The sequence below is a fragment of the Agelaius tricolor genome, unplaced genomic scaffold (genome assembly GCF_023055355.1).
Source record: "Agelaius tricolor isolate 1412-34295 unplaced genomic scaffold, bAgeTri1.0.p SCAF_6, whole genome shotgun sequence".
In the NCBI taxonomy this organism is placed as follows: Eukaryota; Metazoa; Chordata; class Aves; order Passeriformes; family Icteridae; genus Agelaius; species Agelaius tricolor.
In genome coordinates this window covers 10,807,747-10,879,835 of record NW_027269266.1, presented here as the reverse complement: position 1 = coordinate 10,879,835, position 72,089 = coordinate 10,807,747, and the positions used below count along the sequence as shown (strand labels likewise).

Below are 72,089 nucleotides of genomic sequence, written 5' to 3'. Positions count from 1 at the left end.
TAATAATGTCTCTCCAGCAGGAAGTCTGTCTGTCAACTGAAAGGTGAGACAGCAACATAATGACAATGCCCCGTGGATCAACTCTGAGAGTGAAAAAAAACACCCCACAACACAAGCCACCCCCAAAAACCCCTCAATGAAAATATAAGATGACAGAATTCACAACAGCATTTTTTTAGTCTTTAAGCTCAAGTGTCTGGAAACACATTTCTTCTCTCGGGTTATTCACATGCAGATTCCTCCTTGTGGTGGAATGCCCCAGGGTAAGGAGAGCAGAATTTGGCCCTTTCTGTTTGCTCACTGAGGCCAAGTGCTGCTTTCTCAGTGAAATACCTGCCTTGGAGCTGTACAGCTGTGATATGCAAGAGTAGCTTTGGCATTTCCTTTTTTTCTTTTTTTTTGGTTTAGGAGGTGAGTCCTGTGAAAGCTGAAGATTTTGTGTGGAAAAGAAGCACGCAGGGGTAGGTGACATGCACGAACTTTGGCTGGAGTGGGGATGCTTTTGTGACAGCAAAGATAGAAATAAGACTTATCAGAATTAATATCAAGTTAAAACATCCACAAAAGCTTTTCAGTCTGGTGCTCTGTTATTTGTATTTCAGTTCTGGATGAGTGCAATGCTCCTGGGACACATGAAAATTCCCTGGAACCAACAGTTGCAAGTGTTCATTGTCTCTGAGAGAAAATAATGTGTTATTTAAATATGGATTTAACAGCTGACAGAAGTTTGAAAACTTTGGTCTCTGTTTCTAGAACTTTCAGCATATAATTTTTCAAAATCAGTGTATTATTTTTTTTTAAGATATGAAGTCTTCTCACACTGGCATTGAGAAATCCCAAATTGCCGTTTGTGTGTTAAAACATCTGCAGGAAACGAAGGTGTTGGGTTGTGCTGCAGTGATGGTTCAGCTCTCATTTCCATTTGGTAATTGCTGTGAAGGGTTTACCTGCTGCAGTGTAGTTTATGTTGTCTGGAAACGCCTCTGTCTCTGTCTGTGGCTGCTAAGCAACAGCCCAGATATTTACTGTCAAACAAATAAAACAAAAGCCTCATCTGCCACTTGGAGGCCCGACCTCATTGTTCCCGAGCCACTCAGCTGGGTCATCATATTCAGTCAGCTCTAAACTTAGTTTTTGACCACACAGTAATTTAACTGTAGGAATCCTTTCAGTCTTCATTAAGTACTTCATTAAGTAGAGAGATTGTAACTACATGGAAGTATTCTAATGCCTCATATATTATTTATTTTAAATTGTTATGTTTTTTCTCCATCAAAGGGTGAAAGGAAAACTTCGTGAGACAGCTTAATTTTCCAAAGTAGAATTACCTTTTTGGTGACCCTGGAACAACAAGGGATTTCTTTAATAAGCTCCTGCCATGATTAGAGCTGAGCCCTTCCCTTCTATTACCTTTTTTGCTTGACCCAAAACAATAACTAAAATGTATTTCTTGGAATTGGTCTGGAGAAAAAAAAAGGAATATAACAGAAAACCCAATTCCCAGAAGGAGCAGTCAGGCAGAAATGTTACTGACAAAGGGAAATTACCATTGAGGCAAGTAGGTAATCAATAGTAATCAAGTTGGTGGCTCTAAAATACAGAAGTTTCCTTCAAGACTTGTATTATGTTTATCTGCAGTGGGTCAGAGGCCAAGTCAGACTAATTGCAATTGAGGTAAGCTTTTCAGAAAGATATGGGGGACATGGAAAATTCAGTTTTTAACAGCTGGAACTTGTCCCCTTCTCCAAGGCTGTGGCTGCTAGCTGCACTCTGTCCCTATGACCACCAGTAAGTGGTGGCTCCTTGCTGCTCCAGCAGATCTGGCTCCTGGTCCTTCTGGGAACTGCAGGTGGCATCTGTCAGGTATCTGTACAGTCCTACATAGGCAGAGGCCTCAAAAGCACAGAGAAGTGGTTTTGGGAATAACTTCAACAGTGATGCTAAAGTCTGTTGCCAAAAGTAGGTGCCTAAATATGTCTTTATCCCATGTACAATGCAGCTGATTGTAGGGTTATGCAAATATTTTAATGTAAGCTTGATAAATGAGTTTTGGTCTTTTCACCAAGTGTGTGCTGGAAATGGGTGCCCCTGGAATGGTGAAAGAAATATTCCAGGAAGCCATGGCACCAAAATACCGGAGTGTTCTAGAATTGCCTTTTGCTGTCGTAGGTTTCAGTATTTGTGGAGGAAATAATAAATGAGGCCTGAAAAATAAAATCCACTAGACTGACTTCATGGATTTTGAAGCAGTTAGTTCCCATACAAAGTCCTGCTGTGTATGGGTTTGGAATATTAATTTTACAGGCTAATCCATCTGGCCATCTGCTCATCTGAAATTCAAACAAGGCTGTGTATTGCAAGTTAGTATCCTATAACAACCAATAGGTATAAATGATCAGCAGAATATGTCATTCTGTCTTGCTCCTCCATCAGTGAATGACTGCGACATGTCATTTAATACTTCAGCCACTGATTATTCCTGATGGGGAGGAAAGGTGAGAAAGTAAATTATTGAGCTGGTAGTGATATTTGGCATGCATCTTGTGGATCCACTTTTTTGTCACTCTCTCCCATGGTCCAATTATTATGGGTTGTGCCAAAGGCTAGAGGAAAGACTGTGTTTAGATCTTTAGATTGGAAGTAGCGTGACAAATAATTTCCTCTGAGAATTACTTTCCTGTGGAAAGAATTGGTCTTGACTGGATAGTCAAGACCAATATTTCAAGCTCTTGACTAGCCTCTGGAAACCATGAATATATGCAGGTTTTTTTGAAACCTAGTAAAAATTTGATTTAATGTGGTTCCAACCACCAAACTGAGGATTTCTGTGCAGAACTGAGAAATACGCATTGAGCTTTTTAATTTGTACCTGACTTTATTAAACATTCACTTAGTAGCTCATACTCTCAGACTCAATATCTTTAAATCACCAATATTTGGCTAATAATTTTCTAATTCTAACTCAGATATAACAAAGTCAGTATTTTTCATTGTCTTTAAAAAAAACTTTAAATGTAAATTTTAATTATTTTGTTTGAGAAAGGATGCCTTTGCAAACCATGTGGTTTGAGTAGCTGCTAAAATCTGTCATATCAGTGGAATGCTTGAAACATTTAAGATTTTTTTGATATTATGATTATATTCTTCTAATTTCTGTAGCTTTTGGATGTGATTATGGCTTTAATTAGGTAATAAATATGAAACTCTAAGCAATCGTTAGTTATTCATTCTTTATGTTCTTATGGTCCAGTACTACAACAAGAAAAAAAAAGGAAATACAGTGTGAGGTAGGATAGAGTTCTGAGACTTTTGATAATGGTTTTGGGGCCGACCACCTTTGGTGCCTTTGGAACACTTCACCAGTGAGATACTTAAGAGTAAGAACTTTATTTTTAAATAGAGAAATCTTGTCTTTCCACCATTTTGTTCCATGAAGTAGCCTAATATCTGGGTTTCCACTTCCCATTCTGCAAAATGCATACAGTCGCAGAGTTCATTGAATTCTTAGAAAAAAACCTGAATCAAACCCCAGATTTTCTGAGAACCTAAATGTAATTTGCTCTTGGAGTGATTCCATTAATTTTCCTAGTCTGTGTGAGAAGTGGTAGCAGGAACTGAATCATAATGTTTGGAAAGAACTTTAAAGTATTTAGAAAACTATAAAATATTATTAAGTGTGTAATTAATTGCTGAAATTCATAGTCTTCCTAATGGGTTTACATTGTTGTTGTAGTAAAAGGAGAAATTAGATTGCTCCAGGAAATATATTTTTTTTGTAAATTTTGAAACCACAGCAATTTGGATAACATATTTTAGCCTACATTATGGTTATGAGTTGCTGCATTACAAGGATTCCACGTAAAACCACTTCATACCATCAAGGGTAACATCTTTATGTAGGTGAATAATAACCATAAGAAATCAAAGGTGCTCAAAAAAAATAAAAAAAGGAGGAAGATGAGTGTACATGAGGGAGATGATATTTTTGTTTTCTCTGCTGTTAGTTAATACTGAGAGAAAAGAAAAAGACTAATTTCTTTAATCTATTTGATAATGAGGAGGAGTAAGAGAAAGAAATCCTTTTGCTGAGAGCTCTGAATTAGTTTTGTTTGGCACCATTCAGGTGCTGTAGACCAGGATAACAAAGGAAGCTTTCAGTTTGCCTTGTTGAGGTTCACTGAAAGGAAAGAGTGTGACTTTAGGAAGAGTTTAGGTAGAACCTAGAGAGGCAATTAAGTAATTTAAATATTTCTGTTTGCTTTTCACTGGAAGACAACACAGAGTTTGGAAAATACACAGTCAAAAATATTGTGCATTTCCCAAGAAAGCCTGTTATTGCTATTTCCTGCCTTGCCATTACCTAAAAGGAAGAAGCAAATTGTGATACATTTAAAACCAATACCAAAAATCCAAGTGCAAATAGAGTTTTAATTCTGGTGAATAACGAATTAGAAATGGAAGAAATATTAATAATGCAGATTTTTAAGAAATCCCTCATAATATTTAACCTTTTCTGAAACTGTTTGCACAAATATGTGACTAGAAAACATCTCATTGTAGATACTAGTAAGAAACTTGCTAATCTGATAAACTGATTGTACTGAATACACACTGTTTTCTTCCAAAATATACCTGGTTTGTCTTCTCCTTCTATGATTGTTTTTTATTGAGACTTTTCATTTTAATGTGACTGGAATAATTTAAAAATTGTGTATTGAATACTTTCTGGGAGTCTGAAAGTCGTGGTTTGAGACAAGTCAACAATTAGTATGTCATTTACAAAATGTTGCTGGTGTGTGCATCCTCGTGTCTGTGTCCCAAGGAAAAATGTAAGAACTCTGTTTGGTGCTGACTTACTTTCCATTTTTCTGTTGCTGCTCTGTCTAATGCCTATTCTGACAACTCAAAATGTTGAACAAGCAAAGTAAATAAGCACTATGGAAACTATAAATCATAAAATATTCATATGCTTAGAAAAAACTACATATTTAAGTCTCTTTTGGTCTCTTCAGGATGACTTTTGTCTCACTGTTTCAGTTTCAATAAAAGAGACAGCATGCACTAAACAGATAAAATATCCATTTATGTTTGGGGACACTGAGCCAAGTTTTGCTATCAGCTGTACTCCTGTAAGTGCTGTAACTTCATTGGAGTTACTGTGGTATTATCTTGACAGAAGTAGACAGCAATTAATGAGGAATATAGTTGCTGCATATTCTAGGAAATCTTGAATAGTGATATCTAACCACAGGCCAGATTTCTCCCTTCATCTCCAATAGGAAACTAAAGTCAGTCTTGGTTCTAGATGAATTCAGTGGATGTTCATGGATTGCTCTGTGATGCAGGGCAGAGCTATACCAGGACACTTTGATCAAGCTTTAATTTAGTGGTTAGGGCAGTTTCTTTGAAAATAAGGGATGAACATCTTTTATCTCAGGAGAACATATCAACCAAGTTTCCCAGGATCTGATGATATACTTGAGTTGCTCTACTGTCATTTAAAGCAGGGGCACTGACAGTTTTTCCATCAATGCTGAAAATGTGCAGCATTTCTTCTCACAGGAGAGGAACAGATAATCTACCTCACTGCCTATGTGGTGGAAAGTCCCACCATTCAAGAGCTGTGGCTGTTTTTCTGGGATTTCAAAGAAATGAGAGGTGTGAAATATTTCTACATGACTGAACTTGTATTAGTTATTCAACTGTCCCTCACCAAAAAGGCTGAAAGAAACCCTAGAAATTTTACAATCAGAAGAGTGATCTCCATTTATTGGGTTACAGGTTCAGAACTATTAGAATGCAGTTACACACCCATTAGACACATGGCACAGAACATCAATGGGTTTGGCTGCCAAAACTTGTGTTTTTATCAAAGTGATTTACCCAGTAATTCTGTACCTGCTGGCTGTGTGCATGCAGGTATTATAGGCAGTAAGGAGACAAAAGATTGAAAAATGCAGTTATTTTTTCAGGGGTCGTAGAACAGACAGTCCCAATAATTAGGGAAAAAAAAAAAAAAGAAAGGAAAAAGGCACTGTAGAAAGTGAGATTTCTTGGACATAGACCTTGCTGTATTCCAAGTGGAGAATGCAGGGAATTTGTACCTGCAGTGTAGTCAATTATTGGGACAGGAGGATTTACATCAGAGGAGCTTGTGCTGCTGAAATGTCATTGCATGTTCTACAGAAGAGTTTACAATTTAAAATGTAAACAGTCCTAGAAATTCATGTTTTCAGATAACCTAAATTAGCTGGTAAAGTGTCAAAGCTGCTCATCAGAAAAAGCCCAAAGTAAAGCAGGAGACACGTGGAGAATAAGGAGGCAGAGGTCAGCAATGTGGCAGCTCCTGGGCAGACAGGAAAGCTGGTTTTGTAGTGATGAGTTGGTTTGAATGTGACAAGAGAAATCCTTCTCCCCTGCTCACTGCATGTTAGGAAAGAAAGAGAGTATTTTAAAATCTGAAAAGGATACTTGTAGCAAGGCAGAAATATCCCTCAGAAAAAAAAAGAAAGAAAAAAAAAAAGATGATTTCTTGAAATATAACAAAAGTAATTAGATTTTTCTTTCAGTTCAAAGTTGTTATTTCTCAGGTAATCTTCATCATTTTTATTGGATGGTGGAATGTATTTTTCAAGTGCTATGCGGTTTACAAAGTTTAAGAAACCTAGTTAGAGAACAAAACTTTTATTGTCTGACTGGTAGAACCAGTCATGTGGCTGGAAAAGTGAATTCCAAATGTTAAGTCCACAAATGAATGAAGAACAACTCATGTGCATCCACTTATATTTGGTTTTTTTATAAGCAATGAAGGCTAAATTACTATGAGGGATTCACAAAAATTATGTCTTGCAAACAGCCTAAATGTGAAAATTGAGCCAGTTCCTTGTGAATGGAATTTAACTAGATTTGAGTATGAGAAACAGATGTTCTCTGTTTACATATATATATTTTGAAATGCATTAGTTTTTACAAAAAAAAATTTGTTATTGTTCACATGCAGTCAGGAAATCCTGAGTAAAGACTGATGACTGTCTCCTCTATCTTGCATCTGATCTAGAGGCCTTCCCTGTGCAAAACAAGTGTAAAACGCTGCCAGACTGATACAAACATAAATGATAATCTTAGACAGAGAGGAATGCCCAAAAGAGTGGTGGTTGTATTAGCAATGGTAAGCCTTGGGTCAAACCAATCTTTATTTTTAAAACTTTGACTTGCAACCCAAGTTGCTTAATTACTTATGAGCCCTCTATTAAAACTCCAGTAGTTGTAATGAGACAACTAAATACCAGCACTATCTTCACTAAATCTAACATAAAATTTTCCCATCATGTGTCTCACAGATCTAAAAGAAAATGATAATGTCAGTACATGGGATTTCATTCGACTGTCATCTTCCATGCTAGCAAGTTACCAAAAGTGAATAAGAATGAAATAATTTGTAGATGAGAACTCAGCAGGAAAGGACAATGCTGTGCAGTGAGAATGAATCTGGATAATCAGCTTTAACTCTAGAATTCCTCGTTGCTATCAATGTGTGTCAGTAGGCTGTCATTACTCATGCCACTATTAAAAAAGAATCAATTTTACTGCTGGAAACAAGAATCACTCCAGGCAGAAACTTCACAAACTTTTAAAGATATTTCTTGTTTCATCTGAAATGTTTGGGCAGAGGATTGTTCATTTTAGTATTAAAATAGAAAAAATACCGATGCATTAATTTCTGCTGATTTGGTACAAGAGCAGTATCTGCTGCAGTGCTGTTTGCAAAGTCATCAACCATCTGTTGATGTTTTTTTCCTTAGGAAGCAGAAATCATTATGCTTTTTATTTGAGAATATGATAAATACAAGTCTGTGGATTCTTACGTTACCATAAACATTGTTTCTTCTTCAAGGTCTGCAGCAAGTGTTTGAAGGAAGTCTGTGATGTACAGCAGAAATTTCTTGGCTGGCAGTTGGGCTCTGGCAGTGGTCACACAGCCACGTTTAAAATGAGCAACACATTAGAGGTTGTCAGGTTGGCCTCACCATGCTTGAGAGATCACTCCACTGATGTGGGTTCTAGGTGTGCATGTGGAGAGAGTAAATTTCACTTAGAGTGAGTAAGATTCTGGAATTATTTTTCTCCAACAGTTTGTGTACTCACCAGAGTGTGCCCCCTTCTTTAGCTAATATTTGCAGTAACTTTATATGTTAAAACAAGGCTATGCAGTAGCTGTTGGTAGCTTAATCATGTGGCTACAAAATTAACCTTTGACCTCTCTTAGCCTCATCAGGAAATTGATTTCAGGAGCTATTCCTTAACCCAGGATATGTGGTTAAAGTTAAACATCACTAATAGGAAGTCTAGTAACAGGAAACGTGTGAATGCTAATCCATATAAACATAAACAAACCTTTGGCTTACACACAGTTTTATTGGAATTTTCCTCTTGACTCCCTTTCCTCCAATAAGCCAGAAAAAATCACAAGCAGCTTGTTAAACTCTTTGAAAAAACTTGAGGGTTTTTTTTGTTGGTTATAGGTTTGGATTTCTGCTAATGGAGACTTTCAGACTTAGGTAGAATTTTGTTAATAATCATTTCTGGACAGTTACATACAATTCATCTTCACTGCAGTTCTGATCAATGAGGCCACTAGAGTGCTGATCAAATTTTTAGGCAAAGTACTAAGTGGGGAAATTTCTTTTTGTGTAACAGAATTGGGTGATTTAGAGAAAAGGGGCTGACAAAGAAATCTCTTTCCATAAGGTTATTTTGAAATAATTTTATTAAAAAATTATCAGAAAGTCACTGAAATGAATATAATTTCAGGACTGAAAAGTAACTTTGAGAATTTGAAACATTTTTATTGTTTTCATTGAATTCCAGCTACATTTCATTAGGAAAACAGGCTGGTGGGACCTGCAGCTAAACAGAAGCCAGTTAATCACCACAGATATAAGTACAGGCCTTACCTTGGAAACCTGTGACTTATACTTTTCTCTTCATACTAAATCAACAAAACCTTCATGTTCATATTGAGCTCCACTGAGTTCAGTGGGATAGTGTGCATGTCCATTGACACAGATCAGCTTTCAGGATTAGGGCCAAAGTGACTTTTCTGGGAGGAGTTTCCTTGAAGTCAGAGGAGGATCTTGTGGGAACAGAAAAAAAAGTCTAGTCTGACAAAATTCTTTCTCAAAACAGGAAAGAACAAGATAGCTGTAAAACAGTAGCTTACAATCTCTCTAGTTCCTCTTTTGTCCTGTCCAAGTTGAGTAAATCTGTGATATTCATAAAATAAACCCAGGCAAAACATTTACTATGCATATTAAAGCAGGGGATATGTATGGCATTAGAATAGTGTCATAATGATATGTGTTCCCTTTTTTACAAAATTGGTTAACTCACAAGGCACACAATTCATGGCTTTACTTTGCAGATGATTTTTTCCTTAGGGAACATTTTCAAAAGAGTTCTTAAGATGTACTATTATGTTAACTTCAATAAAAATGTTATTGTGCGTAAAATGAATATCTGATGACTATCTAAAATGTGTTTAATGATTAACAGCTGTGAAGTAAACTGTAAACATATCAGTCCAGCCTTGTTAAATAAATTTGGGATTAATTCAATTTGCCTTAATGCAGTGTCTCCTCCAGAGATCATAAAAGCTTCTCTTTGGGGTTTGATGGTTCTTTGAGTATTTGGTTGATTTTCCATTTTTGGAGCCCTGTTTGCAGACTAATGTATTGTATTCACTCCACTGTAGTCCAAAGGCTCTTTACTTATGACATCCAGGCAAACTTGTAAAATTTATTTTGATCACAGCCTCATTAAACACATGTTTTGCAAAGTGAGAGTGATGAGTGAGGAATATGCAGCCTGCAAGAGCACTCCCACTTAAATGTAATAATGTTAAAAACTGAAGAAAAAGTTGCTATGTAGAGGCGTGATAATATTTATACAAGCAACTCTTATAGTCTGGTTCTCTCATTAGTCTGGTGCTGTTGGAATAATTCCTGAATTCAATAAATTTAAATACAACTCAAGATTTGATCATAAGTTAATGGAATTTAATGAAAAGCTATGAAGAAGAGGTGGAGTAAGCCTCAGAGTAGTATTAACCAACTTTCTCTTTTGTTTATTTGCTAGCAAAAATCAAAGATTTCCCTTTTTTAAATATGTTAGTATTTGGCAAGGGGTTTATCAGTTCCCTGTAATACTAGTTTTACAGTGAATTTCAATCAGGCAATAAATTTACTATTTTAAAATATTTGAACCTTGTGACACTAGTCTTTTTCTATAGGAAATAAAACTCCATGTTTTTCTTATAAAGCTACCTTTTTCTTCCTCCCCCCCGTTCAAATATTGCTTTATGTTTTCTGTTAAAAAACTGCTGGTACTCATGAGAAAGAATCTGTCTTTATGATGCTTGTTTTGATAGAACAGATATCGCTGTCAACGTGTCAGTGTGAGGTACAGTCCTTTTTTACTTCATGACCTTAGCAATGAAATTCTAATGAGGAATGTAATTTGCCTAATTAAAAGGTTATCTGTAAGATACAGCTGTCCTTGTGGAAGGAGCACAGAGCTGGGCAGGTGCACCTGGGAATCCCTTACTTCCCCCAAGAAGGAAAAGTCTGGTGACTCACCTGAGGAGGCTTTGTAGTTGTAGATGCTGGAATATATGATGAGGAATCAGACCCAAGTTTTACACTTCAGGCACAAGATTATCTTCTGATACTTTAAAGGGTGATGCTGCCATCCTCAGGGATCTGGACAGGCTGGAGAAATGGGCTGACAAGGACCTTACAGAGGTGGACAAGGAGAAGTGACAGGCCTGGCACCTTCAGAGGAACAAACCCATGTACAACATAGGTGGGGGCCTAACTTGCTGGAGAAAAGCTTTGCAGAAAACAGCCTGGTGTCCTGGTGGATGCCAAGCTGTCACGAGCCACAAACGTGCCCTTGCTGCAAATGCTCAATGTATCCTGGGCCATATGGGGAGAAATGTTTCCAGCTAGTCAAGGCAGGAGATCCTTCCCATTCTGAAGTACTGATGAGGCCACTCCAGAGTGCTGTGTCCAGTTCTGGGCCCCTAAGCACAAGAGAGACATGGACATACCAGAGAGAGTCCTCTGAAGGGCCATGAAGATGATTAAGTGACTTGAGCATCTCTCCTGTGAGGAAAGGCTGATGGAGCTGGAAGGGTTTAGCCTAGGGAATAGAAAATTCAGGGAGGCACTTCTCCACATAAGTTAATATATAAAGGGAAAGTGCAAAGAGGATGGTGCCCAACAAGACAAGAACAATGGGCTCCATCTAAAGCAGGACTTTCCTTCTGAACATGAGGAAACACTTTTTCACTTTGCAGGTTGCTGTGCTGGCACAGGGTGCTCAGAGTCTCCCTCCCCAAAGATGTTAAAAAACTGTCTACTCATGGGCCTGGGCCACTCTTTGTAGGTGCCCCTGTTCGAGCAGTGGGGTTAGACTGGATGACCTCAAGAGGTTCCTTCCAACCTCAACCATTCTGTGGCTCTGAATGAGTCCTGTATTTGTTTTTGAGACTTTCATGGGCAGTTCATCCAGTGACAGATCAAATGAAGGCTATATGTTGTTGGAGCAGCCGCTTATTGAACATGTGAAATAAAATAGTTGGCCAAGTCTTGAGTGGAAATGGAAACCTTAAGTAGAAGAATATGCAATGTATGGCTGTGGGGCTGCTAGTTTTAGTATTTCTGTTATTACTTAGATTTATGTAATGGAATGAGTTCACTACACACCTAATGGACAGGTATCCTAAAACTGTAAATTTACATCTCATTTAGTTCCAAATTATACTCCTTCTGGTGTTCTTAGACTTAGATCTGGTACTAGAAGATTCTCTGTTCTGTTAACTTGTCCTCCAACATTAAAGAATATTGTAAGAAACACAATGTATAGGATGTTAATCTCTAGAGACAGTAGTCAAGAAAATCCTTTTACAGAAAAAAAAATCAATAATCTAGTTTAATTGTTAGATACTTCAAAGTTTTTTATCCATCATAATTCATAAAACTGAAGCCATGACAAAGACAAAACAATATTTTTTGATGTTACTATAGTGCATGCCTAAGTAAGCAATGGGCTCTAAATGAACTTTTTCACGTCAGGAGTATCCTATAGCCAGAGTCTGTGGCTCAGTCCTCTTTCTATCCTGTATGGACTCCTGCTTCTTCAGCTGTGGGGCTATTTCACACTTGCAGTGGAATAATTTAGAATTAAAGGCAGTTAACCTTCATTAATTTCAAGCTGTTGTTATGATCATATGGGCTACACAACACATATTTGAAGTAGTTTGATAAATGTGTGTATGAAGGATGCGATGAGCTATTGCAGGTTTACAATTTTAGAAGTGCTGAAGGAAAAGCAGCATTTTTGGGTGTTCCAATAGGGCTAAAAAGTGTTATAAATGGATATTTCTTATCATAGCATTATGGTGATAGCCAGAAGTAAATGCATATGAACATTTTAACAAAATGTTCCATCTTTCTTAACAAAATCAATGCAACTCCAAAGAACTGTCATTTGGTTTTGAATACAGCAAATTCTGTTCAATGTTATCATCACAATGCAAATGAGTTTGGAGCTCCTTGACCACACCAGTATGGTGGGAGAAACCTATCAAAACCCAGGGATATCTTAGGAGCTCTGAAGAGGATGGTGGCTCCACACCATAATAAGAGATAATAATCTCTTCCCTGTTACTAACCACTTCCTCATGGCTGAAGGTCTACACTACATGCATTTGACAGCTGTTTAAAATATACACAGCCCCCAAAGTTGCTCTTGTAAAATAAAGTAAAAAGATTTTGAAGCCAGAAATTGAGAGCAGAAACTAAAATTCTCTGCTGCTTTTCATTCTGCCTTAGTCTCTGAAATTTCTTTTTAAAGCAAGTAGCTTAAATTTTGGGGCATGGCATTAAGTCAACCCATAATATTTTGCCACAACTCCCTTAATTTCCAAGCCCTTGTGGTTGAACTCAGCGTCTCTGTGTTTCATTTGGTGGTTTAATATGTTTTCTTCTTTTCCTGATATATTTGAGGCATCTCTGTGCTGAGCTCTCTCATCTGAAAGAGGCTGACAACATATGAAGGCAGAGAAGTATCCTTTGATGAGAAAATGCAAATCCCAAACAAAACATTTGCAGAACCACTAATAACCATTTCCATACAATTAAGCAATGATATGGTATTTATTACAGAATGACTCAAAGGTAAGGCAGACTCCTTATAAGAAATCCAACAAAAAAACTTCATATACACCCCCTCCACTTCTTTCTATAGAGCGTAATTTTTACCTATTACAATTAGTGTCAGGACTTTGTCAGTATTTGGTGGAAATGAGGTTTGATCTCCTTGGTCTCAGGAATGACTTGTGAGTGGTTTAAGGAGTTGCACAGTATAACAGGAAACTACTTTAGCAAATACAGTCAGAAGGAGTTTCTAAATTTGGAAGAATGTGTGGTGCTCTAAATCTGATATTCAGAGATGCTGGGTAACCCCAGCTGTCATTAATTTTCATGGTTGTAAATTCAGCACTTTGAAATGAGGGAACTGACAATGCAAAAGTAACCAAAATCTTGGAGAGTTTGGAAAGTATTAATCTTATTTTAAATTTTACTTTGACTTTACTGTTACAGTTATGGCTACTTCACTAATTAATTTTCACAATACCATTTGATAAAGAAAAGATATAGATCTGTGAGCTTGGCTTTTTTATTTTTGTATTTTTACACACTGCCTTATTTAGTTCAACTTATATTTTAAAATAATTCAATTTAGCAGAAACTATTTTAATCCTTATTGAACTGTTATTTAAAGCTGTGGATATTATAATTACATTTAATTATAATGAGCATGGTTAAAAAATCCTAGTTAGGTTTGGGTTTATGAAAATCACATCAGTTTACGTTGCATTTGAAGTCTGATATTCTACTATATTAAATCCTGTTTATTTCTACTAGTAGAGTTTGGCCAGGAAAATGAATTCAAACCAAAGTTCAGCTATGGTATTTTTCTGTATCTAGTAGAAACACAGATCCTATAACACCTCCTATTCAAGGGTGAATGCTTTAGGCACACTTCCATTTCTGATTTGGATTCACAAAGGTTGAAGAAAATACTTCACCAAAATATCATTTTACTTCTTTGCATTGCAAAAATCAGAAAAGGAAGCTAAGATGGAAAAAGATGAAGGTCCTTTTTACTGGTGGAAAACAAAGTAGCTTCATTGCAGGGTATATGTGGAGTGCTAGGAGAAGAAGAATTTAAGTGTACTGAGTCTAGCAGCCTGCAGTGTCTTGCCTCCATTGTCAGCAGAAGATTAGATTGTGTTCAAAATTTCTGAGCTAATAATTATGCTTTATTTATTAAGTCAGACAGAGACTGACTCATTTGACTTAACAAAATCTAAGGTGTGATCGATCTCACTGTAGTGTAGATCAGCAAAAGTAGGTTAGATGAATCATCTTTAAATGCTTGTTTTTCTCCTTGAACTTAAAAAATCCCAAAACAACCCAAATTAACTAGCTCAAATACAAACACCTACACTCTAGGGGATTAAAATCAGATGAAATCTACCCAAAATATTTCCAGTTTGGCCCAGGTGGATAAAATAGGCTTTAGTATGTTTGCTCTGGTTCAGTCTTGGTCTTTACAGGTCACGTAGCTGAGATCCTGGTCTGTACTGAAAATCCATCCTTAAAAGTTTAAGATTTTGGGGCATACTTCTGCTAAGTGCATACCTACAGGTGATCAGTGTGTTTGTAGTTGACCTCACATGTTGGCACAGACCTACCTAGAGCACCTGGTTCAGTGGGAGGAAGCACTGTCCCTCCAGATTTGTTCCTCTTCTGACCACCACTGGCCAGTGAGTCAGCTTTCTCAAAGACCAAGGAAAGAAATACTTGGGATATTGAGGTGTCTCCAAGATAGAACATCCCAAGAGAAGGATGTTTGATCTGGGAAGCTTTGGGTTTCCTTTTATGCTGTAGGAAAGTAACTCAGGAAAGGTTCATGTCATACTGAAGGGGTGGCAAAAGGGGGACCTACAAGTTGTTACTTCTGTTTGAGAAATGCTGCATCTGTTGCCATGCCAATTATATAAGGAGATCTTTCTGTAGGTCAAGTGGCTCTATATTGTTAATCCCAGAGTGAATGTATCTGAAAAAAGCCAAATACTGAGGACATCGATAAGGTTCAGGCGTACACGTTTTATTAGGAACAGAAAAGGTGTAGAGTCTCTGAGTGTGTTGAAGAGATTATTTTCTTAGGCTTTGTGTTTTGCTGGTTCATTCCTTTTGATTTTGAAAATCCTTTTTATTTTTTCCCTTCAGTTTCAGACCAATTCTTTAACTTAAAATTATCTTGCACTGTCTCAAGGGAAAGAGCTGAAACTGCTCCTACAGTTTTCTAGCTTAGTCCTCTCCATAACTTCCTTTTCAGAGTTTAACTCAGGATTTGCCAGTAACTGACCATGAATTCAAATTTTTTTTATTGACCCTCTTTTTGTAGTCTCTTTTTGCACTTTCCTAAGCTTGCTATTGTTGCCTTGATTATGTATCATGTAAGGAATTGAATTTCTTGGAATTAAGCTGATTCTTGATTTCATCAGTGGTAAATCCCCATCAAGTTAGATCTATTTTTAAACTCAATTGGACTAGTAATTGTCTTTAACAAGAGATTAAATGTATACAGAACCTGAGGTAATGAATGCATTTTTAATTTACTTCCAAAGTTGCTATGAAGTTACTTCAGGTTGCTGTAATTAACCTGTAGCCATTTCTTCTATCTTCTGTAGCTTTGTACCAAAAATAAGCAGTTGGATCCCCCTGTGGTTCTCCTCTAGCATCTGCTGCTCCTCTGTGTTTCCACTTGGCTCCACAGCTCGGATCCACGTAGCCCTCCTGTCATCAAACACTGTGCTGTTCCAGTAGAGCATCTTTTAGTTCTCTGGTTCTTCCTGTAAATCTTCAGGTTTGTATGTGCAGGAGAGGAATTATTAAATTGTTTATATTGGCAATTATATATCTTATCTCTCTCCTACTTTAATTTGGGATATAACTGAAGCAGTGTTTTAAAAGGGGGTGAAGCTAAAAGCAAGGTTCTGTGACCTAATTGGGTTATGCATATTTTGAAATTGTCTACAAGGAAGCAATAGTTTTGTAAGGGTTATAATTCTTTCAGTGAATGAAAGAGTCATTTCACGACAAATGCTATTATACTTCAAAGGTAGAGGGAAGAGGTGAAAGTGAAGCCACTGCTTGTACTAAAAATTGAAAGTCACCCTACCAGTGCTCTTTACTTTCAGAGTAAAACTGACAAGTCTGAAATATCTAGTTCAAATGTTTGCCATAGACTAGCAGGCATTTGTTTCTAAAGCTGGTAGAAGCAGTTTTCATTCTTTCTGCTTTCTCAGTGATTGATCTGTTTCTTTCTGGTTTTCTTTTGGAGAACTTAATTGCATGATTTTTTTTAAAAAACAAGCACATCAAATGTCACAACATTTGCATAATCATAAAAATGTCAAGCATTCAGTGTATTTGCAATATGCCAGGGCTTACTAGAGAACATATTTTTTCATCTGATTCATGTGAGTCTCTGCCTTTGAATGGGCATCTCTTTAAGAGGTGACTAGTGGTTGTTACAGATTATTCCCATTAGGGAAAAAAACAGTTTTTCCCTAAAGTAGAATAAAATTGATCCTTAAAAGCAGTAGATCCTAAAAGAAAAGACAGATATAAAAGGTCATCTAAGAAAAGGAAATGTTACTGATAGAATCATAGAAGTATTTGGGTGGGAAGGGACCTTAAAGAATATCTAGTTCCACCCTCCCTGCCATGGACAGGGACATATTCCACTGCACCAGGTTGTTCAAAGCCCCATCCAACCTGGCCTGATGCTGTGCTGTGTCCTGTGCAGATTTTGGTGTCTGGCTGGCCATATTGATGTCCAGCTGCGAGAAGCTGGAAAGCTGGACCACAAATTTCAGTGCCTGTCATAATCTGGATACTGCCATATGTGTCTTGGGTAGTATTTTTTTAAAAAATAGAAATAGTTGATCAATGCTGTATATTTAAGATGACTAAATAAGCTAAAAAGCATCTGGTACATGCTAATAAACGTATTTTTTTGATTGCATCTAAACTTGTGCAGAATCTAAACTTTGTTCCACTGCTGGTACTAATTGCAATAGCATAATTTTGGTCAGTAATTTAATGGAAGGATTTGGAACTGTGAATCTCAGTTATAGTAAGGATGGGAAATGGGAGTTTCAGATACCCTTTTTAAAGCAACTATTATACATTCCTGTGCAGAGTCCCTTCATTTTTCTTGGCTGTTACAGAGGAAAACAGCCTCAAAATACAATTAAATACATTAAAATTTGAACATAGGAACCCAATGTATTGTCAGCGCAGAAATTTTCTTCCCAACACCCTCTTCTGGATTGTGTCCAGAGCTTTTCACTTGATTTGTGAAAGCTGCCTTCATTAAGCTCTTGGCTGCACTTGGTGAGACTGTTATCTGAAAGATTCCTTGGCATTGTTTTTTCCATGCATGGAAAGCCATAGGCACAGCGTGCAGTGTTCTGGTACGATCCAGGAGAGGAAAGCAGGCTTGCTGTGAGCAGGGGATCTCCTCCTCCCCACAGCCTCTAAATCTCCTAATGGGTTTTTCTGAGGAGTGCCCTGTGGTGTCTCAGGACATCTCTGTCTTACTGTCTTTGTTCAAATGGGCAGATTGTGCACATTGCACTTGTGAAAATACAGTGAAGTATAAATAGGTCACACAGATGGCAAAATGTGCCAAACTGGTAACATGGCAAAATGTGCCAAACTGGTAACTTTCTCCCTCCAAATATGTTTATGGAGAGCAAAGGTCTTGTAAACCCCCTCCATTTTTACTAAGGACAGAGTCATTACAGGTAGCTTTTCCTAATGTCTTCTCCCTTTAAGGAATAAAATTGTGTCCCTGCTTGGCTCACTCTTCTACTCTGTGATGAATCTGAAACAATGCCAGCTGGTGCTGGTGTGGTGGCACCAGGTCATGCTCCCTGGATATGTGCTGCAAGAAATGGGTCACATCAGCAGCAGCTGCCATGGGGCCCTCAGGGGTTAGACACCACTGGGTAAGAACTGCCAATCAATGTCTGGATCCACATCCTCTGCTCTTCTGACCTGTTCTGTCCTGAGAAAGTACTTTTATGCTGCTTTTTCCTTTTTTTTTCCTTCTCCCTACAGATACCTTTCTGAACCTCACAGCATGTTTGATGTTCATTGACAGAGGTCATGTGAAGCTGCATATCCCTCTCCAGGAGCAGAAAGGAGATCACAGTGGCTTCAGTCTGCAAACTGTGAGTGAAGGGGAGAGATGTGCCCACGCCCACATGGACCTGCTGCAAGAGGACATTTTGCTCATTCCTTCTACTTCAATTCTCCTCACATTCTTCTCTAGCCTAGGAAATTTGACTTTGTCTCCTGTAGTGTTTGAACACCTGTATTCTTTCCTCAGCTACTGGGTATTGCTTCATATTCCCTGAACTGATGATGGGATTCTGTCAGAGATATCAGAGGACATGGATTTGGCAGTGGTAAGCCCTGATAATAAAATCATTACAAGTCAGATTTTGTAAGTCATCTGCTGGATATCCAGATCCCAAGGATGGACTCAAATATACATGTGAATATTTCAGAAAACATTCCATGGAACTGTAGTATAGGATGAACTGTAGTATAGAACATTTCCTTCAAAATCCTGAGCACTGAAATAATGTGTGTATGTACTATATGTACTATTCTGATCATTAAATTCTGCTCTGTGCCCGTTCTCAACATGTAAGAACAAGTCCTGCCTTTACCATGGGGATGTGATGAGGAGCAGCAGAGAAGCAGTGCTTCCCTGCAGAGCAGTAAGACCAATGGAAATAGTCAGAATTTGGGTTTTGAAAAGCAGAAACTAATGTGCATGAATGTAAAAAACATAGACAGCTTTCTAAATTATTTTCAGGTGTCGTCTTTAATCCATCTGTAAAGATGAAAACAATGTCAGATTTTTCCAAAGTCTCTTTTTAAAATGAGTTTTGAAGGCAGTTTCCAGGTAATGTACATTTTCTATTCAGCAGCTCATGTGATGCCATGCAAAGTTCCTATCCTGCTCAAGGCAATTTAAGATTTGATGTTGATGTCATGAAGACGGTAGCAAAATATTTCAGGTGTACACTTAGACCTCAGGATCCATCCCTGTCAAATGGAGCTGTGTACAGCTGGGGAGTGTGGAGGGGTTTTAGGACAACAGTTTCTGCTCTGCCAGGAGTATTCTGTGGCCTGATGTGGACATCCCCATGGGAATTGCTGCCTCTGAAGTTGGTAGAAGGGGTGTTAGGGTGTACAGTGTGTAACAAGGGGACAGCCACAGCTCTGCTGTGGAGGTTGGGGAAGGGCAGCTCTTCTATAATGAGTCAATCTTATTCTTATCTCTTGTGAATCAGAATTGCAAAAGGAGTGTGTGTTGTACAGCCAGCACAATATTATGTTCTCCACCTGAATTTGTAGATTTGCACTTAAATATCCCCAATCTGCTCTGTGATTGGTTATCCAAAATGGAGTTTTTACATTAATTGTACAGGTGATTCATTCTGCCTTCTTGTTTCTTCCCCTAGGAGACCACTGGATTTCATTCCTTAGCTCACACAGTCAACCTTCAGAAAGCACACATGTCTTTGCATTATGACCTCATGTAAAGTTGGTAACTTTTGCATGTCAGGAATGAAAAGGAAATGTATAAACAACATGGGCAGCATGGTAAGGTGTCAAGGAAAGGGGAACAAACGAGTGTGAACTTTATATCTCTTTGTGGGTGACTTGACTGAGATACAGATAGAAGGGACAGATCTTTTTACTATTACTCCTCAGAATCAAAGGATAAGAAATTGCTGTGCTGGAGGTCACTTCATCCTGACTGCATTCATATACAGGTGATTTGTTTCAGTGCACAGGGGCATATCCTGCAGTGTTAAAACCAATGGGAATGTTGCTGCTGAAAATAGGAAAAGCATTTTATCTTTGTTTCTGATAACTGATGTCACAAGATCTTGGAAGGGGTTTTACTGCTCTTAAAAACAATCTGAACTTCCTGGTGCCTAATGCCTCCATTGTAAGTGGCATTTCATCAGGATGCTGTGCCTTGTGAATCCAGGGAGAAGGTTATACTCTGGAAAGGCATATGAAGCCAGCACTTAGTGAGAAACAAGTAATTAAGACATCTGGATAGAGAAGGACACATAAAAAATAACAATTTAACAAAGTAGGTGTCTGACAACAAGAAACAGGAACTGGGGAGGTGAGGTTTCAGATGAACTCATAGAACAGAACAGTCATGGTTATACTGGAGCCTCAACTTGTTGCACTCTCAGCTGCTCTTTCCTCCCTGGAGCCTTTCCAGCCCAGATGGTGCAGCTGAGGCTGCATGGCCTGAGGCAGAGTGTTGGAGCAGCAGCATGTTGTTAGCTGGGTTAGCAAAAAATTGTCTTTTTTTTTCTTTTTCAGCCTATGTACTCTAAGTTGAGGCCTAACTCTGGGCTTACTCTTTTCCTGTGGTTGAATCCATAGAGAATTGTGCTGTAATAATGGCAGCAGATTGTATATTTTCTTGTCTTTGGATGGCTTGACAGCAGGCCAGTGATAGCAGTTTTCAGAGCAATAAGGATTACCTGTCTGTTATATTTCCCTTTCCCCAGTTACTCCTCTCCCCAAGCCAAGTTATATTTTTTTAAACACTTGGGATTTCTTGTGCAAGTTAACTTGCTGGAGCCTGTGCAAACCTGGGTTCTGGTTGTTCCAGTGGAGCACTGTCAAGTCTATGCACAGCCACAGCTTTCTAGTTTCTTTACAAATATCTGATTCCAAGCAGGCTGAATCTGTATCTCCTGGAGGTTGGAATTCCCCCTGTAATATTTCTGTGCCTTCTCATCTAATGGATCATTCTGAAGACCAACAGCAGCAGCTCTCATTCAATAGGTGGTGGTTGCAAAATCCTGAAGTAGGGAAGGGTTCTGAAAATTCTATCCAAAACCTGGACTTTTCTCTGTATTTTTTAATGGTTCTGTTATATTTATATCTTGCTCTGAAACATTCTCATCTTCTCTTAAAGTTGTTTTCAGTTTAGTTCTTCAGTAGAGGAGCTAATTTTAGATACGTAGTTATGCTTTTTTTCCCCTCATAAGACCCTACAAAATAGAAAGCACTTTTCTACAGGATATTGTTCTAGTTAGGATTCCACCTTTTATTCTTCTTTAGGAGTGTTAAAAAGATGTCACTTAATTTGAACAGTAGCAAACCTCAGCCCCAAACAGAGAAATATGCAGTCTTTCTCAAGACATGTTGAGACATCCCCCTGCAGCTGTAATGGATTATCAGCACATCTCCACCCTTTCACCAGATGCAGTCTCTTAGAGGCAACTTTGTCTTCAGACTTCAGTTGTATATCATCTGATCTCAACTAGTGTCAAAAGACCCAGGAGCTCTCTGCCTGTCTGCTGGGAACATTGATCCACTCACCACAACTATTTACAAGATGTGAAGTCTTTCCTTCCCTTGCACTCTCTTTCTCTCTTAAAAAAAAAAAAAAGCTGTCAGTATTTCAGAAAGTGTGAGCAGCAGATCTTTGTGTACTTTAATCCATAAATAAACATTTCTTCTTTTGAACTTCATTAAAATTGGATGTGTTTTCACTGTAAAACACTTCAGCATCCCTATCATTTAGACATATTTGGTGATGAATATTGCAATTAAGTTTTGTCTGTAGGAATAATTGTTGTCTAGAAATACTCAATTTATGCCAAAAACAGTAAATAAGAATCAGAGTACAAGGCATACTGCTTCTAACAGTAATTTTAGATGTTAAGCTATGCTCCTGCTCTTTTAACAGGTTGGGCCAAATGCATCTTTGTTTTTATTACCAAGATTGCTGAGAAGTTGTGGAGATGTGAGTTTGGTTTGGCTTCTGCACAATTATATCTGACTTTCTTCTGGTAAGACTTGTTGATGTATCACATTCAAATCTCCAGCTTTGCCTTCTCTGCATTTGACCTGAAGAAAGGAATTCCTGCTTTAAAATGCTCATCAATCAGTGCTGTGTAGTTAAGCTGATAACAAAGCTAAGGCTAAGCCAGTGTTAATTTAGCCAACTGTTACATTACTGACAATATTTGTCAGCAAATGATTTTAATTAGACCAGCATAATGAGATAAGTAGGCTAAAACTAAGCAAATTACTAAAACTAAAGAGGGATTCTGATGACAAACAAGTCCTGATGAGAGTAAGAATGATTTTTTTTTTTTGCCAGCAAGGTCTAAGTAGCATGTGGGAACGGAGAGACAGCACAAATCACATGAGAAATCACTTAAAAATGATGCTGGTGTGCTGGAATGCTGAGCTGGTGTCAGGAAGGCTTGCAGAGTTTGAGCAAGTGCTGTGTAAACTTCCTGAGCAGCCTTGCATGCCCGTGATGCTCTCCCTGCTTTGTGTGCAGGAAGGGAACGGGGCAGGGAAGGCTTCTGGAAGGAATCGGGCACTTGTGCTGTGAGATAATGCAGGGGAAGGCAGGTGGAATAGGACCTTCTGAAGTTTGTGGCTGTAATTAAGAACAGGTAGGGAAAAAAAATGGGAAGAGTAGGCAGGGAGAAATACAGTACTTGAGAAAGAATAATGGAGAGTCAAGAAGACATTGTTTGGTGTTTGAATAAGGAAATGTTTGGGGTGAATAACCTGCTGCTCTATTTGTTTCTTTCTCTCCCTACATTTTTTTTGTTTTGTTTTGGTTTTTTTTTTTTTTGTTTGGTTTTTTTTTCCTGATTTCTGGTGGAGAATTCTGGCCCCTGTGTTATTTTCCCCTGCCTGCCCGTGGTCTTCCTGAGACCTGCTGGCAGAGGGGGGTTTTCACAGTCTGAAGTGTTGATTCTGAGAAGTGTGAAGGAAACAGAACCGTGCTGGATGATGTGACTCACCTTGGAGAAGTTGATGTTTTCTGGCTGAGGGAAAGTGTAAAGTTTCAGCTTTGCTAGTCCAGATGTTTTAATGGATGTTGCTGCAGTAGGAGAAAGCTTGGTCTGCCTGTTTGACTCAGTCCTGAAGAGGAGAATAACAAGCTACATACTAGCATAAATGTTTAATGATTTATGATAAAAAAAAAAAATTAGATGGCGAGCAAAATACCAGGTTAATTGACTATGGAGTCCTAAGTTCCCCAAAATGTAGCATTCCAGCCAAATATGGCTGAAATATCAGCTGTCATATGATGAATATTTTAAAGAAGAATGTATTATACACCTAGGGGTTCATTCGCTTCAGTAATGAGGACAGTTATCTCTAGGGAAAGGAAGCTATATTATGCTTGCCACTTAACCAGGGGCTGGTTTGACAGGCATCAGCTCAGAATATATGTGTATATATAGGGAATCACAGCAGCTTGTCTCAAGCTTACTGAGCAGGAAATGTTGTGCTGTACAATACTTTGGGTTTCTATCCATGGATTTGTGGATGGCGCTGAGTGGGATTCAGACTATTTTTATTCCTGAGACTGATTGTTGAGGTGGAATCCATCACCTACTAAATATTAAATCAGCAGGTTTTTTAAAGAGTAACACTGTCTCTGCTGACTTGAATATCCTTATGTGGCCCAGAGGAAAAGAGAAACAAAGACAAGATGAGAAAACTATCGTCTTTGGCATTCTTCTTAATATTAATGATTTCTCTAGTTTTCAAACTGTTGAAGGCAAAAAAGTGAGATAGTAGAACTTTCACATGGGTAAGAAATGACCCAGGTGAAAAAAAACCCATACATTATAAAAACCACAGTGAAACTTCTGGAGTTGAATTATTTGTTGGAAGAGATGGAGGAAATTACCTCAACAGATTATTTTTTAAACAAGTTTTGTTTAATTGTTTCCAAACAAACATGGCTGGAAATTACTAGGAACGTGTTAGTTCCAAATTACTTGAACAATTTAATGTAGATGCAATTTATGTCAGATTTTACTCTGAGTGTGGTTTCTGAAACCTGGTGTTTGCAAATGCTGAAGTTTTGAACTAACTACTCAACTTACATGCTATTGTTCTTCTCAGCACACTGACTGAAATTGTAAATAGTTCCTTCATGTTTTTCTTTTTAAAGTTGCACTTCATAGACAATATCCAAAGACACTTGCGAGGTGTCTGAATGAGTAGTTCTAGTATACCCATGGTTGCCTATATGAAGATTCATCATGCACCACTGCACAAATAAAAGCCCATCTCTGTCACTCTTAAAGGATGCTTTAAGACTTTTAAGGACTCTTTGGGATTTTAAAAATTCCTTTTCTGAGAATGAACAGGTAGGTGAAATCACAAAGCCATAGCAAATGATGGCACTTCTTTTTTGATTTTACATTTTGCAAAATAGTCACATTTCAGTTCCAGGTATCAAAATGAACAATTGCTACACCAATCTTATAAACTCAGTGAAGATTCTTAAAAAGTTTCTGCTTGGTGACTGCTCACTTAATGGAAGCTCACTTCTTATGACACTTTTTTAAGACCTCAGATGACATATCAAAATATCCTGGGTGCCCTGATATACAAACAGCACATCCTGTCCAATCCTAGGGTAGAATTCCAGTCCTTCAAGTAAATCTCCTTGTTTAGCAAGATGAATGATTTAGGTAGGTTTCAGAACACAAGTGATTTCTTCTGATGCTGTTTGTTAGATAAACTGACCCTTCAATGCAAAAACAGGACAAAATGAAAGTACTCATTAAGTTGATGCCTTTCATATTTCACATGCATTTTTTAAGATCATGTTACATATTCATCAGTTTTAGTCACAGAATTGTTGCCATGAATGCTCTGTGTATATGTGGATATCTGAGCTACTTTGTAGGAGTGGGGGAGGTAAGGAAAAAAGGAAAAAATTTATATGAAAATTGGGAGGGAATAAATGAGATGAGGAGTTAGGAGGGACTCTGAGCTATATTGTTCCCATTCTGCACATCTGCATCTTTAGAGGTTGTAGGTTTTCCTTTCCTAGTATAACTTGATGTTCACTGGGAGTTTAGGTCAAATTTTTATGCTATTTAAAACCCAACAGTTATTATTTTCATCTTGAGATAAGTGTTGAATATTCTTAAATTGTCCAGGGCCCACAAACTTCTTTGTCATCCTATCGGTGCATTAATTGTCTACATTGGCTTAATTGTGTAAGACCACAACATAAAGACTTGATCAAGACTTGGAAAGTTTGGGAAAAATAAACAGGTTTGTTGGGTTTTCTTTTTGCTTTCAATAGTATATGGGTTGTATTTTTTTCAGATTGTGAACAAAATAGATTAATACTTCCAACATCATGTAGCTCAGAAATTTTTCCACGGTGATAACAGTGAATTGTGAGAAAGAGTTTGGAGTGGTAGTCAAATATCTGCACAAAGGAAGTAATTTCATCCCAGAAAGCTGCAAAATTTTTTTATAGTTGTGCTTCATTTTAAACAAAGTCTAAATCAACTGGAGCTGGAAGTTGATGCTAACACTCAAAATCCTGACCCAAAGAACTCTCCCTTAAATTTCCCCCCACCCCCTTAATTCCTATTCTTTCAGATTTGTTAGGCTTCGTCATGTCTTAGAATTGGTTTGCTATAGAGAGGTAAGGGAATCAATTACTTGGCATAGAGCAGTCAGACACAAGTTTTACAACTTGTGCTGTTTGCAGGTGTGGTTCAGAAATGTCACAGCTGCCTGCAGTGGCCAGGCAGAAAGTGGAACTCATCCCAAGAGGCTGGTCCCAGCCCCACTGCTGGTTACACCATTCCAGCAGCTCCTGTGTGTGCACTTTGTGTGGGCAGACCCACTTTCAGTGAGTGCTTTGGGTTTATGGTGCAATGGGTAAGAATGGGTGACCTTTAATCATCCAATCTCCAGGAGATCGTGTGGCCAAAGCAAGCCTGTGGCTAGAGCATGCTGCTGCAAGCCATGATGAAGATTTCTTCAAACTGTGGGTGATTTGGGGGAGTGAGCTGTCGATGTGGCAGTCTGCTCTTTAGTAAGCTGTGGAGGTCAAAAGAAAGGTGCATGGGCATAAACTCATAAAATTTCTCCCCCCAAAGGCCTCAGCATAAACCTGGCACAGCCAGGGCCTTGTTTAGGAATGACATGGCTGACATGTTCTCTGCCTGACATTTGTAGAAGGCTTATTTAATTGCTACATGTACCTACCCCCCGTTTTGCTCTTAACTCTCTGCTCATTTTTCTTTCCAAGTCACTGTTATAACAAGTGATTTTAGCCAGAAGCAGCTAAAATGACAGAAATCTGTTAAAGGGGTTCATGGTTGGAAGTAGAGCACTACATGCTGAGTGTTGCCTGCCAGCGTTTTACTTGGATTTTAAGTGAGGGGGAAGGAAAGTAAGAGTTCTCTTCTTCATTTTTTAATTAATGCAGACACCATTTTCATTCTGAAGTGTCACACACTGAAAATCAAAGGAGCCTTGTATAAATAATAAGGAAAAAAAAAGGTTCTCCCGATTAGTAATGGAAAACATTTTCAAACAAGAGCTACAGAATTACGATAGGGCTGGCACTTCCTCAAGGTGAAAGTCTCTCAAAATCATAACATAAATTATTGATTTGTCCAAGTCTCTTCTCCATAGGAGATTTACAATCTCATTTTCATAGTTGTCTTAAGAAGGGGAGAGAAAGAGATTCTTATCTAGGTCAGAATGAAAGCATCCTCTTCTTACAAAATAATAATAAACCCCTATTTTAGATAAAGTGAATAGCTATGCTAAGAAATTTTAGGGCTTTCTGTTCATGTCAGGAAAATCTCCATTTAAGAAAATATATTTACAGCTGTGTAAGTGTAATCAGAGTCACACTATATGACACCTCAGACACAAGGAAGAGTTGTTGTAAATTGTAAGTCAGATATGTAAGAAAGTCTGGCCTTCTTTGAATTTGGCTGATAATAACGGTCTTCGTGAAAAGAGAACTCCCCAGATAAAGAGCAAAAGGTGGAAAGTATGAAGACACTGGCAAATTAGAAAGGAGCAAGATATGAATCAGTCGCCTTTTTTGCTGAAACCTTAGTTCAAATACAGCAGTATGGGTCTAGCAAATAAAGATCAGGAAAATGAAATGAAAGGCTATGGTAACGTGGCATATAAGTGAAGGTAAGTCTTTCTTGATGAGCTGACTGGCAGCAGCTCTCCAGGTCTATGAAGAAATGATTTGACTGCTGAGGAACCAAAGAAAGTGAAATCCAAGAAGAAAGTAGTCATCTCTTAATCACCCCAGGCTGGAGAAGGGGATACCATAGCACACAGAATAATACAGAAGGGGATGAGCAGAAAGGCACTGAGAAGGCAGGAGGGGTGTTTGGGCAATGGCTCACCTTCTGTGGTGAGAAGCAACAGGCTTCAGATATTTCATTCTCATTATAAGCAGGAGGGAGGTTAAAATTTATTCTTAAAACCAAGAGAGGACTGGTGGAGCAAAATACTCCAAAGATTGGTGTTGTATATGTCAAAGGAAAAGAAGTCTTCAAATGACAGACACTTTGCAGCTAGTGACCTTAAGTGTTTGCTAATCAGGGTCTTAAAAGAAAAAAAAACCATGACATAGAATTTAATTCTCATCTACTGTGATAGCCACAAAACACCCAAAGTATAGTCTCTAAAGACTATTTTTAATAAAGAAAACTGCATTGTATTATCCTGGAAGACTTTAGTGTGAGCAATGTGTAAAAAGCATACTAGAAAAGTGAATCCTACTTTGGTTTTTGGTCATTTGGTCCCTGCTCCTGGTACTCTCTTACTGTTTAAGAATTCATCTTGAGATGGTCACTTTTCTGGAAAAAGAATTCAAATCAGTTGTAGGTGCAATAGGTAGAATTAGTAAATTTTTTTCTACCTAGTGTCCTAAAGTTTTTTCTGCCACATACAGCTATCAAGGGAACAAATATATTGCAGAGGGCAGTATTAGATTGTCACATACAACTGTTGTCAGGCATCTGAAACAGTCTCAATTTTTTTTGTCAGTCTTTGAAGAAGAATAATGGCCCCTAAATATGGATATTTGAATAGGTGTTTGCAGATCTGTCTTTAATACTTGGGTTTTCCAAGATTTCTGGTTTCGAGATGGGCACTGTTTGGTTAAACCATTGCAGATATATTTATAGTATGCAATGTAGTGTAAGGCTGAAAATGAAGTTCTGGATTGTAAGGCAAAGATGATTGTACAGGGACATTCTCTTCCCTGCAATGTTGTAATAAGAAGCAGGTAGTTGCTACAGGTAATAGGACCTAAGTGAATACTGACTTGAAAATTGCAGATTAAATGATAAGATGAGATCTGTGTCAAACAACAGTTCAGGAACCAGCTGGACCTGTGTGGGCTATAAGTCCAAATATTTCCTTTTGGACTTGCTGTTTCTCACAGTTCCTCAATAGCTAGTGTCCTACATGGCATTGAATATACATTGAAGTTACCCTATAAAGTGTTTTGCCAACATAGAAAATACTTTCCATCAGACATGTGCAGATTGAATTTTTATTCAACAGCTGCAAGTGCTCCTTTAAGTGCAATCATATTCTTCATATTTAGCTGTGCTGTAATTCCATCACGATTCTTGCAACTGCTGTTTGGGCTGCAAGTGAAGCTTCACCAGAATTATTGCTAGGGATGTAAAAGAATGTTCACATTGTGCTTCAGATTTGTCTCAAAAGAGCATCCACCTTGCAAGTGACTAAGAAAAACAGCCTTTGTCAGTAAAATGAACAGATTTCCTTCAAGTATAGTGGAAATGAGTCCAATTGATAAGGAAAGGGGAATTATTTTTACCAGATCATTTTTTCTGACCTCCACTACACATTGTCCCTTCCCAGACACTAAATTTTTCCTCTGGGAGAAAAAGGCTCTTCATGATTGGAAGGTTTTGTATGTACCAAGTGGCAGTTTTGCCAGAGGGCTGGCAATTGTCATATAAAAAGTAGTTCAAACTAGGAATCCCCTGGGCTGGTGGGTTTGTCTAGTGCAGAGCTCTTTCCTTTTCTTCTCATTCTAAGGGTACCCCTAGGGCTCTTGCCTGGCTTGATTCTGGTCTTGTTTGTGTTGGTGTAAATCAGGAATAACTCAGCTCCTGTAAGCACAGTTCAGATAAATGAGATTAGGCTCCAGCACATGTTATTCAATCACTCTGTTCTCTTAAAGGAGCTACAAATGGGTGTTCATTTAATTATGATTTGCATAGATTCTCTGTTTTGTAGTTTTCCTATACGTTGTTTCATCAGATGTCTTTCCATTTTCTACTCCTAATAACTATTTCTTACTTGAACTGAAGTGGTGTTCATTTAAAATTCTCTAAAGCTTTTTACAAACTTCAATTACCTAAATTTCATAACATTCCTGTAACATCAGTTAATCAGTAGTAATCAGCAGTAGTACAACTGCTGCATCCCACCAAGTGTAGCTCCCAGACCAAAGGGAAAAAAACCCAAACAAACCAACCAAAAGGCATGTTAATACAAGATTAAGTATGCAGTATTAATTTAAAATGCCTTTAGAATTCAGGGCAAAATGTGTTATCTAGTTTACAGGAAATTTTTGAGAGAAAAGAAAAGCAAAAATCCAAGCAAATATGGTTCCTTCATATAGGACATTAAAAAATCAGGCAGAAGGCAGACTTTGTGGACAGATTGGAGTGGTATTCAAAACTGATTCTATTTAGTTACAGTCAATTTGTGGAATTTCTGCCTTTTACCTTTCTCCCTAAGGGTTTTTCTAAGATGTTTAGAAATCTATCAGGAAATCACAAGGCTTAGCTTTCTAATTAGTGCTGTGAAGCTGTATTTAAAGAATTCAGCAATTCAGTTGCAAAGTGTATAACACCTCTGAAAATCCCCCTTTCTCTCTCCCACCTTTCCTCCTGCTGAGCAGTGGCTCTTAGCATGCCATACACTCTGAGCACAATTTGTGGGCTGCTGTGAGGGGCTTATTCTTTATGAAAATACCTGTGCCTTCCATGGGACAATTCCACCTTTCAGGCAGGGGCTCTTGCTTGCAACATGGGAGTCCCTAGGTATGAGTGCAGGTAAATTTGTCCAGGGATTCTGGCCCAACAAAGCAAATGAGATCATGACACAACCATGAGACATTGTCCAAGTACATTGAAATGGAAGAATTCAATTTTCAGTTACAGAAATTGAGCTTTTGGTCAAGTAAGTCTTGATGAAGTCTATTTTATTTTTCTGAAGGGAAACAGATGCATTTTGCTGTTAACTAAATTTTATGTAGCAAAAGTTTAAAGGGAAACATTTCCAGGAATCTCTTATTACAAGTCAATATATACCATTAATATGTTCCCTACTCCAGTAACAAGGAGACCTTGGGACCAAGCTCTTACTGATTGATTCTCACGAGCTCAGCTGGTGGTCCTTGGGCCTTATTAAATTCCCCTCATTTTATTTTTGCACACTTATTCCCTTGAGCTACAGCTTAACTGTGTAACTTCTCTCACAACTTGTCCATTCTTAATAAAATTTGTTGAGTGTTAAGGTTCAAGGTTGGCTCATCCCTATGATTAAGTCTGTTCAGCTTTCAGCACAGTCAGTTATGTTGCACTTAGCTTGATTTGCTTTCCTTAAGGCTTTCTGAACAATTGGTTTGCTTGGTGTTGTTGCTAACCCAGTTCTAGCCATGTGATGACCTTTCTCCAGCCCTGATTATTTATGTGTATCCTGCAGTTCACTGGGGAAGTGTGTGTTGGCTTCCAAACAAAGATTGCTGTCTATTATATATAACCTAAAAATACAACTGTGAACATGTGTAGGAGCTAGGAGCAGGATTTTTTTTTCCTGGAGTTTATTAACATACTATTGTATTTATTTCAAAATCTACAAGATGCATGTTTTTAGAGGTTTATTGTTCAAAAGTTGCTCTAATTCTAACAACAGACAGTCTGATGGGTTCAAAGTAGAAGCAGTTACATTCATGGGCTTTATAAAGCAGTTTAAACTATTGCATTTATATATTGCCATCTTCACTGGAAACCTTGGGTTACGAGAGAAAATGCCTGAGATTTGATAGCTACCTACAAATATAGTAGAGTGATAGACAAAAATGAGTAGAGTTATGGGTGTTGAAAATGTCTACCTACCCAAAAATAAGTAGGATGAAGTGTCTTAAGTTTATGTCTTCATTAGAAAGGAAAAAAAAAAACCAAAAAAACCAAACAAGTAAAAAAAATCTGTTTGACTACTAAGTATACCTCTCTGCTCCATCACTTCATCTTTCATTTGTTTAGCCAGATTTCCTAAGATGAGGTTTAGGTCTTCATCCTCTGTGTATGTGTGTGATCACAAAATGATCTCACTCATGGGGTGAGGAAAATCATAAGAGAAAATTTCTGAAGGTCTCCATCATGCAGAAAGCTTCATCTGCAACTCATACCTATACCAGTACCTGATAGCAGTCACAGTTGTGGTCCTCTAAAACATCAGGCTGCATTAATTTGGGCTCTCACAGGGATTTGATTAAATTTTGGCAAATAAAAAGACAATTCCACAAATTTGGTGTTGAGTAGTCCGGCATGGTTTATTTCTTTTTCTTAAAAAAAAAAAGTAACTGTAAAAACCAGTAATGTTTGATTATGTGTTAGGGGAGCATAAAATATGGGGGACTGAGAAAGCCCTCCTGCCCCTGTGAGTGTCCTGCTACAGCCTGCAGAAGCTTTGTTCATCCTGCTGCAGGACAGTGTGCACCACAGCTGTTTGGTGCTGCTGTTCAGGGGCTGCCAGGGGTCAGGCTCAAAGGAAGGATGGCTTGGAAATACAAATATATCTCATTACTTTTATTCCCTCATGGATTCTTGCCTGGTCCTGTGAATTCCTGCAGTTTGCACTTACCTAACCCTGGGTATTCAGTGCTGTTAAGAAGTTTCCGTTATCATAAACTATAAATTTTACTCACCACACCCATTCCCATGAGCATCCAAGCACCTGGTCTGACAGACACACCATCCAAACAGACAAAGGAAAATCATGCAGAAAGTGGTAGCAGGAATTATGGGCATGAGAGATACATGTGAAAACCTAAAAATGGGAGGTGGGTGTTCTCCCAGGCTGGCTGTGCTAAGAAGAGAGTGGGTGAAGCAGTAGCAGAGTGCAAAACCAGCAGAAATTAGAGTCTAATGCCAGTTGCACAGGAAGGATGGAGAGAGGTGAGGGGGAGTTCAGAGGGCAGTCAGGCAATGTGAAGGAAAGAACAACTTCCAGCTGTAGAAAATTGCAGGGAGGAGACCAAAAGGAAGCAATTCTCACAGACACTAAACACTTTTGCTATTATAGTAACTAAAATTAATAAATATTTATCTTATTAAACTGTCCAAAGACTTGGACCTCACTGGATTGGTCTCTGAGTAAATGTGAAAACCATCTCACTGGGGCTTCCTAGGGAGATCCAGTGAATTTATTGAATAAAGCTTGTGCCAACAGGTCAGGATAAAAGAATGCAGGTCTCCTGGGCAAATTGCTGTGCTGGCTCTGTTCCCCCTGGGCACAGCAGACTCTTCTCTGCTCTGCAGAGATTCCAACAATGTTTGATGCTGTTCAGATACTGCAGCAGAGGGCATGTATAGAAGGGCTCAGGCCTAGCTGATCCTCTGAAAGTGTTGCTGCATTCTGCTGCTGCTGCACTCAGTCTCCAGAAGGCAGCTCTCTCCTGTGCTTTCATTTGTCATGACACAAACCATCTCCAACCTTCAGAGGTGGTGGTACCCATAAGATGAGTTGGGGTCAAAGAGATAGGTTGGAATAAGCCTCCAGAGGTTACACTGTCCAAACCAAAGTTAGAATTACTTCAGATTTAAACCAGGTTAACCAGGACCTTGTCCAGTCTTGTTTCCAAAATCTCCCAAGACAAGACTCTGCCATGTCCCTGGACAACCTCTTTCAGTGCTTAATCACTCTCAGTCTACATTTTTATCCTACTATATCCAATTAGATGTTGTCTTGCTGCAACTTGTTGTGACTGTTAACCTCATGCTGAGCACCCCAGAGAAGACTTTGACCCCCATGCAAAGTCCTTTTTCTATAGCAGGAGGCTGCAATTAAATTCTCCTCTACTCTCCTCTTCTCCAGGCTGAACAAACAAATCCTAGCAGCTTATCCTTGGATTAAATTTGCTCCAGCCCCCAGATAAAGGACCTTTCTCTGGACTTTTTCCAGTTTGAAAGTATACGTCACATATTGGTGAGCCCCAAGCTGGACCCAGATGCAGCCTCACAAGAGATGAGCAGGAGCAGCACTCTGCTTGTCTTTCTGGCTATGTTCTCTGTGAAATCAGCACTGTATTCTGCACCCCTGCCCAGGCCTCTCTTGCACAGTTAAAAGCCAGGCAGTCTGTCCCCAGTCTGTTTGCGTTGCCACAAGGGACATTTCTGTCCTTGGGGCGATAGTTGGCATTTCCCTTTGCTGAACCAAATGTGTTTCCTCTCTATTCAGCCCTCTGGCTTGTTGAAGCCCCTGGCATAGCAATGCAGCTCCTCAGCATAGAAACTTTTCCCCATAGCTTGGCATCAGCCATCAGCCTTTTTTATTTTTTCTCTCCTGCTCACAGGTGAAGACATTAAATAATGTCATCCTCTATATTGGCCCCTTGGTTACACCATCACTTATAAGTCCTTAGACTTTGAACTGTTCCCTACTACCCTTTGAGTGTAGGCAAATTTTCATCTACTCTGTTGGGTATCACCCATTTTCCAGTGTGTCATGCTAATCCTTTGGAGAATCCCTATAACCAGCTAGAATAAATTAGGGGTGCAATTGAAAATGCTTTAGTCAAAATTTCAATTCCTGGAAAAATCCCTGGAGACTTGATTATGCACCAGAATAACAGTACCCCACAGAAAATTTCCTATTCACTTATAATATTAATCATCATCATCATCACCATCATCACCATCATCTTAGAATTTAACAATTGCATTTAAAAAAGATGTGTAGCATTGTACTTGAAAGAGTAAGAACTTTTAAGATTTGTATATTTCTGTCTTTCAATTGATAGAATGCTTCAAAATAACTAGAGGTTAGTGTACACTTAACAATACATTTTCTAGCCTTAGTAATAAAAAATAAATTCCTTTTTGTATATATTTATTTTCGAAATGGAGAAAAATTAGTGCAACATAAATTCAGCTTTTATCGCTTTTGCTGTGCACCCACTGAAATCTCAAGCAACAAAAAACCTGTTGCCTTTCTGCAGCCCCTGGAGTGAACAGGGCATCAGGCAGTTCATACTCTGAAAATCTATCAAATTCACTTCATTTAAAATTCAGCACAGTCTCTTCCCTTTTGCCAGAAGGAGCAGTTGAATGCAGCTATCAGTGTGTAATTTAGTTTCTGTCTACCTGTGCAAAATGAATGTTTCATAGCCACAACAGAGGCTGAAGGCTTGGAGAGTCCTTGTCCCAGTGCAGCACAGGAGAAGGAAGTACATCCTGGTTCTGTCCACTATGAAATATACCTCAGACTTCCATTTCCAGCATTTGTCTCTCTTGTGCATGTGGGAATAAATGAGATAAGACTGATACTAATTTATGGAGATGTAATGCCCTCTGTTTGTGTAGCTGTGGGAATGCTCAGTTTATCAAAACCAAAAGATGTAGTAGATTGTCTTAAGAAAATTTCCATTGGATATTCTTGGTTGAATCTTTTATTTTTATACGTGAATAAGTTAAATGCATGATTTTCAGCAGACATGTTGGAATTTTGACACATGAGGACTTTTGAACAAAAAAGTTCTGCAAGGGCTCAAGGAAAATCATCTTGCATGAGCAGCTAAAGGTTTGAGGAATGGGCTGCGGGGATGCAGTGAAGAAATGGTTCACAGTAACAGCCTGGGTTACAAATTGATGTTTTATACCACAGCTGACATGATCTTATGGTCTTAAATAGCTTTGCTAATCTGAAGGTTTTCACTGCTGTCACAGAAAATGTGGGAGAAAGAAGACTGCATGTGATAGAATTTTCAGTTAGCAGCGAGTAAAGCAGACCCGTGAATTTTATCTTGAACCAGGCTCTGTTTTCCAGTATTTCCAGTATACTTTGCAGGCTGCAAATGATGTTCTCATCTTGTTACTGTTCATTAACCCAAGGATGTGAAATCATTCTCTATATCTGGTCTCTCACCTCTCACCACATACCCATTTCCCTTTCTCCCTCTCTCCCACCCCAAATTCTTGTGTAAATAGTGCAAGTTCATTCATCACCAGGTGATCAGAAGACTGTCATGATCTACTGGCTGCAAAATTTGAGAGTACTTATAATTTCATTTGTAATACAGAACGGCATAATTGAGAAACTGCTGAACAGAGAAATAGAAAGACGTGTGTATTTCACAGAATACTTTTTTCTTGTTTTGCACTAGATTGTATATTAATTTTTTTCTTGATCATGTAGACTGGTTCTTTCCTGTGCTGTTGTTCACATTGGAGCTGCTTTCAAGTGAAGCTTATAAATGGGGGCTATTGCTGTAAATGAAATATAGAAAATATATACAAATATATACAGGAAGAAAAAATAATCTTGATACTATTAATTTCATGAAAGTTAACACAAGTGGGCCTTTAGTCATAGACATTTCAAATGTGAAGGATTTATTTAATCTAGTTTTCAAGGCAAGTTTTGAGAGCTTTAAATAATAAACAATTTGTTTAAGAAAAATCTCAATAAAGCCCTGTGTCCATTTGAATGTATGTTAACATTCCTGTGCTTGAGACCTCCCTGAACTGTCTTATTCTGTGACTTTCATGCTGTTGACTTTGCCTTTTTTGCTGGTAATGTCAAGCTTACTTGTTCAATCTAAGCTGTGTGACTGAGGCACTCAGCATTATCCATTGTTTGAACAAGGTCTTGTTGTGTGCTCTGGCTGATTGATTGCTTATTCTCAATAAACAAAGACTTGCACTCAAGGTCTTTGGAACATTTCTTGCTCAGCTAGTCAACTTAAAGAATATAAAGTCAACTGTCCCTTTCCTATATTCATTTATTCAAACAGATAATTTTTTTTTCTCAGACTCACTATCTTAGAAAGGAAGAGAGAGCAGTCAGGAGGAAGTATTATTTTTCTAGTCCTAATTATCTTTCTGTTTAAGATGTAGGGGTTTTCTGGGTGCATCTTTAATCTGAAGTCACAGCACAAGATTTTTTTAATAAGTACCACTTATTCTGAAATGGGATAAAGTGAAATACTAATAATGCTAGAAGAGGAGCAACACTGAAACCCATTGTTTCCCTGTTGCGAGAGGGACCCTGGAATTATGCTGTGAATATCCGTAGAGGGTGATGCACAGTTTGGAGCTTCATTTGGGAGGAGTATGAGTTGTCAGTATAAACCCTTTGCAGGTGATTTAGTCAATAGTTCTTTGCACAGTTTTCCTCCTTCACTGACACAATTGATTAACATAAGCAATTAAGAAAGATCCTAATGCTGCAGTGTCACAGTCGGCCCTGCTCTCTTTAGAAAACTGCTATGGAATCAAGTTTTTTCTAGACTTACCATTCTGTATCTCTAGTACGAGAAAGATAATTGCTAAGTAATACTCTCACTGTCTGCTCCAATGGAAAGATGCAATCTGGAAATGCAGATCTGCTTTTATTTTACTGTAAGGGGAAAGAGAAACCTCCTGCAGGTGGCTGACATTTTGCTGTGGTAATCACTCCACTGTGCTGTGCAGACAAAAAATAACACTACTGTCTGTCTTCTGTACTCACCATTCCCTTCTATCTACTCCTGTGCAAGGAAAAGTCTCATATAAAGGTGAGATCAGCAAAGTTCCTCCAAATAAAATTAATGATGTCACTATAAAGGGGAACATTTTATAACATATGTTATATATGCAACTGACAAGTTTTATGGCAATTCTATAGTAAGAGTCAACCATATTTAAAAAAAATATTTATCTTAACATATTCGAATTAAGTTCTCTACTTAATTAGTCTCCCACTTAGTCTCTTTATTGGGAATGGATTGGGATAGGGATGAAGGAAAAATATTGAATAAAACTTTTTTTTTCTCTCTTTCTTCTCTCTGGTTGTAAGAATTGTTTTATTATTTACATAAATTTCAAGTTCAGTGCACACTTCTATTGCTATGTACATAAAAATATATGTGCAAGATGTGAAACTTCCCTCATACTCTGCATTCCTTTGCTGCATAGTGGAAGTTTATTCTTATGCTTATATTGGTTAAATCCTTAATTCTTTTCAAATATGACATTCTATATATAAACATCACTTTGTAATTTTTTTGGTTCTGTATACTATTAATATTTGGAGGAAAATATGTGTCTTGGAAAGCTAATTGAACCAAGAGATCAGTCTTCTACTTGCAATGGCAGATCACATGTAGAGGCAGTGAGATGAGGTCAGTTCAAAACAGGTGTTGACATGAAGGAAGAGTCAAACTCCATTTTTCTTCTATGAAAAAAGTGACTAATACATGAGAGGCTAATTTGGTAGGTACATTTAGTCATGGCTTTCTGTAAATGTACCACTCTGTGAAACATGTAATTACACAGCAGTTGTTCTAGGAACTGTGTGCTGGAAAGCAGGGCACTAATAGGAACAGAACTCCAGCTTTGTAATCCTAAGAAATGAAGAGCAATTTGTATGTAATCTGTCATTTTACATGCGCACACACACACACACACACACACACACACACACACACACACACACACACTCTCTCTCTGCTAAACCTTAATTTGGTTGGAAAAGAGAAGTTCTGGCTGATTGGTGCAGCTCCATTCCTGCTGCCTGTAAATCTGCAGATGGCAGTTACTGCTCCATCCCTGTCAAAGGGGTTTCTAACATTTTCACATGAATCTGTCTGTCTTTCTGCATTCCTATTCCCCACCCATTTCCAGTGGATTTTCACCTTGGTAATTCTCCTCCTCCAGTAAATAGGCAATTCCATTGCTGTGACTGGTACCTCAGGCTCTACCCCCTTCTGTGCAGCTTATTTATCAATATTGGAATAATGCACACTATCCCACATGACCCTCACTCCATCTGTTTTTTTCCCTATCAGAGAATGCTCTTTTTGAATAATCATCACAGACTAATCACTTGTCTCTAGAGACAGACCCTCATAAACTCATTTCCATTTAGACTTTTGCATCCTGTGGTTCCTTATACCACCCAGCATTCTGCCTTCCACAGACACATTAACCAACATAAGTAACACCTGCTGCATTTGACCTAATTGTTTTCCAAAAAAGATGATGCTTTTGCAATAATGTGTCTTGGATTATTGTGGTTTTTCTTGAAAGGAGCATCCCTAGACATGCACCTATGTAATGCTGACTGTGTGGAAAACAAGGTTTTCAGGAGGTAGTCAGGTTTGTGAGAGTTTTATTATGTAGCCTTGTGTAGCCTTCAAAGTTTACTCTTGTGGTGGAAGTCCCAATGTGCCAAGTAAATGGCAGTTTTGGTTTTAATCAATATTCTAGACATAAGTTATTCTGAACATGGTATTTCATTGTTTTAGCTATATTCAGTATTATGTGGGATGATGTAGAATCTGGCAAACAAATCTGGGATAATGCAGCACTTTTTGTTAAACACTGAAAGAGGTCGTGCAAGTTTTTAGATTCTGTGAACTTTTCCAATGCTGCAGAACAACACTGGTATTTGAGCTTGAGGAAAACTTGCAGGTGATCAGGACTAAGTACTCTTCTTATGTTGAAGATGATGTTAAAGAACACTGATGAGCTCATGATATTCTAATTCAGCACCAGTATATAGGTCAGTACTAATTAATCCTAATTCAATAGTTTAGGTCCTTTGTCCGAAGGAGAATGCACTAGGGCTAAAAATGCTACTGATTGCTTTGTCTTTTTGTCACCAGAAGCTTCACTGGGATCAGCTTCATCTGGTTGGTCTTTGGGCAGAAATTATTGAGAGTGGAAGAGCTCAGGTAAGCAGGAACTGACCACTGACTGGGAAATATAGGTTGATTTGTATAATATTTTAGGAGGTAAAAATGTAAGTGATTAAGAACCAAATTTCATACCAAATTCTTCCTAGTTATATGATTTCAGTTACAAGCAGTGAAGTTAATTAAGAAAGGTATCAATGTGCAGGATTTTTAAGGGTTAAAGAATCTGAACAGGTGTGAAAGATTAGATGTAGCTGAGAACAGTAAGCTGCTGGAAGAAAATCCCTTGAGCAAAGACTGAATGTAATAAACATCAGTATAAGAGAAGAAATCACCTTGCCCAGGAGAAAAGTTTTAGAATAAGTGTTTGGGTTTTTTTTTTTCCCCAGTAGAATCGATTATTTTCATAATTAACAGTTCTTGTGTGATTATCTGAGGAGGGTGTTTGTGCTTTCTGATTAACTGAGTACCTGTATATCATATGACTATCTGAACTGTCCTCAGCTCTTTCTCATGTCACAAAAGGTTAAGAACTAGTCTTTTTGATGTACAGTAAATGCTAATTGGCATCTCATTTTACTGGAAAAGCTCATCCTCAATCAAAACAGAAAACTGTGTTTTTGTAATCAGCGCTTGTGGCTGTCCTTGCTTGGCAAGTCATAGCCTTGTCCAGGCTACCTTCTCTCTGTTCTGTAAACAAATTGTTGGGGTTTTTGGGGTTGTGGTGGGTTTTTCCTGTTTATTTTTTTTTTTTAACACAGGAGATATTAAATTGAAGAGAATTTCTGAATTGAAGAGAAGAGCACATCATATGTAATAATGAACTTTCTGTTTTTCTCTCTTTCTGTTCTGTTCATGTTTAATTTCTGCAGACTTGATTGGAAAAGAGCAATGGGATGTAAAAACCCAACATTTTTCTCAAATGGATAAGAATTTTGTTTACACTGACAAGGTTTTTCAAGTCTCAAATGAATGGTCTTCTTTGACCTCACAAAGCCCTTGATATGTGCACACACAAATAACTGCAGCAACTGGTGCCAGAGTGACCAGGCCCAGCCCAGGTGTGAGTACATAGCTCTGCAAGTAAGCACATAGAATTACAATCATATCTCTCAAACTTAATTGCCTCATAGAAAATAAACACTCCCAGTTACATGATCTCCCCTATTGCCAGGACAATACAAATCACAAAGATCCGTGATAAGACCCTGCTTTTAATGAAAGAAGATTGTATTTCCCTCAAATCCCTCTAAGTCTTTGACTTGATTTGAGAGGAGAAGCTAAATTAAATGGAGTTTGAGAAGCATGAAGATTAAAAAGTCTCCTAAGACCTCTGTTAGGATCAGGGCTTGAAAAGCTTTGAGGATAAGATGAGAAAATCTTCACCAGGCAGTCAGTGTGGGCTGGAGCTGCTCAGTCTTGCTCATGCTGTGAGAGATGCTGAGCACCCAGTAAGGCTCTGCACTCGAGGGCTGCTGAGGCTGAGTGTCCTCACCTGGGGAAGGCAAACTTGGGCACTGCATCAGGGCTGTGTGCTGCTGCCCTGCTAAAGGGACCTTATTCCTGCTGCATTTCATTATTAATGTCAGCAGCACTCTGAACAAGCAAATGTTGTTATCCCAGACAGGTCAGGCATGGGAAAGGCTCCATTAATGCAGTGGTACAATGAAGGAAATTGTTATCCATACCAAAGTATTGTGAAAGAATACTTGACCATTTCAATTGCACCAGGGTGCCAGCACGTACTGTGGGTTTGTACACTTCATACTGGTTGCTGTTTATGAACTTTCAAAACTGGTCAGATGTCTTTTTCAGCTCTATGGAAACCAAGATTGTTTTAAGAATCTCAAGGCTTAAAAAAAATGTATTTTTTGGGAAGACTGTTTGCTTTTAGTGAGTAGTGAGGGGAGAGTACCCTGTTCCCCATGAGGACGTGGCCGTGTCCTGGATTCAGCCATGTGGGCAGGCAGTGCACACAGCCCAGGGCTGCGGTACCTGCTCCACAGCACAGACAGGACCCTGCTCTTCTTGTGTCCACCTCCTGCTCTGTGGCTTCCTGGCTGCTTCTGCATTAAGCTGACCATCCAGATGGCTGGAAGGGCCTTCCAGGATTTCCAACACCTTTGCTGTGGCCAGTCAGTAAGATGAGAAGACTTTTAGCTTTCTTTTTTGCCTGTGACTGAGCAGCCCCAGAGAGAAGCAACCTGGTCTATGGAAAGGCATTCCTGCCCACAGCGGGGCGTTGGAACTGGATGATCTTCATGGCCCCTTCCAACCCAAACCGTTCCATGATTCTGTGGAGCAAAACAGTGAATGTGACCTGTTCTCTGTGGGAATGGGTCTCTCATGGTGTGTGGAGAAGACTTGAGGGGTGAGGAACTTCCATCCAAAGAATCTGTCCTCATTTAGCACACAAAAGAGAAGCCCTATGAAAAATTCAGAGCAAAGGAGCAAAATGACCTGCTCATTGCCTGCATACCTTCTCATGGGGTGCTACAGTTACCGAAAGTTTTTATCAGATCCCTGGTAAGCAGGATATAACAGAAATTACCTTTCTAAATCCACATATATTGATTGGTATTGTTATGGGCTATGACTCTGGCCTTTGAGAGAATGTCCACCTGCTAATAATGTGATTCAAATAAGGGCATTGATGTAGAATTCTGAAGTGATTTTAAAGCACTGTGCAGAGGGCCTGAATTTCAAACACAGGAGTAGGTAACTGCTGTGCTTGCTAAAATGAATATCGTCTGTCTGGCAGCTGTTACTTTGATTTGAGAGTTGTTTTCAGAGATTAATTTTTGATTTTCTGATTAATATAAATAGTCTAGATATCATAGATTAATTTGAATCTTCACAATCACTGAATGCACATATCCATGTATATTCAAGCCTAACTTACAAACCTGGCATAATTTAAAAAATAAATTATGAAGTTAACCATACTTAGGGTATGGAATAAAATTGAAGAAAAGATCTCACCCGCTGGAGATGTTACTGCCAACTCCTCCTAACAAATAATACCTATATATGTATATATATATACCTATATATGTATATAACTATATAATCAGACTTCTGTTTTGAATGTGCTTTCTAGTGATTCCTCGGTGCCTTTTTGTTTGCTACTTGAAAATTCTGTGAACCTTTTATGGGGCAACATTGTTTTCCCTGCAGGTGCCTGAGAGATATGCAATGTTTCTTGCTGCTGCAGTTCTGTGGCTGTCAGCAGGCAGCTGGCCAGAGAGCCTTTATTTAGCAAATGTGAACAACTGGAGAATTTTTGTTTGCAAGATTGATGCGACCTGCCTCAATTTACTGAAAGCACTAACAGTGTTTCTCTCCCACTGAAAAGATCTAGCCTGAAGCTCCCTGACATTAATAAATGACTAGATCAACTCCTTTTCCCTCCCTATCTTCTTCTAGCTACAACTGTGAGGTATAGAGACATAGGCAATACTAGCTGTAATTTGATACAGAAGTTGGAGAAGAGCAAGGCAGGAGAAAAACTCTTCTGGTAGCTTTTGTAAAAGCTAATCGTTAAAATGCAGTGAAATATTATTCATTAGCTGGATATTACTATATTGTGTTGTCATTTATTGAAGGAAAGAATTAGCAATCCAGCTGCTAATTTATATTGAAGATATTTGTCAGGTAAGACTGTAATGAAATATTTAACCTGAAAACAAAGTAGAGTGAAACTTTTCAGTGGGAGAATGGAAACTGGGAGTATTCACATGAAAGACCTGATTTTCAAAATGGTTGTAGTCAATTTTATCAGCAAATTTACTAATAAATTTATGACAGTCTTAGAGCAAAAATAGGATTCTTGGTGGGGCAGATTCTAGCTAAGATCAGACTGCCAGCAATTTTAGGAAGTCTTTATCCTGATCAGTTTAGGATGTTTTTCCCTTTTACATTTACCTACTTAGGGTTAAATACCAGTGCTAGGAAAAGAGCAACTGCATTTTTGTAGACCTTATTTATAATGACTTTAGCATTTTGCTATTTATTTGGAAATTACCAGTTTATTGCTAGTTTACTTGCTGATTAATCCTATTTACCTTCTTTGTTCATTCTGATCTGCCATGGTTAGATGCACAATCTCTTTCTCTGCAAGGCAGAGGTGTACCTAACAACTGTGAGATTTTCCTGCTTTTTGGGTTAGATAAGACCTGTGAAAATTTCATGTCTATTTTGTGTACATTTTTCCTTTGACAATTCTTCTGGTATTCAAGTGAATAAAAGCAATTGAGTTAAAAAAAGGTTTAAATTTGATTTGACTAAACATATGAAATGGCTGACTTGCAGGTTGACATTAAAGTGTAAATCTCTGTAGTGTAAATCACTTTGCCTTGAAATATTCAAGCATTTATAGTATGTTTGGACAAACATCATATGCCTTTGTAAAGAAACCTGGTAGCAGGTGATAGACATGTTTCACTACAAGAGTTTGGGGCTAGGATTTGAACCCAAGTTTTCTGGGCTTTGGACTACTTGAATACCTGTGTTGTATTAATAAAGCCTGTATCTTTACTCTTTAGTGAATCATAGAATATCCTTGGAAGGGACCCATGGGGGTCATAATGTCCAGGTCCTGACTCCACACAGGGCAAACTAAAAGTTAGACTATCTAAAATAGTCCAATCTATCTAGACTGTCTAAAATTGTCCAAATATCTCTTGAACACCCACAGGCTTGGTCCATGGCCACAACCTGGGGAGCTTGTCCCAGAGCTGAGTATTGGTTGTCTCACTGTTTCAGCATCCTGTAGAGCTACTTTCATTGTTTATGGCTTAGTACATCCTAGGTTAGGTAACTTCAAACTGGTGAACAGAATCAGTGACTTCTGAAGCTTTTGCCTAGCATGAAACTGCCTCAATTCCAGATGTGGGAATGAGAATACAAATTTCAAGGGTCCAATCACTGCTTTGAAGAGGATTATTGATGTTAATTCTTAATTGTTTGTTTATATGCATTACACGAATGGATTATCATCTGAGATTTTTCACTTGTGATATTCATCTACAGATTATTGAAATTTTTTTTTTAGTAGACCTGATGGGGGGGAATAGGTAAAGCTTTAATGATTTTCTTAATTTTACTATAAATAATTATTCTGTTTATGCTGAAGGTTCTAAACTGCATATATTTTGATTGCATTTTTAAGCTGCATCCAATGTAAATGGAAACAAATTCCTTTTCTATGTTGGTTTCTGTTCTGTGAAATTTTTGCTTCTAATAGTGCCCTCAAGATTTACAAATGTAAACGTTCTCCTTCCCTAGTGAGTGAATATGTCACATCCTGGTTATATATGTTCAACAACAGGCTTGCTAACATTATCACTTCATATGAAGAGGGTTAATTATGAACTAGACTACAGATCTCAAAAATATCAGCAAGCTAAGTAGCTGGTGACTGCTGCAATCAGTTAACTGTGAGGAAATGAAACAGGACTTATTTACATTTAGAGTGATGCCTGAGTTCTTAATCACCTCAAAGCATTTAAAAATTAACTTTACTACCAACAGCTCAAGAGGCATAATGAACCCCAGGAGGGAGTTTTCTTCTCTTTCATTTTCATTGAAGCCATCTATTCATTTGCATCAGACTACTCACACTCCAGTCTGTTTTCCTGCTAAAACCTCAAAAGTTTCCTTATTTCATTTTCTTAAATAACTTGTGGTTCATTTGGTATGCTTCATCATAAATTAGTATTAATACTGTGCAAGAACTCTTGGCAACTACTGAAGTACATCCGGCCACAAATCCTTTAAGGACAAATAGAAGCAAACAGCTTAGTATTTTTGTGTTTTGTTGTGGATGTAACTGCGTATTTAAAAGGCAACAAAACACTTTAATTATCATCTTCCTGTTCTCCCAAGCTTTTGCACCTGCACAAGCACATTTTGTGATTTCACACAGGGACAGAGCCGTGCTCCAGAGAGGGATCTATACTGTAATCAAATGAGCAGCTAACAGCCTGAGCAGTAATGACATATGACAATTGGCAATTTAGGAGATGGAAGCAAAGATATTGAAACTAGTACAAATTCTCCAACTTTCCACCATAACTTTGTTTTATCTTGACTCTTATTGCCCTGAATCTCCTAATAGGAGAAACCCTTTCATAATAAACTCAGCCAACCCATTATTTCTCTACATTTTTTTTCCCATTGCTACAAACATGAAGCACTAACACCTCCAAAAGTGTCCTATTCCCTTGGGAAAGGTCTCAGTTATGAGGGAAAAAATATCTTTGCTTTGGAAGTTTCCCTTTAATGTTTGAACTATTTTCCTGGGCTATTTACAGTTGAAGTGAAGGTGATATTTTGAGAGACAACAGTAATGAAGAGTACAGCAGTCCAGCAAAATTTAATAGAGGTAAAACTTAAGTAGAAGCTTTTTAAAAATTGTGATTTAATGCAGAAATGGAACAGTTTTTTTTTTCATCTATTAAGATAAGTATAAATGCTATCAGGGCAAATGATTATAATTGTTTTCTTAATATGAGAGACAACATAATAGTACCATGGCAGTTCTAGTAAACAGTAGATACAGAGTTGCAGTAGATATGGATGTGTTTATTTAGCATAGTTCTTTTAAATTTTATCTTGTATCTTCTATTTCAATTAAATTTTAGTCAGAATTCTAATAAACCTATAAATTAATTGTTGGTAACAGCCTTTCTTATCTGATTCTTTTACAGAGCAATTACATTTGCAACTAAAAACCTCAGGTCTCTAATTACTTGGGCTTCTTATGGGACATTGCCATCAAACTGAACCGGGGTGTTTTGGGGTTTAGCTGTTGAGTGTGAGGCATCTGAGCCCCCCTGGCTGTGAGAGTCACCCTGCCCTGGCTGTCTCCCTCTCCCTCCCTCTGGCCACATTAACTCTGCACCCTGACCTGCTGCAGCTGCTTGGTAAATTGGATGCAGGAGTTGATCCTTTGGAGAAATAGGTGGTGTTAGCACTTGTGCAGCTTGGGGTGGTGTGGAGGTGGAGGTGGAAATAAATTCCAAGGAAGGGAAAAAGAAGTGTCACAGTTTAGCCTCAGCTGACAACAAAGCACGATGCAGATGCTCGATTTTCACCCCATGCCCCCATTGGCATGGAGAGGAGAATCAGAAAAAAGATGAAACCAGTGGCTTGAGATGAGTAGTTTAGTAGTAGTCTTATTTTTTTTAGATAACCATGCCACCTCAGTACTGTCAATCTGAAGCCTCAGAAGATAAAAAAGTAATGGGCTTGTTGCATATAAGGGGAGATAAATGGTTTCATTTAACTAACCTGGGCACTGATGCTGCAACTCTAAGGAACATTTGCATATATTTATGAAACAACTACAGTCTTGCAAATCCTTTTTCAGTCACGAGGCTAACAGTTCTGCTAACAAAATGTCTTTATCTTTTTACTGAGTTGATAAATTCTATGGTTGGGAGCCAGATGGATTTTGCTGTGGGGTGTCCTGGGGAAAGATGTGACTGCTGATGGCTGACACCTTGGGGGAGGCTTGTATGATATCTGATCACCTGCTGGAGAAGCTTGAGAGATTGTTTCCTTCCTTAGCCTAAAGTTGTGTAGCTGATATTGCTGTGTCTCTGCAGGGGAATGGAATGTGACACGTGGCAAGGCTGGGGACCAGTACAGCTCCAGCAATCAGTTCTTGAAAAGAGTCAGAAGGTTTTTATTACACTTTTAAACAGAAGGGTGCTGTTGTGTATTTTAATGTTCAAGACTTCAAATCTGCAAAATGATTTTCATGTAACTTTCTCATGACAGAACCTGCTGCCTCTTGACATTCTCTTTCAAAACTAACAGCTCATTTCCTCTTTCAATGCCAAATTGTCTTGAACTCTAGGGTTTTCTGTAGATACTGTGCTTAGGCTACAAAGAGCCAGAGTATGACATTAAAATAAATTTTTAAAAATTGCTTACCATTTTCTTTCTTATTTGTTTTGCTATCCTATTTCTAACCAACCTCCTTTAAATTTCTTTTTATGCTTAGTAGTTCCTTTGTTATGAGCCCTGCCCAATTTAGAAAAGTCTAAAAAATGTGCTGTATTCTTATCATAGAGTTTCAATGCATTTTGATGTAGATGGCTCTGCAGCAAGTCTGGCAGGTCTGAAAGATTGAGCAGAACCCAATCCTGTATTTAACAATATTGTGAGTAGCCCACTTTCCACTCTCCCTGTAGCAAGTGCCACTCACCTCTGCTATTAGTTGCTGGATAAAAGCTCTGGGAGAGTTTTGCTCCTTTGGTATTTTCCAGCTGTTTTCATAACTAAGAGTACTTGTTTTCTCTCTAGAGACTATAGTTGTCTCTGGAGTTTACCACTATTTTCCTCCACAAAACCAGCTATAGTTTCATCTTGATTTATATTTGTTGAGTAAGAGATTCAGATCTGTCCGTCAGTTCAGTCAAACTCTTTCAAGACGTTTATTCTGTGAAAGGCTTTGAGGAAAAAGAGTCTATTTTAAAATGTTTTTTCAGTATCATTTCATAGAGATTAGTTTTCCTGGCTGGTACTACTTATAGCCAATGATGCCTGGATCCCTCTTGATTGAGTTCTAAATGACTCTTGATATAAATGTCTTCAGAACTCCTGCCAAGAAGTATACTACTATTTCCCTGTCCTTTATTTCAACCGAAGGCTTGTAATGTAACTTTTCTTGTTTTGATTGTTTATGACATTGATTTTGAAGCATTTATAAAAATATAAATAAAATAAATAATATATAATAAAACAATATAATTATAAAACAATTAATATAATGTAAAATATAATTTATATATAAAATTAATAAAACATACTAATCCAGAATTTGAAAAGTGTATACAATAATGTTTCTTCATACACATGTCTTTTCACATGGCATATAGATATTTAACTCTAACAATGCAAATGATCTGTGTGACCTTTTTTGATAAAATACATCGTATTAAGTCTTTTATACAAATTCTGGTAGTTATGAACTTTATGTAATACTTTTAAACTTTCTTCAGTCTGTTTTTTTAATCTGTCTTCATAGTTTCAGAATGTGGGAGAGAATTTAAGGTAGATTTTTAGCTGGAAGAATTAGTATTGCCTATCCGTTGCCTAAGACAAAGGCAGCTAAAATTAAGCTGTGGGTCTTGCAGGACTTTGGGATGCCAAAATACTGCAAACATTTATAACTAGGGAAATTTCACTCATTCATTTCCTCTTAGCATCTGACTTTCCTAAATGTGATTTTATGTGGAGCATGTTTAGATACTGTGGTTTTGTAGGAAGTTAATGTCAGGTAAGAAATTGCTATGAATGAATTATCAATGCACTAACAGAATTGTTCAGATCCAGGTACTCCTCAAGCACTGCCTGCATAAACAGAGCTGAAACTCTAATTCCTGAGTGTCGCCTGCTATTGCAGATTTAGTGTCCTGCTTTACATAGTTTGCACGGAAGGAGCTAGAAAAAGGCTGCCTGGCAGCTGACTCCTCTAGGAATCCTGCTAAAATGAAATGTATATTTCATTAGGTCTTCCCAGGGAACAAAATTTTAAGTAAATATACATTTTAAATGAGTAAGCAATGTCTAATGGGAAACTGTATGGAGCTTTACTTTTAGATATATATACTTTGCTTTCAGATTGGGGAATTACACACATAATCCACAAATAGGGAACATGCTAGTTAATTCTTAATATCCCTCTAAACACTGCCTTGCAAGTAAATCAGTAAACACTATAGCAAGGATGTTCTCTGCTTAAGGCCCAATTTCACTGCAGTTAAGTCAAAGTTCTGTCATAGGAGAGTGTCTTATTGACATCTAAAATCTGCAATGGGTCTGTCTGGGTATTCCCAGAGAGTATATTTTAATTGGAATTCCCTGCAGTGGCATGAAGGTAACAGGATATTTAGAATATTCTTGAATGTCGTTATGTATTTGTCTGACACTGTTTCTGTTGGCATAATTTAACTTATGTAAGTTGGTTTTTCAGAGGAAATTTTTATTCTCTCATGACTTTAAGCATCTATGGGATACATATCCATAGTTATTTGGACTCTTCTTATTTTTAGTGAGAGAAATAGGCACTGTTGTAATGTAGTCAAGTTATTATTATTATATCAAATGTTATTATTATATCAAATGTTCTTATCAATCAAGCTATTATTATATCAAATGTTTTAGATCTCTGCCTAGGATGAGACCTCTTAATCACTGGACTCTGTCACCTACATGGACTATGCACAGAGACAGGGATGGCTGCCTCAGATCTGCATGCCTGTCTCTAACTCACAGAAACTCAACCAAGGCTGACTAGCAAGACTATTTTTCTTTGAGATGAAATCCTCTGCATCTTTAATATTAATAATTTGTAAGAATTCAGTTTGGTTTTATATGTTTATGTGGGAAAATTGGACATGTGTAATAAAGGAAGAAAATTTGATTAATTATTCAGTGCTTTTCTCTCTTTTCACTTCTATAGTTCAACAGAGCTATAAATGTGTATATATACATATTTTGAAAAAGTCTTTAGGACAAGGCAGAAACAGTGATTCTTTGTTGCTTTTTTGTCCTGCAATTCAAGCTTGCTGCTATGACACCATTTCTGAATGGATTGCATCAGTCTAAAAGAATAGATTTTCAGATGTGCCAAAGGTAAAAAATAAGAATTAAGTAAAAAATAATGTTTTCAGATCTGGATCCTTCATTATTCTAAATCCTCTTGTGGTTTTCACAAAGCATTCTGATCTTACTGCTATCTACCAAAAATAGCCCCATTAAAATTGGCAGCATGCAAAGACAAGTTAAAAGGTCATTGCAAAGATTTTAAGGTACACAGCACACCCTGTACTCATAGAATCAAAGAATCATAGAATGACTTGGGTTGGAAGGGACCTTAGTGATCATCCAGTGCCAACCCTCCTGCCATGGGCAGGGACACCTAGGCCAGGTTGCTCAGAGCCCCATCCATCCTGGTCTTGAACACTTCCAAGGATGGGTACATATAAAACTGGTTAGCCACTCACAGTAGACCGATTCTTTGTTAGTCAGACCTAGCAATTGTACCTCTTTTATATACATGGGAGCCCTTTTTAACAATAAGAGGCATATGTAGTTTCATATATATTAATTCCCCTTTGTCCTTGCTTTGCGCTGCTCTGTGAGTAGGGAAACAGGACACTTGGGAACTAGATGAGGTATGGTTTGACAGGGCTGCATTTAGTCCATCTTTTAACCAGCAGGAGTCAGGGAAGAGGTTCCTCTGCTGTGTGCCATGTGCCTGTTGAATGACCACACCACTGCCTCCTTTCTCAGAATTAGGTGTAACAGGTCCTTGTGCAATTTGATGAGGAAAGCCATGGAACTACAGGAAAAGCACATAGAAGAGATAAACACTTCATGGTGCCTTGATCATACATTTTCTTCCTGTCTCATTTATTTTTTGCATTGCTTGTATTAATACCCAAAATTGCATCAAGAAAGGATTAGACCCAAATTCAACAAGCCAACATAAAATTAGAAGGTCCAATATAACTAGATGTCATTTTTTGCCTGTCCTGTGTCAGGAAAAGGGAGTCAGTATTTAAAATATGTGTAAATGGGCCAAAGGTAATTCTTTGCAGTTAAAACTCAGCCCCTAGCTCAGTGTAAGATTGGATGATAGACTCCTCAGATTTGGGCATGCAAACAGAAGCTTGCTTGCAGAAGTGAAAGTAGAAGACCTATGGTACAGGACTGACTGAGCACAAGCAAGAGGAAAAAATGTGCATCTTAGACAGTTCCTTTTTCCTCATACTTTCTTTCTTTCTTTCTTTCTTTCTTTCTTTCTTTCTTTCTTTCTTTCTTTCTTTCTTTCTTTCTTTCTTTCTTTCTTTCTCTCGTTCTCTCTCTCGTTCTCTCTCTCTTTCTCTCTCTCTTTCTCTCTCTCTTTCTTTCTCCCTTCCTCTCTCCCTCCCTTCCTCTCTCCCTCCCTTTCTCCCTTTCTTTCTCCCTTTCTCCCTTTCTTTCTTTCTCCCTTTCTCCCTTTCTTTCTTTCTTTCCCCCTTTCTTTCTCCCTTTCTTTCTCCCTTTCTTTCTCCCTTTCTTTCTTTTTCCCTTTCTTTCCCTCCCTTTCTTTCCCTCTCTTTCCCTTTCTTTCCCTCCCTTTCTTTCCCTCCCTTTCTTTCCCTCCCTTTCCCTCTCTTTCCCTTTCTTTCCCTTTCTTTCCCTTTCTTTTCCTTTCTTTCCTTTGCAATATGCCAGCTGCAACTTAATGGGATACTCAGGTGGAAAAAGGATGCAGGTCTCCAAGGTCACTGGACTAAATAGTTTTCAGTTAAAAATGAAAAGAGATCACTATGGCTCATATATCTCTATTTGTTATTGCAACTCTTTTTCTCGTTGTTGCCATATTTTTTCAAACACTTGTGTAATAGTGTATTAGAGAGGTATGAAGAGTAGATAAAGGTAAGCATTAGTACATTAATACAGATCACTATGTATAGTGTAAAATTTGTATTGAAGTTGATGTATAAAATACACTTTATGTAGTCTAGTCAGTGTATTTTTCCCCTGATACAGAAGCTACATAAATTTAGCATTTTTAACAATAAAGAACCCATGTAGGTCATGAGATGTTAGATCTCCTTCCTTCCCTTGCAATGTCTTTTATTTCTGAGAAACATGGCAGTAACATGAGATCACAAGAGCCTTTATAAAATGTGTGCTTTAGCAAACAAAAAATAAGATTATGAATTTTCTGATCAATGCTCTTGGAGGTTGCTTTTTGCATTGATATTGTATTACAAATGATAGACTACAGTGTAAGTTAACAAAGGCGTGTCTGCTCACTTCTAGCTGATGGTGTCAAAAACAACTTTCAGTGGCAGCATTTTGAATTGTTAATTTTACTCTTGTTCTATGCTGAAATCCTTGACCTAAATATGGGTAATTTGGTTCTACAGTACTTTACATTAGTGCCCTGCCTAAGCAAGGACCACCTAAGCAAGAGTAACCAAGATTATTCACATGCTCCTAGAGACAGTGGTAATTCTGGGGAATGGGAAGTCTGAGCCTCTGGATCCTGGAGGTTTCTCACTTCCTCATTTTCTCTGTCTCATTCTCTCTCTGCAGATCAAACGTTTCCTGAAGTGTGGTAGAAGGCAGGAAGAATGACACTTGCTAATTTGAATTTCAGAAAGCACCTAAACTTCATTCTGATCTCCAGGTAAGTGTCTGTGAGCCTCTTGGCTTTGACACTTGTTAAAACTTAATCACATATTTTTTTGGTGCCAAGCTACCTTATGCAGACCAAAGAAAGAAGCATGTGTGAGCATGTGCGAGCATGTGCTGGTGTTTGTGAGGGAGAGAAAACTTCATTTGTTTGTTCAAATGATGTGAAGTGAAAACAACATTACTCTGGAAAACATGGGTTCAGCTTATGAAAAAGGGGGAGATGTTAATTGACAAACTGAAAACCCTAAACCTACAGGTGATCTGATGCAGTTGCTCTGTGCAAGATCTCAAGAAGGAAATACCTGGGAACGTGTAAATTACTAATTAAGATCAGGCTTTATTTTCATGTATTCATTCTCTTCCTCTTCCCCCAAACTGCTTTTTAAAAATACCCTCAGCCATGTCATGGGCTGTATCGAAGCCCATTCTTAAACTGTAGCTGTCAAAAATAAAGGAGAAGGAAAACCATGCACATATTCCAAATGTCAGTGTTAACTAGATGGGTTCTCTCTCTGAAGATCTGGATAGCTACACAGAAGTTTACAACATGTTATCTGTACTGTGAAACTGAATATTAACCACCTAAAGGGTGTGTGTGAACACTGACCAGTGACTCAAAATGAAGACTTCTTTAGATGCCTCATCATTGCTAATATACTGATGACTGCAAAATATTTTTTGTCCTTTCACTTATATTTAGAAAAGAATTAATTTCATTCAGGACTGGGCTTCTTCTTTTGGGAGTATTCGAGCCATTGCATTTTGCTAGCCTGAAAGCTTGTGGAGGAGCTCTGTTGCATGATTTTACTCAAATATTGCATATGCCCAAAGTCCTATGCTGAGATAACCACCCATGTAGGTGCTGATGCAAGACTGACTCACTATCCACTTTAGATATCAGACTAAGATGTGATTTGGTTCACCAAAAGTTAGGATCCTGTGTTCCTCATGGAGTCACTGGAGAGGGGTGGGCACATCTGAAGGATGGCTTGTGCAAACTGCCAAGGAGGATGGTGTGAGTACATCCCACTGTGACTGCTTGCAGACTAAATGCATTGGACAAACTGTATGTCAGTTTTGGGGTGTGTTTAGTAATAGCAAAATCAGCTGCCATATTTTATGCTTGTGTAAGAATGGCTTAGTGGATGAAAGGAAAAACATTCCCAGGCTTCCTGGCAGGGGTACTGCATGGGATGTTTGGCATGGCTGCAGTCAGGACTGTGCTTGTGATTGGTAAGGTGGGAAGACAGACCATTGAATGCTGTGCCATCCAGGTACTGGAGATCTGGTGTGACACTGTAGAACAGAGCACAGGTCTGTGATACCTTAAACATAACATACCTTAAACAGGATGGTATATGAGCACTGAACAGTTCTGAACTGTGTGAAATATTGTTAGCAGTCACAGTGACCTTGTCTAAAGCAAACCGAGGAGAGTACAAACAAGGATAGTTTGTTCTCCATATTCTTGGTGGACAGGAAAGAAAAATGTGCTTAAACTGTAGCAGAAAAGACCCTAGTGAGACATAAGCCTTTCTGAGCAGCAGTGAAAGAGGCTGTGAAATTGTTGTCCTCAAGAATCTCCAATCTTGGGAAAATACATCTGTTGTGTGTGCCGTGCAGGGCTGAGCACTGCTGAGCCTGTGCTGAGGGCTGGCAAGGACATGATGGTATCAATAGCTATTTGAGCTGCAGTAAACACCCAGGCCATACCCAGGAGATGGTTTGATAAAAACTGCAGCTTTGGCTGGGTTTTTCTAAGGCTGAAACCAAGACTCCTCTGTTTCTGTATCAGTGGTCTCAGCCTTCCCTGACATGCAGCCTTGCTTTATTAGCAGGGAGGAGTAAGGCAGATTTTGTCAGCAGAATGAACCAGGAGCTGTGCACACTGTCAGATATTCAGAGAGCCATCAGGAAGGGTTTGTTTACCAGAACACTTCAGCATTTTCCCACCTCGGAATGGAGCGTGATGGTTTTCACATGTGTTGTGAGCACTATTTATAGCTGAGCAGCAGAACTGAGTTTGCAGCTGAACTGACAGTCATTTGATGCAATGTATGATTTCTCCCCAACTCCAGACATAATAAAACACAATCTGTGATATACATTTTATCTAGAAGCATGATTAATCACAGTGATTAATTCTCATGATCTCTTAGCCTGTTAATAAGGTGAAGAAATATTGCTTGACAGATAATGGATTGAGGAAGAACATTTCTGAATCACTGTTTTACTTACTGTGGACAAACGGCTTTGCCTCTCTGTGCTTTGTGAAATCCCCAGGGATTATTCCATCTTTCTGAAAAAGCTGAATAAAGATAGATTCAGGTCAGGGTATTCTGGAGATAAGAATGTGATCCCTACTGTGCAATATCACTGTCTTTTCATAATGGTTCCTAATGTGCATTTTTAATATTTTTCAGAAGATATTTGTTACTATTTCTCAATCTATCATTGCATACATAGCATTATCTGTTATTCCTAAAAAACACAGGCTTGTTCTAAATGTGAAAACTGGGCCATAAGGAACTTATGGTATAAATGTGTCTTGTCATGGGAGGAGGCCTGTGCTGCAAGCTGGCAATGGATGGTGTGGAGCTGCTTGGATGGAGCTTGGTAAGGATCTCATACCTTCCCTTTGATCTGCTGGATATGTGTCCAGTGTCCAAATAAAGGAGAATGCAGGCTCATTCCTTATCTCCATGGGTCACCAATCACATCACATTGTGTTCTATGGATCAGAACCAAGGCCAAGAAGGTAGGAAGACAGGTTAGACCCTCTCCTTCCTGTGCCCTGATTATCCAGATTTCTTTCTCCCTTGTGGCACACGGTACCTGTTCCCCAGTGGGCAGCAATGACTGGTTTGACAGGGCACTATGCAGGGACAACAGGAGGAGGAGGAGGAGGATGCCCAGTAACTTGCTTGCAGCATATCATGCAAGCACTGACTGCAGCTTTGCCCTCAAGGATCTCATTTTTCCTAACAAGCCCTTATTTGTGCAGGATGTTGTAACTGTGGTTTCCAAACAAGGTGATTGAGATAGTCAGTGTGATAGCTGGACCTCAAGGCCCTGTGCCTTGCGGCTCTGTTGAATGTGTCATTGACACAAAGTGTCCTGGTTGCCCACCCTCCCACACCTTGCAGCAACCTCAGAGGGGCACTGAGAGTCCCCTGTGAGGGGAGGGTGTACCCCTGGCTGTGTCTCAGGTGTGCCCTGCAGGAGCAAGGGCGGCTTTGCTGCTTTGCTGCTGTTCAGGGACTTGCACACAGGGCTGTACCCACCTTCAGGCTTGCAGACCCTTGGTAGAGTGGTGGCATCTCCACAGTTTGCCTAACAAGGGGCCCTTGTGCTAATGAGCATGGCTGTGCTCTCTTATCCTTACTCCAAGCACAGGCACAGCCTCTATTTGCAAGTTCAGACAATGTCAGCACTTGGGAAACTGTGGGGAGGGCTGACACCGTGGGGCCTGCACCTGGCCGTGATTCTGGCTTCTTCCTGTCCTTCCCAGCCATTTCTGAGACCCTGTGTCTTATGTAGGGTTGAATGGCAGGCTCATAACATCTACACAGTGTGGAAAAAATGGGAGAAGGAATGATGGATGACTTATTGCACACCACAGAATCTGTGCCCCAGGATTTTCTCTGTGCATACTCGTGGGAGGTACAGCTATAAGATGCTGGCAATGACTCAAACACTTTTAGTGTGCAGGCACACAGGGTATTCTGGATGGTCTCAGGAGTTTTCTGATCAAAAAGTTCTCATCAGGAGTTTTTCAGATCAAATCCAACTCCATCCTTAAGCTGCTTTCAGACAGGACACTAAACTTCCCTGACTTGAACAGGACACATGAAATATGGGACCAAGTCTGCATTTTCCATATTGAAGCAGGATCTAGTCCGGAAATGAGCCCAACATTGTCATAGGAAACAGGTACTTGACTAAGGGGATGTGGTATGTTATTTGTGAAGGCTTCAGACTGTGTGCAGGCTGTGTTTCAGCAGGAAGGCTCCAGGTATGCATTTCCCATGTTAGTGGGCATGTGCTTCCTAAATCCATCTGCCCACCTGAGCAAAACCTGCACTCACAGCCTGAAGGTCCTCTAAACACATCTTGTGTATGGCAGGATGTATAAAGGGTTTGAGTGGAATGTTGCTCATGAATAGATAAAAAACCAGATAAACTATGGGGAAAAATGTCAAAAGGAAATGAAATGGCCTTCTGGAGGATGAGGAAGATGAGCAACCAAGAGACAGTCCAACAATGTGACAGATCCAGAGGCAGCTCTAAAGCTCCAACACAATTATTCCTGGACTTCGTCTTAGCTGCTTTTGCATGTAGTCGAATAATTGGGAACTGGGAATAATGATCAGAACAGCAGTGGGTTGTGGTTTTGTACACCTCACCATTAGCTTTCTTATTCCTGTCAGAAAGTACATGTATTTGTTTTTAAAAAGAACTTTAAAACCTCTTTCAAATACTATTTTTGATGACAACAATTTTTGAGAAATCCTACTGATAAAGTACATAAACTTTCTGAAATAATCTTTTTTCATAGGGCTATATTTTATGAGGAGTTCCTAGTAGCTCACTTTTATTAGAAAATATGTACATACATAGATTTCTTCTAAGTACAAGGATCCGTACTGGCAAGTGTGAGCTTGTGAACACTTTTTCTAGTATATATTTACCATTTTGAGTAAAGTTGTGCCAAAGACTTGTCAGTTTTTTGAGTGCACGGCAACAGGGACATTTGCTGCTTTTAGCAGCAGCCGCTCTTTGCCATTCCCTGTTATTTTTTAAGACTAGGAAATGTGTTTTATGAAAGAGAAGAACTTTCAGATGTAGTGAAGGTAAGCTCAGCACACTGCCTTCTCACCATTCTTGCACTTGGTCCTCTCCAGCTTTGTGTGCAGAATTTCTCTTGGCTTCAGTGGTATTTTTCCACAGAGATGGAGAAGTTCGTTTAACAGTGTGCTATTAAAGCACTATAAAGAGCTGGAAATGGAACATATCACAGGCTTAATTAAACATTCATATGTTATTTCTCTCAGAAATATTAAGGTAAGTAGGGACAAAGGCTTTGAGGCTACAACAAAGTAGAGAATATTTGAATCCAGTTATGTCAGACAGGATGGGGACCACCTTCCCTCTTAATGGCCCAAGGTGTAATTTTCATAATTTCATCTGTCTGAGGAATGTAGAGGAATGTCATCCAGACTGCTTAAAGAATTTGCCTCTGTATGGTGTACTGATACATTTATCAAACCTTTAGGTGAGTTGGTAATCATGCTTGTATGATGTAAATATCATCCACAGTGTTACATAACTAATGACCTCCTGAAAAGTTCAGAATGGGAAAGAAAGTGATAAGAATTGATACTTCTGAAATAATGGAATACAGGATAGAGAAAGTGATTTTATTTTATTTACTTTTTAACATGAAGAAATAGACAACTGTTGTGCATGCAGTAACCTTAGAAGTCAATGCAATATGGGCTACTCACAAAGGCATTCAATTCTGTGGGTGTAATTAATAACTAAACTTTAATCTTTTTGGATCAATTAAATATTTGGATGGAAAGCAGTGATCTACTGTGAAAAATCAGTGAGAAACCTGTATATCTCCAGTTCCAATTCATCTGCTGCAGTCATTAGCATGCTGCCTAGTTAAAGAGATTTTGATTCCTTGTTTAAGACATTCATTTTACTTTCATTTTTCATATTCAGCTTACATTATAATGCTCTTAATAGAGATGTATGTTTAGCACCACAGTCTATACAATAGAGCAAGGGTAGAAAGTTGCATACTGTTTGATAATAATACTTTTTATGCATTATTTATGAGATTAACTAAGTCAAAAGTGTGCTCCAGAAGAGAAATGATACAGAAAACCAGTCCTCACTGTTGCTTGGTTTGCTCCTCCTTAAAATTTCTAGCAATCAGGAAAAAGCTCTGTAGGTCTATTACTCATTGCTTAGTTGGCCTTTCACATTGTATTACTTCTCTCACCTCTAACCTAATTCTCCCTTATTGCAATCTTTCCTGTTTTTCAGAGAGTATCCAAAACAATTCATTGCCTGCTTTCACAAAAGGTCTTTCTGAAAATTTGAGAACTGCTATCAAACCTCCTCTTAGTCTTCCCCCTCCTGGATTAAGCCTTGCAAGCTCAGTTCTTTCTTTCAAAGTCTTATGCTAGAAAGTTCTTTTAAATTCATTCTTATTTCAGGTTCTGGGACTTTCTCCAGCTGGTTCATGTATTGTATTGACATGTGATAACCTGCAGTGGTCACAGGGATCCAGGTAAAGAATTACCAGCTCTGAGTAGAAAGGAAGGAATATTATGTGTGTTTAACATAAAATGTACTACTTTTGTCTAACACAGCATGATTGCTTCTTAGGCAATAGTACAATTGTATTGCTTCTTTGTGATCTGTTCTAATTGCCAGATTATTTTCTGCACTGAGTTTGGTTAGTCATTCTCCTTTTTATATTTGTGCATGTAATTTTACTTGTATAGGTGCATGTGAATTCACTTAATTGCTTAGCTGCATTCAGATTTCTGCTGTGAACCAAGATAATTTAAAATGTACATTCTACACTCTGATGGGTTTGGAGTCTTTTTAGCTTAGTGTAATTTTCAAATGCAAAAAGCATCTTAATCATCTACCAGTTCCATAATAAACATGTCATGCATATTCTTGCAGAACCTGACCTGATGCATCTTGCTCATTTAAAAATGAATCACTAATAACTATTGGTAACTAATTCTGTGAATGGGATTTCCCAAATAACTACCTATCTCAAATCTGCTTGTCTATACAAATGTCCTGTGAGATGTCAAAAGCCAAAATCCAGATTCATAACAGTGTTTTGACTCTTCTGTCCAAAAAGCTTGTTGTCTGCTGGAGAGGGAAATAAATTTGCTCTTACATGATATATTTATTAGAAATTCATTTGTCTTTTGTATCCTGTTTATATTCAAGATTCTTACAAATAGACCTTTTCATTATTTGTTCTGATATTTTTCTGGTAATTGAAGTTAAGATCTCTTATCCTTTAAAGGATAACATTTTAAAATTAAGTGTTTGTCCTATCTAGAATTCTGGAATCTGTGTTCCTCAGGTTGCTAAAGACAATTGCTAATGGCTAATAAATTTTTTTTTTCAGTGTTCTCAGAACTGAATTGCAACTGACCCAACTAACTTAAAAACAACTACATTATCTATGTAGAGTCCACTGGGTTTTTTTCTTTGTTTTTAGCCTGATTTTCACTCTTCTATTTATGATTTTAATTGAGTTGCCTATCACATTAAAACTGATCTTTCAAGCAAAGGCTAAAGGAAAAAGATCATTGAGCACTTTCAAGATAAAGTGATAATGCTGTGGGTATGATAGCCTGAGTATAAGCAAGGAACAGTAGTGGAGAAAAAACAATCTCTCCCATTAACCCAATTGATACAGTTGGAAAATGGACAAGCATCTGCCTCTGCAATGGAGTTTGTGTTCCTGAAGACTTTTTGTTTTTTAATACTAAATTAATTAGTTTAATAAAAGCTATAACTGCACTCCTGTAACCCTGTCTGAGTCAACACTTTAGCCTATTTGCTAGTAATTGACTGTATTTTGTTGTTAGCTATTACCTTTGTTTCTCTTAATAAAGTGCTTTAAAGTGTCTTCTTTTCATGACTTTTTTCCCTTTCAAATTCTGTCACAGACATGCTCCTGAGCTCATAGAAGAATTTCTACCATGAGTTTCTGCCATCCGTTTATACTGGTATTCAGAAATTTGTGCTCCTTCCATAGTTAATTTGATTATGCATCTTTTTGTGTGTTTTTCCTGGATATTGGATCATTGAGGAATGCATGATCAGACCAGGCTGGTGTTCTAGAACACACTGTATGTCTCCTCTAGACAGAGACCACTGGCATTGTACAGATACTGCTGTACAATGAGTAGGATGATCTCCTCAACTAAAGCAAAAGGTAAGAAGGCAAGAAGTGTTTGTAGTTTAAAAAAGCAAATGAAACATGAAGGCTGGTATTTTGTAATAAAAAATAAGAAGCATGCTGATGGTTTCTCTTTTAATGTATTTAATTTTGCTTCCCTGTAAAGTAATACTAAAACAATAGAGAAAAATATTGCTAATACCTGGAGTTGTCTATAGGCAACTTATTGATTCCATTGGTTGTTTTTGGTTTTCTTTCACTTCTGCATGAAACATGAAGAAGGACTAAAAAATTTGCCTCAACATATTAATAGCATTAAATACATATGTGGACTTTGAGACACACCTCCAGATGACACAGACTTTTTGTCTATAGAATTATGAAATTTGTGATCATGGGGAAAAAACAACAAAACATGTAACAACAATGGATCATTTGATAGCTGTGTGTTGTAAAATCCTCCTCTGTGCACATGTTAAAATATGTTTAGTTAAAAGTTCCATAAGCAGAGTTACTGATGGCATCATAACCAAGTGAAGAGAACAGTGTGTAGAGACACGGAATTCTTCTGAGCAGCTGTCAAACTTCATTGCTGAAATGGCTGTTTTTCAGCTGTGTGTAAGACATAGAGAACTGTATTTTAAAAATAACATTTTATTACATGCTTGCTTTCAAAGGGCCAACTGGACACTTAAGTATATTGAAACTAAGTATATACAATATACTAAGTTTCAAACCCTCATTTCATTTTTATCAGGGCTAATTGTGATGGTATTCTACATACTCACACATACTGTAGCAGGAGCGTGTTAGAGCCTCAACTTTCCACAGAGTAGCTTTTATAAAAGATGATACATATCTGTACATATTAATATGGAATTTTGAATGTGCATGTAAACATAGAAATTCTCTTAATGCCAGTGAAATAGTCCACAAACAGAAATCAAAGTGCAAAGTCTGGTTCAACAGTTATGATCATTTATGAAATCTTGGGGGCATGTTACCAGTGATCTCTGTTCGTTGTAGTGGTTCACTCCTGCTACCTATCCAAACCTGGCATCTTTCCCTATTTTAATATGTGAATGGAGAAAGAGAAAGAAGATTTTATTTCCATTGGTTTGTGTATCTGGCTCTGCTCTTCCTTTCCCCTTTCTCTTTCCAAATTTAGCCTCAGTGTCTTTTCTTGTGCTCAGTCAGTGATGATTTCTTGGTGAGACACTGGACATCAAGATTCCACATTATGCATATTAAGGTTTATATAAAGTTTAATAATTTAAATATTTATTGTAACACACTAAACCAATGTATTCCTTGAGCTGAGGCTCAGGGTAGAACGATGTGTAACTGCTTGGAAAATATTAACATGCTCACTGGGATTTACAATATAATTCCTCATGACATTGGCTCTAAAGAAGAGTCATAATTTGCCCATAACTTAAACTTGTTCATCCTTGACTTCACACTTGATAAACAAGGAATAAAATATATATTAGGAACAAGATTTCAATCTACTGCAAACATGGATCACTAAAGAGAAAAAACCATAAACCAGCCAACTATCTTTTTCTCCTCCTGCTTCCTCTCCAAGCTCAATTAAGACTCAACATGTTTTTCTTCTCCCTAGTTTCCTTTTATCTGTTCTTCTCATGTTTCCATGTCCTTCCCCCCATACTCTTTATCTGATGAGGGATAAAGAATAGTGCTGTGGGATAATGAGGTAATTCCTGGTAGTGTTGGAAGTCCCAGACACCTGGAAGATATATTTTTTTCTCTATCCCAGACTGGGTCAGATAAGACCTTGGGTATTATATTATATTAACATATACCAGTGGTATATGTTCAGGTTAAATCAGTCCTTATGGGACCAAATAAAATTTCAGTGTACTGAAAAGTATGCAAATGTCCATCTTTAGATAGGGTAGTTTTGGTCTGGAAAATTTGATTTACATGAGTGGCTAGGAAATAGCCTAGATGTGTAATGAACCAAAGTGTTTTACCTTTGTCTTCATCCCATCCAACACTTTACAGATGTCTAACCCCTGGCTCTCTTTCCTTGGCAAGGATCCAGTTCTGATTTGGCACTTACTCACTCTCCATATGCAGTGGATACTCCCAATCTCGTGAATTTTTAAATTCAACTGCTTTGCATACACTGTGTAAATGAAATATTAACCCCTCTCATCCTTGCAACTCAATGTTCCAGTAAAAAAAACCTGCAAAAAATATCATTGCCAAGACTAATTTTTTCAATTGAGCCTCATCTAAATTAGTTCTCAAAGTAGTTTCCATATTTTTAATTTTATGTAGCTATTAGAATTGCATGATTATTTCTTAAAAAATTGGATTAATTTAGATTCAATAAAGCAATTATAACCAGCAAAGGGATTAACAATTAAGAGACCTCCAAAAAGGCTAATTGCAGGGCTAGTAATTTAGCTGACTGTGTGATGATTCAACTCAGATTCCAACTGCTTAAGCTTTTGTGTACTCACTCTTCTCCCTGGTGCTTTAATAGCAAGCTTGCATGCAAATACTTGCTTTTCTGTGACTGAGGCCTGTGCTGCTTTGGGCCAAAATTGATTGCTGAAGTTACATGACTGAAGGGCCTCAGGTGAAAAAAAAATCACTAGTAGTAAAACATCCAGTAGACAGCTATGTAAAGTGTGACAGTCAGTAATGCTCTCAGGATGGAATAAATTCTGCAAACAAGGTCAATAGAATAAGACTCAGCCCTTAAATATCAAAGACATACTGCTGACACCATTTGGGGGTGATCACAATTGCAAACCACCTGCTGCATGAGCAAATGTGGTCAGATGCTTTTCCTTCCTTAGAGTAACTCCCCTTCAGCCAATATTATGAGCTCACTGAGTCATATTTCATTTCAGAACATGGATGGCCATGACTGTGTAAAGTCCCATCTTCTTTATTGTTCAGATCTCTCTGCTGACATTAGCTCTCACTGCCCCACTGCAGCTGGTGGAGTCCTAAGGTTTTATGCCAGTTGAGGTCACACTTTTATGCAGTCAATCAATAAACATGGAAACAACGATAACACATTTGTATGCTGGTTAAATAAGTAGGTTAAATTTGTTTAATACATGCCAAGATAAATACTGCCACTCTCATTTCCATAAAACACTGAGGTTTAGGTTCTGACATGTTGAAATCAAGGAGGTTTTCACTTAACCTCAGGGGGCTTTGGCTCAGAACCACAGTCCAACCGTTGTGAAATACCATTTATTTCTAGCCTTTTGTAGAATGTATTCCAGAAATATTTTCCCTTATTTAGACCCTAATTATGTTTGTTTTCCCATATTTTCTCTTTGAAGAAAAAAAATCAAACAAGACAAAGCAAGATTACAAGTGTCTCTGAAAGGGATGTCATACAGTCAGTCAGTCATCATTTAGCAGCTCAGCAGTAGAAAAACTGACTCATGTCTCCCTTTTTCAGTTTTCATTGTCCTTTCCCCACCCTAAGACCTTGCTATCAGCCCCAGCAAGTAACTAGTATTAAAGACCTCCTCTTGCTTTTCAAAAATGGAAGAAAAAAATTAGCTTTTTATTTTTTTTTTTATTGTCCCAGTTTAGTCCCTGAGTCTCAATGGGCCTGTGCAATCTGAAGTTTGACCTTTTCAAATTGGGTTTGAAGAATGAAATAACAGCAGAAAACCCTTTCTTCACATTTTTGTTCATACGCTTTGTGGCTTGCAATCATACAATATCCGAGAGTTCAATTAGGCAGTGTGTGATTGGCAGGTTCCTGAGTTAAATAGCTGGGATGGGATCATACACTTAAAATAGCTTTAAAAGAAAACCTGTAGACAGACAATCAGTCAGACAATCTTTTCAGGCGCTTGGAAAGCCCCTACTTTCCTAAGCACTTGTCCTGTAAACGATCTGGAAGTCTTGCACATAAAGTAGTTTAATATAAAAGATTGCTTGGAGGCAGTTAACATGCAAACATACCCCTTGATGTAATATCTGGGGGCATTTTTTGAAGTTGTTTTTTTCAGAAGCATTGTTGTTGCTCATTATGAGCGTGACATCACTTCCCCTGACCTAGTGATATGTGTACTCTCTGTGCTCTGACTTTTAACTTTTTTAAGATCAAAGCTTCAGTTCTTCTGAATTCAAGCCCACCTTTCCTTTTGCTCTGTTCATTTCCAATATCTAGAGGAAAAATTTACCAACAAAGCAAGGGAAAAAGAAAAGCAAAAAAATTTTCTGTCTCCCTGTTGCTAGATTCTGCAACTTGTTGGCCAAAACTTCCCTAATTTTTTGCTGCTATACTGGGTTAGAATTGAATTCTGAAGCCTGTGTATGCTAGGAAAAATAGAAAAGAATGTCTTGTTTTTCTGTTCTTGAAAGAGTCTCACTGCATAGTGTACAATTTTCCATGTTTATTCATACAAATTTACAAAAATGAAGCTTTTACATTGGGAATTTAAGAGTAAATAATAACTTCTGACACCCCCCTCTTTTAACAAAGCTGGAGAGTATAAACACTCTTTCTCCTTTGTATAGCAGCTCATGTGTTAGAGCTTTTGACCAGCATGCAGAAAACCTCAGTTTAATTCCTAAATTCCGTGGATTTAAATCCAGGTTTCTTCCATTTGAAGAGTGCCCTGTTACTCCTCTAGACTCTTTCTATCCCTTCCTTTAAAGCTTACAAAAAGCTTATAAAATACCCCCCGGACCCATTGGGGAGGGTTGGATGCTTTCTCCACCATCCAGGTGTCACTTGGGAGGAGATGCACCTGTAGGTTCACCTTTGTGGGTGCTCCTATGGAGCTGGGAAGGATGGCTTGGAATCATCAACAGCAGAAAGAGAGAAATTGGACCAGAGTGCTCCCAGATCCAGTGAGTGCTCTGGATACAATACAGTATTTTATATATGATGCCATGGAGTGCTCCTCATGAGATTTTTTTTTTTCCTGATCTGGAGCTCATGAAATCCCAGAGAAGGATGGGATTTAGTGGTTGCATGTCCTTGCTCTGAGTGTTTCCCACCAGCTAACTCTGAGCAGGTCCTCCTCAGCATGCTGGTTTTGGGATGATCTCATGCTGGCAGGGAGGAGGCAGAGACTAAAAGATCAGAACACAGATATATGGGGTTTTTTTTTGTAATTCAGGGGTGAACTCACATATTATACACTGCCAAAAGTTTTGATATCCCCCTGACAAAAACATATAAACCAGCAAGAATATTTAGGCAGAAGAGCAAGAAGTATGGCAATAAATGTGAAACAGATTTCTATGTGAATATTTAATAAATGAATTAAAACCTTTTATTTCAGATAAAAGACATTGAAATAAAAAAAGTAGGAATATGAGAGAGGGCTAGAAAAGCACAATCAGAGAAGGGGATGGAGAATAATTTTCTACATTTTTTTTTGCAGTACAAGAGCTGAAAATTACCATGTAGCAAGAAGCCAGCAAAATAATACCTGGAACTTTTCTACACAAAGTGTTATGGAGACACAAATATGAGTGGATTTTGAGGTTTTTATGCATATATATGTGTGCACACATGGACATGCACACACACACAGACACAGAAATATATATATGTAACTACTAGATATAATTGGCCTAATTCAGTTTTTAGTAGGGGAATTCTCTAAACCTTTGGTTGGAAAATGCTGCAGGCACATCACAAAGTTTTAGTCTGGTACTGTATCTTTTCTGTACTCTTTCCCTAAGCACTCCATGTGCTCTTTGCAACCCTCTGTTCTCCCCTACACACTGTGATGAAAACTGAGTCACATAACAGCAGGTTCCTGGGGCAGCATGGTGGGACACCAGGAAAAGGAGCCAGCACAGACTGCACCTACCAATATTGTACAGACCTGTCTTTAGAAAGGACACAGGAAATCCAGGAATGCAGCAGGCATTAGGGAGAACTGAGTCTGCAGGAATTGGGGCTGAGCTGAAGAGCTATTGAAGCAATTAATTTGTAATACCTGAAGAGAAACTGCTTTTAGCAAAACAACCATAGGAGGCTTTTATAGGGCAAAAGACTGGGTTCCTAATCCTCCAGGGTAACTGGCAATATACAACCCATGGAGGATATATAATGTTACTTTTCCTGGTTGAAGTGTAAGTCTAAATTTCTGAACCAACACAGAAAAGCAGACCATGCTTGAGATTTTCTCTGAAATTAAAGTTTTTTGAAGTTGATACTTTTAGACAAGAAGACCAGGAATAGAGGATGAGTATCTATATATCTTTATATGTCTCAATTTTCAGTTTAATATGATATTATATTAGCAGCTTCAAGCCTATGACAACTTTCTGTGTGGTACAGAATGAGTTAGATGAGTTAGGAAGATCCCAGACCTTACCAAGAGAGCTACAGAGGTTTATGAAATATAACATGCAAAACTTCCTAGAAAACCAATACAAAAGTTTCCCTGCTCCTTCTTATTCAAAGAATCCACTCTTAAGATAAATAGTACTAACTTCCAGTAGACTTGCAGGGAAATAAGCCTGTGGCTTCTTCTGGAACCTGAGGACTAGCATAATTGTAATGAGAAATTATTCTTATTTTGTTAGAGGATTACTTCCATAAGGCTACAGAGCCTTTAGTGAATGAGGAGGTCTCACTTGTCCAAAACAATGCCCTGCAGTTTCAGGGAGATTAAAGAAAAAGATCTGTGGTGAACTTAGTAGTTGTCTTTACTTGGATTGTTTTTTGCTTGTTATGATTATAAGAGGACATGACACTATTGAAGAATTAAAAAAAAACCTCTATAAAGCATATAGAGATCATAAGTATTTTGTTTTCCATAACTGGCTTTAAAATATGTTAAACAGGATTTCTCCCATTATTTCAATGTGTTCTCTGGTGCATTCTTCACTTAGTGATGTTATTTTTCAACACATGGTGTTATTCCTTATAGAGGTCTGTATCTTAAACCACTTGGGCAATTAATACAATCCTGCCACGATCAACAGGAGGAACTAACCCCCCAATTTTGTAAGTCTTCAAGAAGTAAATACCTGCCATATATTTTCCACTTTTGATCCACTTATGTCTGGATTGCTTTGGAGAAATCAAATTAAAGTTGTGCTCCTAAACAGTCCCCAAAGACTTAACCCTTAAAAGTAAGGTTTTGTACATCTCAGCCTAAACCAAGCATATCAACATTTTAAAATTATTTTCACCCTTGAATGCTTGTTTTCTTATAGCTCATTATCAAGAAAACCTTTTGGTATCCATCCCACACCACTGCATTGCAGACATCTATAAATACAAACTGCATCCAGGGTTCATAGACAATGTCAGGCCACAGGTGGGAACCCGGGTGAAAGAAATATATTATTTTGTTCCATACCAGGGACTCTGATACAGCCACTTGATTTGTTTATTTCAGTTTTTTCTGCACATTCTGTGTACTGTAATAGCAAAAAGGAAAGCAACTTTTTGTTATCCTGCCTGCTTCTGGAGCATTTGGGAAGAAAATAAAAATTAGACTCTTCCCTAACAGAAATGATGAACACAGGTAATAAGGAAGCAGGGAGTTGGGAGTTGTGCAGGGTATATTCTGAAACAAGGACCAGATTCAAAACTAGCATTTAGAAGTGATGAACAGAAGAATAATTGCTTGGAGACCAAGTGAGGTAGGGTCAATGTAATGCAGGAAGTCACTGAAACTTGCTGACTTGTAAATAAAGACTGTAAAAAAAAGCCCTCACTAAAACAAAACGCACTACAAAGGCACCCCCTTCAAACTCTCCCTGTGAAGGAGTGAAACAGCTTCCAATGGTGTTGCTTTACTTATCTCATCTGGCAAATCTGAGTAATCTCCTTTTAAAGAATATCCTTACAGTTTGTTGTTGTGGGAATAAATCAAGCGTAGGGTTAGAGACTGGAGTCCTGTTGGTGTCACAGAATGACAAGGTTGAAAGAGACTTTTGAGATCATTGAGTCCAACCCAAGCCCTAACACCTCAACTAAACCATGGCACCAAGTACCACATCCAATCTTTTTTAAACACATCCAGGGATGGCGACTCCACCACCTTCCTGGGCAGACAGTTCCAGTACTTTATCACTCTTTTTATAAAAATCTTTTTCCTTATATCAACCTATATTTCCCATGGCACAGCTTAAGACTGTATCTTCTAGCAAATTCCATTGAAAGGAACTTGCAAAGGGTGAAGAGCTCCATTGCAGATCCTAACACCTATGATAGTCAATTTATCAGCATTACTATAATGTCGCTTTTCTACTGAAAGCTTTGTTCCTTAATAATTTACCAGGTTTTCATATTTCTCATGTCCCTACTATGAGGCAAAGTTCTAACTGTTTCTTGCTCTAGCATGTGCTGCAGGTTAAATACATTTCAGCTGTATAATCTGCAGGTAGGGCAGGAAGTTTTGTGGTGTGCCATATTATGGACAGGCACAGCATACAATAGGTTCTGAAATTCCTTACTGTGTTTGAAAGGTGGAATGAATTCTGTAAAACATAAGGTCATTTCTGAACTCCCTAGAAACCTGAGCAGGGCTGGAGCAAAAGTCAGCTGTAGAGCAGGTGATCTGAAATGGCAGAGACCTCTGGATGAAAAGGATGCTCAGAGCTGTCAGGGAGGGAGGAAAAAGAAAAGCCTTGACAGGGCAGGTCAGAGGACTGGTTCACTGGGAGAGGAGTGAGATCACTGGATGCCTTGGTGTAAAAATCACTTTTGTTCACACACAAATATATGTTTAAACTCACCTTCCCTTCAGTTATCATCCTTCAATAAGTGAGTGGTGTTTAAAACTCAGGAGCATAACCAGCCCCTGAGAAACATTATTGCTGAAACTCAGTTCACAGTCTGTGTGTCTGCCTTTTGCTCATTCTTGTCTCATTAGAGCCACCTGAGTCCCCACCAGCCTGAATGGAACAGGAATAGGAGAATGGCTTATTTTATGTGGAAAACTATTGCACAGTAGACTATACAGCTATGCTTTCACACAAGTCTATCCCCAGCTCTCATGATTTTACAAAGGTTCCCCTATGTTCCTCTCACAAATGATGTGAAGAAAAGTTTTGAGAGAAGAAAAGAGCATTTACCTGAAGACTGTCCTTGTGGTGAGGGTTGGCCAGTGTTTTAGTGGAGGTAATTTAATTTCTTTTGGACTGGCTGTGTCCTGACTGATGCAAGCCCTCCCCTGGTGCTCTCCCATGGCTGCTGACCTCAGCAGCACGGCGCTGCTGTGGCTCCAGCGTGGCATTTAGTGACATTCAGCAGAATGAAGAGCTGCCATGCAGGAATGCTGGGGAAAGAAGTGGCTTTTTCTTATTGCTTTTTTTGAGAGAGGTAGCACTGCCAGGCCCCTTCCATTGTACACACCAGAGCACGTAGCAACTGTTCAGGCTATTGATCAAATGAAGAAATGCTGTCAGCCCCTTGAAGTTGCAGCCATTAAAAGAGATACATGTGGCAGAATGCAAGTCCAGCCACGCACATCTCTGCAAGTCAGAGGGAAGTTCTTCCAACTCTGTAGACTTTTTGAATCAATTTAACTTTTAGACATCAAAAGTAGACAAAAAATACAAACAGCCAGAATATATGAAAAAAGTAATTGAATTACAAGAACATATCGTATTACAATATTTCAATTACATTCCTGCCACACAGGGAGCCAGTCAGAAAATTTCCTATGTTTTACAACCTATTACATGTACTTTGCACTTCAAACTATTCCATGAAGCAACTGAAAATATCCTGAAAAATGTTCCAAAAATAAGATCAGGAAGTGAGGTTATGTAGTGGGTTTTGGAGTTCAGCAGTGGGAAGAGGTTTGTTGGTATTGCTGTAACTCAGGTCAAATTTTTAGGAGTGGTAAAAAGGGTTCCTAGGACTCAATGTGTATTATTTGTCTACAACTTGTACCTGATTTTTCTCTTACTTATCTTTGCAGTACCATTGCCTCTCTTCTGTCTTACAGCCTCCATGTACATATTCCCAGCCATTTTTGGACCATATTACACAAATCAGATCCTTTTCCATTGTACCTGCTGCTTTTTCTCAGCGCCACTGTAGCTTGCTGTCCTGTCATTGGGCTCTTTTGCTTCTCTTGTCTGTCACCTCCCAGATCTCAATGGCTGGGATGTGCAGACACCTGGGTTGCTACCATTATATCTGTACTATGGAGTGATCTCACATCACGCTTTTTCCTCAGCCATCAGTTATATTTTGGGGACTAGTCTGTATTAAAAATTCTCTACAGTTTCTTTTTGGTCCTTATATGCCAGTATCATCACCACATAATTCCTTCCTGTCAATTTACTATAAACATTTTTAATTTGGCATGGGAATCTGTTGCCTTATAGCTCCTGTTATCTAAAAGGAAAAGCATTTTCAGCTCCTTGTTACACATTAAAACCTGTTTTCTCTTCAACCTATAATTTTACTATCATCAAATTGAATAACTTCACTATTAAAGTGGGTACATCATTCAGAGATATATTTTGCATGAAAGGCACAAATCAGAATTCATTTACAAAGTCCAATATGATATTCTCATCTTGAGTTTGGACTCTTTCAGAGACACCAAAGCCTCTCATGCTATCTTGTTACTATGGAAACAGTGATGCAGAGCAGTTATGGGTGGAGATCTGTGACACTCAAAAGCACAGTATAAAACTGATGCACTCCATAGCCTGCATTTTTATTCATCCTTAGTGCTATAGAATAGCACAGCATAATAGTTGTGATAGTTATCTTGCTTATGTGTATGGGTAAGTAATATCATGTAGAAGAGGAAATAATAAAAGAAAGGAAAGTTTGAGACTGAATAGGGAATAAGAAATCAGACCTTTTGCCACTGATTTATTGTATGTCTTTGGAAAATACTTTTGAGCAAATCAGTCTGTGTCTCAGTTCCCCAGCTGTAACATGCTCTCTTTTTCATTCTTCCCTTGTTTTCTTTATTTAGGTAACAAAGCTTTTAATGTAAGAACGCTTCCCACTGTGGCTTTAGAGTGCATGGCACAATTTTGGGAAGGGTTTCATTAGGCAACAGCAATACAGAAAAAAGACATAATATATCTACAGTAGTAGAGATAGAAAAAGACTTTGTGCTGGTAGAAGCAAAGCCTAGTCTATAAACAAATTTTTTTTTATATGGTAGATGGCATTCATTCTAGGGAGTTGGAATGGTGAGCGGAATAAATATTTTGGCCTGTGGAAGTAACTAAGAAGAACAGAAGGTGATAATACAATATAATATGTAGCTACAAAGAATAACACTGCATTCTGAAGTTTGTGTACAGGCAAACTCATCTGTGTTTTTCTAATTAAAAAAATCAATACCATGGCAGAACATCATTTTCCCCTACACAATTTGCCATGCTTTTATCTGCAGACCATCCTAATTTCATTATCACAACTTCTCTAACTGACTTTTAACACAAAGAAGAGGTTCCTAATTTTTTTGTGTTGCAAGTGACCGAAGCTTCCTGTTGGAGCTGGTTGTTGAATATTCTTTTTATTAAGTAAGATATTGGTGGAAGTATTTGTTTATTCATGTTACTATTTAGTCTTCCTCATAGATTTTGTATTTCTAATGAAGTTCCTAGCTAGCAGATACAGAAAATTTTTTTAGTAAGAGAGATTAAATAGGAAGAATATCAGCTCAATGAATGATTATGTTTACTGTTTATACATTTATTCTCTAATGCCTGGAAAGTGGAACCACAGGTCAGGCTGCATTTTGGAAGATGCCAGACAAACACTGACTAAGGCAAGGGACCAGCTACTGTGTTCCATTGATTCAAACTTAGAAATTACAATATCAAAGCAGGGTGGAATGGAACAAAAAAGGGCATTTGAACTTCAGCCTCTCACTTGCTACTGTTAGTTTACATGAGGTCTGTGCCAGATTTGTGTTTTCCATGCTGATAAGCCTTCATCTCCAATTTCTGGCAGCAATTCTGAAATGACACTCTTTGAAATACTGCA

General features: G+C 38.2%; 1 long non-coding RNA gene across 1 annotated transcript; it reads left to right on the top strand.

Annotated features, from left to right (window-relative positions):
- Positions 1-38,785: 38,785 nt before the first annotated feature.
- On the top strand, positions 38,786-59,858 carry LOC139590845 (uncharacterized). Its single transcript, XR_011679453.1, has 4 exons — positions 38,786-40,039; positions 52,081-52,174; positions 54,677-54,798; positions 58,240-59,858. It is a non-coding gene; the product is annotated as an uncharacterized lncRNA (long non-coding RNA).
- Positions 59,859-72,089: the final 12,231 nt, after the last annotated feature.